Source organism: Impatiens glandulifera, chromosome 7 (genome assembly GCF_907164915.1).
Source record: "Impatiens glandulifera chromosome 7, dImpGla2.1, whole genome shotgun sequence".
NCBI classification, from domain to species: Eukaryota; Viridiplantae; Streptophyta; class Magnoliopsida; order Ericales; family Balsaminaceae; genus Impatiens; species Impatiens glandulifera.
This window is the reverse complement of record NC_061868.1, coordinates 12644841-12716929: the sequence shown is the minus strand read 5'-3', so window position 1 is coordinate 12716929 and position 72089 is coordinate 12644841. Positions and strand designations below refer to the sequence as shown.

The 72089-nt window shown below is 32.6% G+C and overlaps 3 protein-coding genes across 4 annotated transcripts; all 3 read left to right on the top strand.

The window, feature by feature from the left end:
• Positions 1-32075: 32075 nt before the first annotated feature.
• Positions 32076-36715, top strand: LOC124910817 (vacuolar protein-sorting-associated protein 11 homolog). The gene is made up of 5 exons (XM_047451501.1): positions 32076-32502; positions 32620-32796; positions 32880-33203; positions 33286-34992; positions 36035-36715. Exons 1-5 carry the CDS (start codon positions 32284-32286, stop codon positions 36386-36388), a joined length of 2781 nt encoding a protein of 926 aa, XP_047307457.1. The 5' UTR covers positions 32076-32283; the 3' UTR covers positions 36389-36715.
• A 3079-nt stretch (positions 36716-39794) lies between these two features.
• On the top strand, positions 39795-41444 carry LOC124910818. Of its 2 annotated transcripts, none has more exons than XM_047451504.1 (4): positions 39795-39896; positions 40050-40148; positions 40750-40942; positions 41037-41444. In XM_047451504.1, the coding sequence occupies exons 1-4, from the start codon at positions 39810-39812 to the stop codon at positions 41165-41167; spliced, it is 510 nt and encodes a 169-aa protein (XP_047307460.1). In that variant the 5' UTR covers positions 39795-39809; the 3' UTR covers positions 41168-41444. The 2 variants fall into 2 exon arrangements, with proteins under 2 accessions (XP_047307460.1, XP_047307459.1); XM_047451503.1 differs by having other exon boundaries at positions 39795-39911.
• Positions 41445-59464: 18020 nt separating this feature from the next.
• On the top strand, positions 59465-60082 carry LOC124909529 (30 kDa salivary gland allergen Aed a 3-like). The gene is made up of 2 exons (XM_047450199.1): positions 59465-59582; positions 59700-60082. Exons 1-2 carry the CDS (start codon positions 59465-59467, stop codon positions 60080-60082), a joined length of 501 nt encoding a protein of 166 aa, XP_047306155.1.
• Positions 60083-72089: the final 12007 nt, after the last annotated feature.

Sequence of the window (72089 nt, the reverse complement as noted above, 5' to 3'; positions counted from 1 at the left end):
ATTTTTGAACATTACTGATGCACAATGTTCCTTCTTCACCGCTAAACTTGAAACCTTTAGCATCTAAAATGCCTAAAGATATTAAGTTCTTCTTTAGTTGAGGAACATGCTAAACGCCAGTTAGGGTCCGTATCTTACCATCATCAGTCAGAATCTTGATAGTCCCAATACCCACCGTTCTACATATGGAATCATATCCCATGACAACGTTTTCACCATCATAATCTTCATAGGTATTGAACCATTCTTTGTTCGGACTCATATGATATGAACACACTGAATCCAACACCCACGTATCAATAGGGTGTAGAGAAGCGTTAGCTATAAGGGCAATGTCCTCTTCCGAGTCGGTGTCTATGTCTTTATGTGCTATCGCTCTTTATGTGATATCGCAGACATAGAATATTTTCCCATTTTCTTAGGACAATTATTCTTCCAATGACCAGGTTCTTTACAGTAATTGCAGATGTCTTTAGCATTAGGGCCCTTAACCTTATATTTTTGATCCTTCTTCTTTCCAGGCCCTTTGTAGTTGACTATGTTGGCAATCAACCTAGATGTTTGACTGTCTACAATTTCATCGCTCGCCTTATGGCGCAGTTCTCTAGTATGTAATGCTGACCGAACTTTCTCCAAAGTTACGGAGTCTTTACCCACAACAAACGATTGAACAAAATTTTCAAACGAGTTAGGTAAAGATACCAACAGAATTAATGCAGCATCTTCATCTTCGATCTTAACATCTATATTTCTCAATTCAAATAATATAGTGTTTAACTTATCAAGATGTTCACGAAGAGACTTACCTTCAAGCATACGAAGACTGAGCAGGCGTTGTTTCAATAACAACTTGTTAGTTAGTGACTTTGTCATGTATAAAGCCTTTAACTTCGACCACAGACCGATTGCGGTATCTTCATCTGATACCTCAGTAATCACTTCATCATCCAGACAGAGTAAAATCGTTGAGTGTGTCTTCTCTTCCAAGACCTCAAGCTCAGTAGTGATTTTACCAGAGGAAAACTCATTTGCATGACCTGCAACTATCTTCACCTTTTCCTTCGAGAATGGTGCCCAGACGCCTTGTTGTTTAAGCAAGGCTCGCATTTTGATCTACCATAGACTAAAATTATTTCGCCTTGTGAATTTTTCGATTTTCAGATTCATTGAAGACATCTTCTCGCCAGAAAACAAATAGTGATAATCTGATCGGATTTAACCCGCTCTGATACCAATTATTGTGCGGAATGCAATAAAGTGATGAACAATGAAGTGTGGAAAAAAAATATGAAGAGAGATTTCTTATTATCAAAGATGAAGATAAAAAGATTACAGCAAATGAATAAAAATTACAGCTATCTAAATTCAGAAAAAAAAAAAAAAAAAAAACGTAAAACACCTAACTTAATAAGCATAATTGTAGAATAAATGCGATGTAACTGAAATTATTAATTCTTATACTAAAAGCAAAACATTACACAAAGAAAAAAAATTAAATAAAAACAATATTGGTTCGGTTTGAAACGTATATGGATGGAGAATGGTATCTTCGGTCCGTCTCGATCCTGAATCTCTATCATACCGTCCATATCATTGATGGATATTTTTTTTATATACATTCCCGCACCAATTGGAGACTAGATTATCGTTGTATAACGAATATTTAAATTATTTTTAAAAAAATTATAATTAAATATTTTCGAATACTTGTTTTGAATAGCTCAAAAAAATATATTTTTTTTAAATTTTTAACGGTGAAACTTATTATTTAAAAAAAATATTAGTTAAAAAGAAAATTAGAGAAAAAAATATTTCTGTAAATGTTTGCATGGATTTTTTAAAAAAAATAAAATTATATTTATCTATAACATGATATTTTTTTATTATTAGTAGTAAAGTTTTTAATTTAATTATGCTAGGTAAACTAAAATTTAATTAATTTAGGTTGAACGATTTATAATATAAATGAGAAAGATTATATTAAAATTATTATTAGAATTACATACGTCTATTCTATTCTATTCTATTCTATTCTATTCTATTCTATTCTATTCTATTCTATTCTATTCTATTCTGTTCTATTCTATTATATTATATTATATTATATTCTATTCTATTCTATTCTATTCTATTCTATTCTATTCTATTCTATTCTATTCTATTCTATTCTATTGATATTATCATAATTTATTATATTATGATAATATCTTATAAATATATTATTTTATATTTTAACATCCCTTATCAAACTTAAAATGAAAAATATTTAAAAAACTTGAGGTTCAAAATGATCGAGATGTTGAAATGTTAATGATGTATTTTTTAAACTTTGAAAACTCGTGAGCTTCATCCAGTTATAGGATGTCAATATGTTGACTAATAAACAAGCTAAGAGGTTGAATCCCATAGGCATTGAATGCTAGGGTGAAACAATAACTAAATGAACTCTAAAGTTACTCGTGAATCTCAAAATTCATCCAATGACGAAAATGTCCGTGTGTTGCATAAAATAAAACCAGAGAATAGGTCGAATTCTATGGGCATAAAATATTTGGTTGAAGTAACAATTAAAATTAAAACTAAGAGGGTATGATTGTTGAAAAAGTAAGAACATCAACATAATTATTTAAAAAGAAAAAAAAATTATTAAAATATAATAAAAATTATTAGATCATTATTAGAGCCCTCCATCAATGATATATTAACCATTGATGAAGGCAACCAAAAATCACTAAAATTTTGTATCTCAAAAACAATAATAAGGCTCTTATACCATGTTAGAATAGAAAGAAAAAGATTGTATTGTAATTGTTATTAGAATTATATAAGTTATCTCTATTATGTTATAAAAACATTAATTGAGCTTATAAGAAAACTAATAATATAGTATTAATATTATTACTGTTGGGTGTGAATGTGATTAAAGTTTGGCTCAGTTCCTCTTGTTTAACGATTCCATTGCACCACTACCTCACCAAAGGCGGCAACCCTTTCTCTAGTCTCCAAACACCACAAAGGAATTTGACGTCTGCCTCCCACCAAGAGAGTATTATATATTTATATTATTAGGTCAAGTCCAGTAAGTGGGTTACTAGAGAGTGGACCACAATGTTGGGCCAACCAATACCCAACAATCTCCATATTTGGCCCAAAATAGTGCAAAACACAATCATGGAATCGCAAGACACATCATCGCCAATTTATTTCCACCGAAGCAACAAAGAGAATATCCAAGGTAACTCGTGTCACAAAGACCAAGGACAAGATCACAAAGAATGCAAAAATCACAAAGATCAAATGCAAGAGCACAAAGAATACGAAAATCACAAAGATCAAACGCAAGAGCACAAACATGCAAAAATTATAAAGATCAAACGTAAGAGCACAAAGAATGCGAAAATCACAAAGATCAAATACAAGAGCACAAAGCATGTGAAAATCACAAAGATCAAACGCAAGAGCACAAAGCATGGGAAAATCACAAAGATCAAACGCAATAGCACAAAGCATGCGAAAATCACAAAGATCAAATGCAAGAGCACAAAATATGTGAAAATCACAAAGATCAAACATAAGAGCACAAAGTATGGAAAAACCACAAAGATTGAAGGCAAAATCACAAAGCATGCCATGCCCACAAAGGATGAACCTCAAAGAGCTTTCCCTAAGTCAAAGTTTAAAATCCGTTGACATGAAATAAATTTTTCAGCAGCTAAACACTTAGTACCCATATCAGCAGGATTAAATTCCGAAAATATTTTCTTTAACTTAACAATGCCCTTTTCAACACTATCCCAAATGTAATGAAACATAACATCAATGTGCTTAGTTCTATTATGAAAAACAAGATTTTTACACAATTCAATAGCAGATTGACTATCAGAAAAACACAACCAAATTTTTGTCAAAAAAATCAATTTTAAAAAAAAAGTCATAAGCCAAATTGCTTCCTTAAAAGCTTCAGTGACAACTACATACTCGGATTCTGTAGTAGATAAAGCAACAATGGGTTAAAGTTGAGACTTCCAACTTATGCAAGAGCCACACAAAGTAAACACATAGGAAGTAGTAGACTTTCTAGTATCCCTATCAGTAGTATAATTGGAATCCACATAACCAACCAACTTAGTACCTACAGAACACTTAGAGAAAGTCAAGCCAAATTAACAGTGGTTTTAGATATCTCAAAAGCCATTTCAAAGCATTTTAATTAGGCATACCAGGGTTAGACATAAATTTACTCAAGCAACTAATTACATATGCTATATCAGGCCTAGTACTAATCATGAGATACATAACAGATCCAATAACATTGGAATAAGGCACATTCTTCATTTCAGTTATTTTAGTTTCAGTCTTAAAAGACTGATCCTTACTTAACATAAAGTGGGAAGCAAGAGGCACATTCATAGATTTAGCATCAGATATAGAATATTTACTCAAAATTTTAACAACATATGCAATTTGATTCAACACAAGAGAAAATTTTGTTCTATCTCTAATGATATTCATGCCCAAAATCTTCTTAGCATCACCTAAGTCTTTCATGTCAAAATTTTAACAAAACAATTTTTGCACATGCATAACAGACTTCAAACATGGGCTAATAATCAACATGTCATCCACATACAATAAAAGAAATACAGGCACAAAGTCTATATTCTTGAAGTAAAGTCAATGATCAAAAGAACTTCTTTTAAACATCAAAGATTGCATGCACTTATAGAACCTGATATTCCATTGTCTAGGAGATTGTATTAAATCATATAATGCTTTTTTAACAAACAAACATGATCAGGCAACTTGGGGTCAACAAACCCCTCAAGTTGATGCATATAAATATTCTTATCAAGTTTACCATGTAAGAAAGCAATAGTAACATCCATTTGCTTCAATTCCCAATTAAAGTGAACAACTAAAGCAAGCATAATTCTAACCGTGGTGAATTTGACAACATGAGCGAAAATTTTAGCATAATCTATTCCCTCCTTTTGAGTAAATCCCTTGACTACTAACCTAGCCTTGAATCTAACTTTTTCAGACTCTTGCTTCACCTTATACAACCACTTATAATCCACTAAGGAGCAATTATGATGTTTAGGAACAAGTTTCCAAGTATCATTAATTCTCAGAAAATTCATCTCATTATTCATAACAACAATCCATTTAGTAAAAAATTTAGACCTCAAAGCTTCTTTGTAAGAGATAGGCTCATTATAGTCTAAGGATTCAAACATATTAAAAGCAAATTCAAACATATTGCAATCATTCAAATTATCATCCCTAAATCTAGTAGGCATTCTAATAGTTCTTCTACTTCTATCCCTAACAAGTTGATAGTCATGCAAATCATCAGACAAATCATGTGAATCAGACAACACATTTGAATCATTCAAATCATCAAGAAAATCATGTGGATCAGACAAAACATTTGAATCATGCAAATCATAAATATCATGCACATTATCATGCTCCACCTCATTGAGAACATTCACATCATGTTCAGCAGGTTGATCAAAAACTGCATGCACATGCTCCACCTTATTAAGAGAATCATTAACATGAGTGGAGGACATAGGCAAGCAAGGAAAATCATTCTCATTAAAGACAACATCTCTACTTATCACAATCATAAGCCCAGGTTCACATCTATCCCAAAGACTATAACTTTTTACTCCTTTAGTTAGCCTAAGAACACACATTTCTTGTTCATCTTTTTAACTATAAAGATAACAAGAGACCCACGTAAAATTTTCATAACACTTTTCCCCCACTTTCCCACCAAACCATCATTTTCAAGAGATGCACAAGAATACAAATTATAACGCAAATCAGAAACATGCCTCACATTCTTCAAAGGAAACACAAAACCACAAGAGAACCTTAAGCATACATCACCTATTCCTAACACATTGCAATTTTTTGAATTAGCCATAGACACAAAACCATGTTCAATCTCTTTATAGTTAGAAAACACATCTCTAAATGGAGTTACATAGAAAGTAAAACCAAAGTCAACTAGCCAATCAGATTTACACAAAAAAATCAGATAACACATAGTTCAAGCTAGCATAATCACATAGATTATTAATCATAAAAATATCACACATATTACCCTCACAAACATCACATTAACATTTTCAACATGCTGATTTCTCTTAGGCTTAGGACAGTCCTTGATAAAATGATCAGACTCATGATAATTATAACACTTTTTAACACTAGACTTAGACTTAGATCTGCTTTTACTAGTAGGATGAGATTTCTTACTAGAACTCTCATTACTAACATTCTCTTGGGCACTCGACCTACCCTGAGATCTACCCCTCACATGCATGACTTTTCCACCAGACTGTTTACCCCTCTTAGAGTGTCTCAAATCTAACTCCTTACTCTTAAGACCATTGACAATAATATCAAGAGTGACATTTTCTTTACCATACTTAATGACAAACTTCACATCATTAAAAGAATCGACAATAGCATTCAACAAGAGAATGGGGGCATACTCATCAATGTTCTTATAACCACACAACTTAATATCAGAAATAAGTTTAGTGAAAACATCCAAATTATCTTCAATGTCCTTGGACATATCCAATCTAAATTTGAAAAAATCTTTTCAACTAAGAACATTTTATTAGGTAAAGAAGTTTCAGTATAAAGTTCAAACAATTTATCCCACAAGGTTTTTGAACACTCTAAATTAACAATTTTTTTTCATCACAGAATCAGATAAATTCAAGTATATAGAGGCACAAGCATTTTCATTCATTTCACTATTTTTCTCAACGGTATCAGCAACAGTATAAACCTGACTAACATCTTTAAAGCATTTTTTCTAAATCAAAACACATTTCATTTTTTTGTTTCCAAATGCTAAAATCAGTTTTTTGTCAAAAGGAACCATACCATATTGATTAACACCAGACATGCTACCAAAAAATAAAAGCAATCAACAATCAATTAGTAGAAATTAATATGAGGTTTCAAGCTATGATACCTTGCAAAAGTCAAATAAAGTTTCGACTTACTCACCCCGCTCGGGGATTTGCTGATTCGTCTTCTCAGCAGCGGCACAACAACGGCTTTGATTCTCAGCGGTCGCGACAAACACGACACCGACAACGGTTGAACAGGGCAACAACGACTTCTTCTCCAGAGGCGGCGACTTTCTTCATCCTCCAGTAGCAGTAGAAGTAGAAAATAAAAGTAGCATGATGAAAGAAGAAACAAATCTGCCCTTATTGGTGAAGACAATTCATATCCTCCAACTCAATCTCAAACTCCAATTACAAACCCTAAACCCTAGCTCTGATACCACTGTTGGGTGTGGATGCGATTGAAGTTTGGCTCAATTTCTCTTATTTATCGATTTCGTTGCACCACTACCTCACCAAAAACGGTAACCCTTTCTCTAGTCTCCAAACACCACAAAGGAATTTGACGTTTGTCTCCCACCAAGAGTGTAGTATCTATTTATATTATTAGGTCAAGTTCTTTTGGGGGGGAAACAGCTCAGTGTCATTTCATTAAAAAAACCCAAAAGAGGGAAAAAAAAAATACAAAAGTTTAAGATCAGACATAAACAATTTCTAAATTTGACAATGAAACAATAATTGAATTACAGTCAAGTTCAGTAAATGTTACTAGATACAAATATATTTATTAATAATATATATATATATATATATATATATATATATATATATATATATATATATATATATATATATATATATATATATATAATGATAATGATAATTTTATACATTTGGAGTGAGGCAAAAATTTTACCATTCTTATCCCGATTTCCGGTTAACGTCTTTCAGATTTTATCGATATGTTCTGTTGTTAGGCCAAAAACGGGAAATCAGTCGAAATTAGTTGGAATTGGCTCGAATACAGTTGAAACAGTTTTTAACTGCCAATTTTCCCCCCTTATTTTATGAAGGATTACTATTGAAACATTTTTAACTGTCATAGTTTTTTTTTATTTTAAGATAAATTGTTTGAATGGTCCTCTAATTACTTTGATAGCATACTATTAATTCTCAAATTATATTTTGAAACAAATCACTTCTTAAATTTTCAGAAAATGTCACCAATAACTATTCTGTCAATTTTTTAATCGTTAACTTTTATATATATATATATATATTTAATCTGTTATAATATATATTATTTTTTATCATTAATTTTTATATATAAAAAAATTAATAATTATATAAATATAATATATATATATATCTAAAAGAAAAAATTATTTGAGTGACCTTCTCATTACTTACTTATTTTTAATACTCAAATTATTTTTTTTGATATATATTATATAAATATTTTATATATATATATATATATATATATATTTAATAATTATATATATATATATATATTAATAATTAAAGATAATATATAAATTATATATATATAATATAAATTAATTTAAAATTTGTTTTATATATAGAGATATAGGTAAAAATAAATAATATATTTTATGTATATATAAAAGAGATTTAATAATTATATAAATATAAAAATTAATGATAAAAGATAATATATAATATATAATTATAATATATATTATATAAATATATAAGAGATTTAATAAATATAAAAATTAATAATTAAAGATAATTTATATAAAATAATAAAGATCAAAATTGACATAAATGTATATGAAAGTTTGAGGGATGATAGGTTTTAAAAAATAATTTCATAGTTAAAAGTAAGCTATTATTTTATTTTATGACCCAGCGCTCTTATGCAATTGAATCTATTTATATATAATTAAGAATAATTAATAACTAAGTATATAAAACAAAAGTTACAATATAGTTCCAAAACAAATTCAAAGACAAATAAGTACAATCCAAACAAATGCAATCATAAAACATTTAAGTATGAAAATAAAACACACATTATTACCTTAGATATGGCCTAGTGTGGGTAAAAAAGTATTCATTCCTCAATTGTTTCTTCATCACCAACTTCAAAACCTAATCTTCTTATAGCTTATCACTTGAACTAATGGGACCTCATTTTATTACAAGATCCTCTCGATTACTTACAAACAAAAAGAAGAAGCGCACACACTCAATTTGATTTATTATCTCAAAAACACTCTTTATTTCTTAAAACTATTTTGTCTCCACTCTTGTTCTTGTTATTTGGGGGTCTTGTATTGTAAAATGTGATTTTATTGAGAGTATCATAACTCAGTCACTACTTTTATATATATAAAATGATGTTTAATTTTCAAAGTATTCAGATTATTGGGTCGAGAGTTGTGATTAATTTGAATATATATATGAGAGTAAATGAGTACTTGGGCCAGATTTTGGGTTGACCCGCTTATAAAAACTTAAAACGGTTAAAAATAAAATTAAAAATGTTATAGGTATGTTTTGAACTTGTAACCTAACAAAAACAACTACAACTCTTTACAAAACTAAGCTAATAAGACTTTATATTTTAAATTCAACACTAAATTTGATGAACGCGGAACATTCTTAACAATATAAGTTCAACATTTTAACTAATTAATATATATATATATATATATATATATATATATAATGATGCATAATTTTCAAAGTGTCCGGATTGTCGGGTCGAGCGCTGTTGTTAACTTAAATATATATGTAAGAGTAAATAGATACTTGGATAGGATTATGTGTTGACTCGTCCATAAATTTAAAATGGTTAAAAATAAAATAAAAAATGATATATGTATGTTTCGAACTTGCAACCTAATAAAAACAAGTAAAACTTCTTAACCAACTAGGCTAATAAGAATTTATATTTTAAATTCAACACCAAATTTGATAAGCGCGAGATATTCTTAACAATATAAGTTCAACTTTTTAACTAACTAATATATATATAATGATGTTTAATTTTCAAAAAGTCTGAATTGTCGGGTCGAGAGTTGTGGTTAATTTGGATATATATGTGAGAGTAAATAGATATTTGAGTCGAATTATAGGTTGACCCACCCATAAACTTAAAATGGTTATGTATGTTTCAAACTTGCAACCTAACAAAACAAGTACAACCTTTAATCAAGTGTGATTGAGATGCGGTTTGTTGAGGAATATAGGCCAATAACAATTGAAAGTGGTTAAAAAATATAAATCAAATATTTGATTGACCAAAGTGTGAGGTCATGATGCTAAATATTAAAAAATATGAATCAAATTTTTTATAAACCAAAGTAAAAATGTAAGGTAATAAGATGAGAGGTTCATTGGAAAAAAATATGTGATGAGAAATATGAGAAAATGAGTTGTTTTATCGAAGTGAATAAAATGTGAAATGAGAGTATTCTATTTTTTATTTTAATATATTATTAGTTATTTATTAAGAATTTAAACATTGAATACATATTGTTATAAAAAAATTAAAATGTATTTTATTTATATTTTTATCGGTTTGTATCGCATAAATTTTTTTCCAATTTGATTAATAATTTGATCTAAAACTTAATGTTTGAAACGTTTATACATTTAATATTTCATTTGAGTGTTTTTCAAATCAACAAAATTAATTTTTAAACTCATAAAATTATATTTTTATAGTTCTATATATTTTATAAATTTAAAAATATAAATTAATATTAAATTTTAATTAAATTAATTTTTATAAAAATAAAACCAAATCAAAATTAATTAAATTTTAATAATATTATTTCTCTCCAAAACATTTACTATATGTTTAAATTTATACCCTTACAACTATTAAGAATTAATGCTAGTTGACATAATGACAAAAACGAACATAATATTAGATTTGGGATCTTGGGTATTATCTTGTGAGACCCTACCTAGAATTTGATTACTTGAATAAAGAAGTATTTCATCCAATCAATAACACCATCAACGCCCAATAACAAGATCTTTAATATATATATTATGGATATCTTGTATTGTGGGAATATATACTAATCAATTTTTTTTCAATTAAAATATATATTCTTCTTCTTCATTATGACATTATTATTAGTTTTGTTAGATAGCTCTCAGCCTCTTACGGTTTAAGTGTAAAGTCACAATATTTGTTTTTATTTAAATATTATTAGATCGATATAGAACATAAATTCAATTATTGTTAATATTTATCCCATGTCTTTAGAATTTAAGGATTCTTCTAAAGTAATCTTGTTCCAATTGAATAAATGTTCAAATGAGGGATTTGTCATTGTGTGACCCACCTGAAGCTGGCAAGAAGATTTCATGCCAAGACGAAGACTGCAAACGATCATACCAGCATCCTATGACAATTGACTTTCAAAGGCATATTATCATTTATGTTGGAAATTTTTTCATTTCATCCATAATTTGCATGAAGAGAAATAAGTCATAAGAAAATAATAAGCAAATAAAGTACCAAGTTGTTATAATTTGTCCCTAGATAAAAACATCACCACAACAATACAAAATGGGACAACAAAGCATCAAGAAAAAGAAGGTTACTAATCTCCAAACAGTTCGATTTACTCTATTTGTGAATCTGAATGAAACAAGTTATACTAACAAATTCAAACTAACTCTCAATCTGTATATGATGTATGCTGCTTATACATTTTAACCGTGTAGGTGATAATATCTAGAGTATGTGCCCTCTCTTTTTTGTATGGAGAACTTTTTTCGACATTGTTTATCAACTCTCGAAAAATACAGATTTCACTACCGCTCAATTTTTTATTGTAGAGATTCTTTCAATACCGCTTCATTACTTTTTGACCTGTTTTCCTTCCTCACTCGTTATTATGAAATTCACATGGGTTCGTTTGTGGAGTCACCTACAAAATTGTGTAATTATTGAATTGTTTTCATTAAAATTTTAATATTTGTAAATCCTAGATAGTTAATATTTAAAATTGGATTTAGTTCATTTGATTTTTTTTAGATATTATTGTTTTATTATTATGTTAGAATTTAAAAGGACATTTATATATTTAAATGGATATGTATGGTCATTGATTATAATAAGTCAATATTATGTGATCTAAGGATGTTTGGGAGTTGACTTAAGGACGTTATTGTTATGAATGTTAAATTGTGGATACCTTGCGGTATTTCTAATTTGATGAGGGGCCAAATTAGAAATTAGCGTAATGAGGCAGTTATGACGGTTATGGTCCCCAAAAGACAAAAGAAATTATAAAAGGGAGGTTGGTTGATAAAAAATAAGAATGAACTTATTTTTATCACACTCTCTCTCTCTGAATCCTCGGAGAAATAAGGCTAAAGGATTTCTGCCATTTTGGAAGACCATCTCATCTAGTCATGTCTAAAAGATCCAGATATGTATATTCCGCTTTTGTCTTTCATATCTTAGGAACAAGAATGAAGATCTAGGGTATTATAGTTTATGATTTAAGTTTATTATGAAATTATTTTAATTAATTCCCACAAACAATTGGTATTAGAGCCCAACTTGTTCTTGAATTAGAAAACTTATTCTTATACATGAATTTAGGGAGACTTTTTCTTGTCATGAATTTAGGGGAAAATAAATCATCGGTTTCATAATTTTGAAGTTTGTTGTATAGAGAAACCCTAAATTGAAGTTCTGCAATCATAAGTCATAAGTTAAGTTGAAAGGTAACGGTTTAATAACGTGAAAACCGTAAGTTGAAATGTATGAGAATACTTTTTTTTGGGAAATAATATTATTTCAATTCCTATTTTAAACGAAATAATTTTATTTCATTATCTTTTATTAAAGAAAATTCGGTAAAATATTTTATTTTTAGAAAAATAATATTATTATTGAGAAAAAAATAGGAAAATAATATTATATAATTATTTAAAAATTTTTTAAAGAAATAATATTCGGATAAAATAATATTATTCAATTTAGAATTTTTTAAGAAATAATATTATTTAATTATTTTATAAGAAAATAAAATTTTAAGAAAAATAAAATTTTGATTTTATTTTAACACAGTTAAGTTTCTAAATAATATTATTATTTATTTACTTAAATTAAGTTAAGAAAGAGTCAGCTCTTTTAATTTTATTTAGGTTTTAATCTTATAAAATAATTCAGCTGATAGTTCTTTATTTAAATTAAATAATCTAATTTAGTTTGATTAAGTTCGAATTTTGAATATTTGTAATGGTGAATTTTAATGTGACTAAATAATCGGCCCAAAGAAAGGTTACTAGTTGACCGAAGTTCACAATTACCTATGATAATAAGCACGTAACAATTATAAAGATTTTTACATGAGAATATCAAATCATTCTAAAAGAAATGTTTGTTATTTGTCATGCATTATTGTTAGTGTTTGATTATTACAACAAAATATCACTAGCAATTAAATTTCATTGTCCAAAGACTTGAATTTAATGGTGCACTAGATATTTTGGATGGGATTTGCTGATTATTTTAAATTTGATTGAAAATTAAAGAATTGAGCATATTAGTTACAGTATAAATTATATTTTTAGCTAATGTTGCAAATATTAATGCAAACTTAAGTTCAGTCCCAATCCTTAATGGCTCTAACTTTAAGGATTGGAAGGAGAGCATTCTGATAGTTCTCGGTTGCATGGACATGGACCTTGCGATACGGACAGAGCAACCCACTACTCCTACGGTTATTAACTCTCCTAAAGAGAAGGCTAAATTTGAGAAATGGGAACGCTCTAACCGCATGAGTCTTATGATCATAAAGTGTGCAATTCCGGAGGTGTTCAGGGGTGTTGTGTCTAAAGACACCACCAATGCTAAAGATTACCTTGCATAAATTGAAAAGCGCTTTGTTAAAAGCGATAAGGCTGAAATAAGCATTATTCTTAAGAGCTTGATTTCAATGAAGTATAAGGGCAATGGTAATATAAGGGAGTACATCATAGAGATGTCTAATCTTGCTTCAAAACTTAAGACACTAAAGCTTTATTTGCATGAGGATTTACTTGTGCATCTCATTCTGATTTCTCTTCTGGTTCAATTCAACCACTTTAAGGTCAGTTTTAACTGTCAGAAAGAAACGTGGAACTTGAATGAACTAATTTTTCATTGTGTTCAAGAGGAAGAGAGATTAAAACAAGAAAGGACAAAATATGCTCATCTGGCAAGCACCTCTAGGGATAAGGGCAAGAAAAGGAAGAATGATGATGCTGCTCAGGGTCCAAATGCAAAGAAAAGGGTTAACAATGACTGTTTTTTTTTTGCAATAAGGTTGGACATCTAAAGAATGATTGTACTAAATATCGTGCATGGCGCGAAAAGAAAGGTACATTTCTCAATATGGTTTGTTCTGAAGTTAATTTAGCATCAGTACCTGGAAATACTTGGTGGTTAGACTCCGGTGCTACTACTAACATCAATATTTTAATACAGGGTTGCATGAGCTACCGAAAGCCAAGTGATGCTGAAAGACGTATCTTTGTGGGCGATGGAAAATCGGTAGAAGTTGAAATAATTGGACACTTTAGATTGTTGTTTAGTTTTGGTTTCTATTTGGACTTAAAAGGATACTTTATTGTACCTTCATTTAAACAAAATTTGGTTTATATTCGTTATTTGGACAAACATGGTTATTCTAGTTTGTTTGGAAATGCTCAATTTAAGTTATATATTGGTACTTCGGATGTTGGAACCGGTTCATTAATGCATTATGACAATCTTTATTTACTTGATACAATTGCTTTATATAATGAAACTCTGAATGTGGAATCAAGAGGTACTAAACGAAAGCTAAATAATAATAATTCGGGTACATTATGGCACAAACGCTTAGGTCACATCTCTAGAAATAGAGTTGAACGTCTTGTGTCAGATGGAATTCTAAATTCCATTGATTTTTCGGACTTTAATGTCTGTATTGAATGTATTAAAGGAAAACAAACCAAAGATAGAAAATTGAATGCATATAGAGCTACAGGAATACTTGAGTTGATACATACGGATGTTTGTGGGCCGTTTCCGACTCCGTCTTGAAATGGTCAGCGATATTTCGTATCATTCATAGACGATTTCTCTAGATATGCATACATTTTTCTTATTCAATAAAAGGCTCAAACATTGGATGTGTTCAAGTCATTTAAGGTTGAAGTTGAAAATCAACTCAACAGAAAGGTAAAGAAAGTTAAATCCGATCGTGGTGGTGAATACTACGGTCGGTATGACAGTTCAGGTGAACAACGTCCAACACCTTTCACTAAATACCTAGAGGAGTGTGGTATCTTTCCTCAGTACACCATGTCGGGCTCTCCAAACATGAATGGTGTAGCAGAAAGACAAAACCGTACTCTACAGGATATGGTGAGGAGTATGGTTAGCCATTCATCCTTACCAAATTCACTTTGGGGTGAAGCACTAAAGACTGCAACATACATTTTGAATAGAGTGCCAACAAAAGCAATGACTAAAACCCCTTATGAGCTTTGGTCAGGGCGAAAACCCAGTCTAAAACATTTTCATGTTTGGGGATGTACAGTTGAGGCAAAGCCTTATAAGCCTCATATGGATAAATTGGACCCCAAAACAGTTAGTAGTTACTTTATTGACTATTCTGAACGATCAAGGGACTATAAATTTTATGATCCCAACTTAAAGTCAATTTTCGAGACAGGAACAGTTGTATTCTTAGAGGATGTTGAGTTTGGGGTGAAGAATCAAATAAAAGATTTTGTCTTTGAGGAAGAGTCAACTCCTATTCCGATTTGTATGGACAATGATCAAGATTCTCATATGATCATTGATAATATTGGAATAATTCCAGAAAATCAAGACGATGTTGATCTCCCTGAAGTACAAACTCAACAACCTCAAGAAGAAAGTATTATTGAGGAACAAGTGCCATTACGGCGATCCACAAGAGTAAGGAGAAGTACTTTGTCGGATGAATATGTATTTCTTCAAGAATATGAGGATAATCTTGGCATTATGGAAGATGATCTAATAAACTTTCATCAAGCCATAGATAGTTCTAATTCAGCAAAGTGGATTGATGCAATGAATGAAGAGTATAAATCTATGCAAGACAATAAAGTTTGTGAACTTGTCCCATTACCAAAAGGGGTGAAGCCTGTTGGTTGTAAATGGATTTTTAAAACCAAACGGGATTCTAAAGGTAATGTAGAAAAGTATAAAGCATGTCTTGTGGCTAAAGGTTTTACTCAAAAATACGGGATTGATTATAAAGAGACTTTTTCTCCGGTTTCGACTAAAGACTCTTTTAGAACAATCATGGCATTCGTTGCACATTTTAATATGAAGCTACATCAGATGGATGTAAAGACAATATTTCTCAATGGAGAAATTGATGAAACAATTTATATGGTGCAACTAGAAAACTTTGTGTTAGGATATTCAAGGAATATGGTTTACAAATTAAAAAAATCTATCTATGGGATCAAACAAGTGTCTCGTCAGTGGTACCATAAATTTCATGAGGTAATTCTCTCATTTGGTTTTGAAGAGAATTTAATTGTTGATTGTGTGTATCACAAATTCAGTGGGAGTAAACATATATATCTAATTTTATATGTTGATGATATTTTGCTTGCTTCAAATGATATAGGCTTATTGCACCAAACTAAGACTTTTCTGTCGAGAAATTTCGAGATGAAAGATCTTGGTGAGGCCTCATTTGTATTAGGGATCCAAATACATCGAGATCGTTCTCGAGGAATTCTTGGATTGTCACAGATGAGCTATATCGATAAAATACTTACAAGATATGGCATGCAACATTATAAATTAGGAAATACCCTGGTCATTAAGGGAGACAAATTTAGTCTTCAACAATGCCCTAAAGGAAATTTGGAAATTCAAGAAATGCAAAAGATTCCATATGCTTCGGTAGTTGGAAGTCTAATGTATGCTCAGGTTTGTACGCGTCCAGATATTGCGTACATAGTTGGCGTATTAGGAAGATATTTGAGCAACTCAGGTTTGGATCATTGGGAGGCAGCTAAAAGGGTTATGAGATATCTAAAGAGAACTAGAAGTTATATGCTCACATATCGGAGGTCGGATAATCTTGAGATCATTTAGTATTTTGACTCTGATTTTGCGGGATGCCAAGATAGTTTAAGATCCACTTCGGGCTATGTATTCTTGTTGGCTGGTGGAGCGATCTCTTGGAAGAGTTCCAAACAAGGACTTACAGCTTCCTCCACCATGGCCGCAGAGTTTGTAGCATGTTATGAGGCATCAAATCAAGCAATATGGCTAAAGAATTTTGTCACTGAGCTGCGTATTTTGAAAGGGATTGAAAGACCCCTTAGATTATTTTGTGACAATAATCCAGCTGTGTTATATTCGAATAACAATAGGAGCTCGACTAAGTCAAAACATGTCGATATAAAGTTCCTAGTTGTGAAGGAAAGGATACAAAGTGGTCAAATTTCTATAGAACACTTGGGTACAAACTCCATGATAGTTGATCCCTTGACAAAGGATCTGCCGTCTAATGTCTTTCATGAACACACTACTAAGATGGGTGTTTTAGAGATGGATGATCTCTAGGTTAAGTGGAAGTTTGTAAATTCAGTTGTCTTTCACTTTGTTTTATGGATATTTATGTAATTCAGTTTCTGATTAGATAAAGTATTGTACGATTTATTGCATTTTGTACAATAAAGTTAAAGTTTGATCTCACTAAAGTTAAGGTAGGACCAGTTGAAAATTGACATGAATAGATCACCTTGCATGTAATTTTTCATGCCACAAATTCATGATTAATCTATTTCATTTAGTCATATTGATATTTGTGACCATCGAAGGTTTAGTTGTGATTGATACAACGAAGACCGCCTTGATCCTTATTAATATGATTAATGGACGAGATTATTAATGTTCTCGAAATCGATGACAATACTGTGCACAATAAGGATATATTATTCATTTTTTAAATATATATGTCCATTGGGAGATTGTTAGAATTTAAAGGGACATTTATATATTTAAATGGATATATATGGTCATTGATTATAATAAGTCAATATTATGTGATCTAAGGATGTTTGGGATTTGACTTAAGGACATTATTGTTATGAATGTTAAATTATGGTATTTCTAATTTGATGATGGACCAAATTAGAAATTAGCGTAATGAGGCAGTTATGACGGTTATGGTCCCCAAAAGGTAGTAGAAGTTATAAAAGGGAGCTTGGTTGATAAAAAATAAGAATGAACTTATTTTTATCACACGCTCTCTCTCTCTCTCTGAATCTCCATCATCGGAGAAATAAGGCTAAAGGATTTTTGCCCTTTTTGAAGAACATCTCATCTAATTATGTCTAAGGATCTAGGTATGTATATTCCGCTTTTGTCTTTCATATCTCAGAAACAATAATGAAGATCTAGGGTATTATAGTTTATGATTTAAGTTTATTATGGAATTATTTTAATTAATTCCAACATATTATTTACAAATTAATGTTATATTTGTAACTCTTTATTTAATTTAATATAAATTCATTATTTTGATATAAATTCATAAACAAAATAACTCTTTACAATAAATAAATAAATAAATAAATAAATAACAAACATTTATATGTTACCTTTGGAGTGATTCGAGTGAATATCATTCTTCCAATCAACTATGCAAGGCTTTCAAATATCCATGATATAAATTCATTAAAAAAAAGCATTTAAATGAATTTTGCATAGTAGAGGAACTCCTAAGACCCAATAAATACACAAACTATTATTTGAGTTTTCATCTTAACCAAATTATACAAAAAGAAATACATTAGGACATATAACACGGTACCTAGCTAATTACCATATAAATATGTTTTAAGAGTAAAAAACAACCTATCATCAAACTTTAAGGGGCAATAGTAAAATTTGGTCAACAAAATTTACATATTGAACTTAATTACTTGAGGAAACATTGGATTACAACTTTCTCTAGAATTATGAAACAACATTATTAAGGTATTACAAGTTGACTTAATTTCTACATTTAATGTGTCATTATCATTTATTTAAGGGAAAGATGAGCACACTCTAGCTTAGTCTATATATAGTTTATTTCAAAATAATTACTTCAAGCACAATTGGGTTTTGGTCTATATGTATGCATCACTATTCAATAATGTCACAAGTGGGATGGTGGAAGATTAATTCTTATCCATGTTGATTCTATCAAAGTCACATTAAATAAACATTAATGCCATTGAAAATGGTAGAAAAGCTCAATTTAACGATTCATAATACAGAAAATTAGATTATTACGTTGTGTTTTGTTTAAGGAGACGTCCTCGACATTGTATTTGAAAAGTTTATAGAAAATTAAGATTCATGAAAATATACGTTAGTAATACATTTAGGACATGGTATTTTTAGACGATTGTGCTAAGTTCTATTACGTATTTGCTATATGATCTCGATAAAACACTTATGTTATCCTAATCCATGTTAGACACCTACAATTTAAGTGTAATCTAGTTAGAGGTAGATCTAGAAATGAACGTCCTCCAATAAGAATTAACGAACATTTTCACAGCTTTTCAACAATTTTAAAGAATTTATATTCGCTTCTAAAAAAAATTTTTAAACTTCAGGGATTCTTATATTATTATTTTTCTTTGCAAAATTAAAATTCTAATTAATAAAGTTGTAGTAAATTTTAATAACTTGTAATCAACTGAATTTTGGTTCTTGAGTTTTATTTTTAACACTACTTGATGAGTTTAAATTGTAAGATAATCCATATTTCATTGTATTTTGTGTGACCTTAAATTAAGACATCTTTTATACCATTTACAAACTCTAATCCTTGTCCTGGATGGAAACTTTAAATTTATTGATTTTGGTTATGGATTTAAATATCAAAATGCTAGAAATAATTTAATATTTTTAAATATTTATGGACCTATTTTTTTTTATAGAATTTGATAATAATATAAATTAGTAGAGCTCCCTTCATGTTGAGAAAGTTAGTTTTTCATAACAAGTACACATTTTTAATATCTTTTTAGCAGTTTAACAAAATTAAAATAAGGCGCATTTAATAAATGGTAATATCAAAATGAATTTATAGTTTAAGAGAGTATATATAAATAAATAGATTAAGAACAAAATTAAAAAATAACAAATACTTTAAGGGCTTATTTATGAATTTATACAATAGTAATTATAGTGTCCAAATTATTAAGTAAACAAGTGAGGTAAGATCTAAGATCTCAACGGAAATAGTGTAGGGGCAGTAGTGTAATAAATATATTAAGATAAGGCTAAATATGAATAAGAGGAAAAAAGTGGGACCTACAAAAAAAAATGGTCCATGTTTGCTATATAATTTTGTAAAGGAGGAACTTCACTAGATTTTAAACATTTTATTATGGGTTTGTTCTTTTTTAAGGAAAAAAACCTATAATTAAAAAATATATAATTCAATTTATTGAAAATATAGTTGGATAAAATTATGTAGATACAAACTATTTTTTATTATTTTTTTTCAAATTTATAAAAATATAATATATATATATATATGAGGAGTGATAGGGAGAGGAAATTTGAAAGAGAGAATGAAGAAGAAATGATGTGTCACTACCTCACTGGTTGGAAAAATGATAAAAAATGATAAGAAAAAGAAGAGAATAAAATTTTGTTATTTTTGACTAATCATTCACGTCATTCCCTCTCTTATTCTCTCTCAAATTCCCTCTCTCAATCATTTTTATATAGAGAGAAATGATCCAGTCTCTACAAATAATTAGAATATTTAAAAAAAAAAACATCTTATATAATTTTTAATGCCAAATATTATAGAAAAAACAATTTGAAATATTATGTTGGATAATTTTATGAAGCAAATATTTCATTTAAATTTTGTTGGAACAAAATAATTACAATTTAATGAAGTTAAAGCGGGAAATAAAAAAGATAAGTACGTAGTTAATAAAAAGATAAGTAGATGACGTGGGAACAAATGCATTCCACGTCAGTTCTAGTTCTTTTACCTTCATATTCAACCTTTTTCCATTAAAATAAATTAGCACTATTTATCCAATAATTATTTTATTAGTTGAATTTTAGAATAAAAAAAGTTAGTACTCTATTTTCCATTATTTATTAAATCAAATCAATTATCATTAAACAATTCATTATCTTAGAGCGGGTTAGAATTGGGTTATTTTTATAATTTACAAGGAGAAAAAAATAATTATTATTGATAATTTTAAGGAGTTAGTAATTAGTTTTTGATAAAAAAATAGTTAAAGTATTGATATTTATAAATAAATAAAAATTAATAATTTAAAATATCTATACTTTAATATTTTAATTAATAAATTAAATAATAAATTAAATAAAAAAGAGAATAGAATATGCCTAAATAACCCAAATCGAATAAACACCTTCAAAGTAACTTAGATTTGTTTTTATTTTAGATCTAATCAAAATTAAATATTATTTTATCCATCTTTCATTAATTATATTGTTAAATTTATTAATTAAAAATACATTCAGATCATTTCTTACTATTTTAAGAGCCGGTTTGGATTGGAATTTTTAAAAAAATTTAGATAAGAAAAAAATAATAATTGGTAATAATTTTAAGAAAATGATAATTATTTTTGATAAAAAGACTTAAAAGATATTTATATATATATATAATAAAAAATAATAATTTAAAATATAGGGTATTTTAATATATTAGTTAACAAAATGAATGATGTGATTAATGTTGAGAAGTAATTGATTGGAAAATTGATTTTGAAAAAAATCGGCCTAAAATAAATTAAGTAGTCAGATCTATGTAAAATCTTTACTAATTCAATTTTTATAATTTTAACTTTACAATCTTACAATTTTTTGATTTTATAAATTATTTTAATTTATGATTTTAAAAAATAGAATGAATTGATATTTATAAAAATTAAAAATAAATTATTACTTATTTAAATAATTGAACTAGTATGTATAACTGATTGTCTAACTATTATATTTTTAAATATCATTTTTATTTAATTATATATATAAATAATAATAATATATAACTAAAATAATTTTAAAATGTATATATAATTAAAATTAAATCTCATCTTACAAACTTTTAAGTCACCAAATAATTTAAACATATTGTCAATTTTTATTATTGTTTTATTAAAATAAGCTTTCTTTTATGATTAGAATGAATCTTCTATTTTTGCTTACATTTATCTTGAGTAGCTAAAGCCACCAATAGCAATTCATTGAACTTTAGTGGCAAATTAATTAATCCATAATAAATTTCAATTATAATTGGTATTGGCCGCCAAATGTCATTAATTTGGATGTTTTTATTATGCATTATGATTGAATGTAATCATATGTCATTGAAAAATATGAGTTAGTAAGTGATGGTAGTTAATATTGAATTTGGTTTTTCTCATATTTTTGCAAAATTCAATCCAATTCAATTGGGGGACTTAGTTTGTTATTTGATGATCCAATGTTGTTTGTTTTATCGATATTTTCCCACTTTATTTGTTATGTTTTGCTAACCATCTTCCTTAATTTTTAATTTTTTTTTGTCATATTTTTGGCATCTATGACTTTTTTTAGTTAAATGAATCTATTTCTTTTTCAATTGTAACAAATTAAGGTATATATATAAGCAACGTGCGAATACAATGAGAAACACTATTGTTTTAAATTGTTTGTAGGGCCCTTCAAATACCCATTATCTTTAGTAAACTCATTGTCTCCTTAATTAATTTTGGAGTCCTTTTTATTTTATAATTTACAACTACTCTTTTGTTCATGCCCATTTATTATTATTTTCTTCCCATGTCTCTCTCTCTCTCTCTTTGCGCGTGCACATTTTCTACTATACATTTTTTTAATATTAATTTCTTATTACTCCTCAATCATATATTCATATGCATGAATGTCATGCTAGTCCAATATTTAAAACCAATATTTCAAGAATTGAGCTATACATACAATGAGTAATTTAATGGAGTTAGAATCAATAGGTCTTATTTTACTTATTGTATGTTCATGATTTCTCACTATTGCTACAAAAAAGATGTTTTAAAAAATTATGAGAATGCCCACTTAAAAGGATAAGGAGATGCACGTGTCAATCGAATGAAAGCTCGAAAATTGTGAAGTTTGGTATAGATATGTTCATGTTGAGACAAACCAAATATATTTGGATTTGTAGGACAAACATTTGAGAGTATTTGGGACCCAATTCATGATTCAATATAATTTGTTTTTGATCATGATAAACGTTAATTAATATGTCGATCACAATGATTAGTTGCTACTCGATTATTAACACTAGCTAAATTATAGATCAAAATAACATAATGATTTTGTTCCTATCAAAATAATATGAAACTTTCAACTTGTAGTACTAGCTTTTTTGGGTATTGGACTTAATGTTTGTTCTGATTGTGGTGCATAATCTAAAAATAATTTTCATTTAAGAAATATTTCTATATTTGAATTACTAAAATAATTTTGTAATTAAGTAAATTCAAAGTCATAAAAATTTATTTATAAAACTAATTTAGGACTAAATAATTATTTTCATAATAGAACTGACATATTTGAAATATTGATCTTTGTTTGTGTTTCTGATTTTATTCTGAAGTTTATATAGTCTAATTTTATTTGATGCACAAGATTACTAGGTTATTTTTAAGAATGATGATGTGAAATTATTTGTTACTTGAATTTGGTTACATTTTATTTGTTTATTACTCTAGTATTGGGTTTTTTGAATGAAAAAAATATGCCTAATTCTAGATTTAGGCCAAGACAAATTAATATAGAAAATTTATTAAAATTAATGAATTTGGAATATGTTATCTCTTTTATATTTAAAATTTAAAAATAAAGTAAAAATATTTTAATATTTTAATTGACTGAATGAATTGTTAAAAAGATATGATAATTGTGTTTTAGTTAATAATAACAAAAATTAAAAAACCAACAATCAATCAATTATCAAGTTATTCTAATTTTTTTTTATCAAGTTAAAAAGTTATTCTTTCAAAAATTTTTTTATCAAGTTACCCATTTAAAAAAAATTATATTACTAATTTACTTATACCAAAATGTCAAACAAGCGCAGAGAGACAAGGTGTCGGGGTGATCTAACAAATGGTGCCATATTATATGCACAATGGCCATGTTTGGTTTAAAAAGTAATTATATTTTAATAGTTTTATCTATACAATTATAAAAACAAAAATAGAAAGACAAGAGATAGTGAAAAGTAAACACAAATCTGAAAGACAATTTAAATACATGAATAGAGTGAATGAAATTGAAATATCAAACTATTGTTATGTTTATATATATTTATTTATTTTTAAATAGCACATCATGACATGTTCGGTTTAAATTATTTTAATAACTAATTAAAAAATTATTATCTCTTTAAAATAATTACCCATCATTAATTATTTTTTTATTTAGTCCTTAGACTTAGGGCTTGTTTGATGTTTGGTTATTTGGATAAAACTCAGTTTTTATCCCAAAACTCAAACATCTTATCAACAATCTAATCATCAATTTTATCTATCTAAATACCAAAATTACCTCCTCTCTCTCTAAACCACCTTATCTTTTCTCTTTCTAATCCATATTTCTCTCACATTTACTGTACCCTCTCAACTCAGGGTGAAATAGTCTTAAAGTTTTAAAAACCAGTTTTTTTTTAGTTTTTATCAAATAAGAGTTTTTAATAGAAAAACTCAGATAAAACCCAAAATTCATTTTCTCAAACAAGCCCTTAAAATATTTGATATGAGCTTATTAATTCTATTTTAACATAATTTATTTAAAAAGAATTATAATTGTAATAAAAAAAGAATGTGACACAATAATAGAAAAAATAGTGTTCTAGGTTGAATGTGACAATACAAATGGACAGATGTCATACTAATAATAAAAAAAGCTAACTTTGACGTTTGACATTCAACCGTCATTGTCATTTTGCCGACCATGTTTCATTTGCATGAGGCTCCCATGGCCCTGGGAATATAAATTAAATATATATATTTTTAGGCTTGTAATTTTATTTTTTTTAATTAAACAAATTAATGTTTTTTTTTTCTCAAATTATTTCCAAGTAACCCATCTCTTAAATACAGTTAATTTTTGTTGTTTTAATTATTTGAATATGAATTCAAATTATAATATTGATTAAAACAGTAAGATGATCATAATAATAACATAGTCAAACATTAAATCATATGTTAGTTGTTATTACATGTATGTACTTCAAACCAAGATACTAATACTACCATCAAATCATTAAGCTCACTTTTGATTAAGTACCCTATCCTAATCCAGCTAACCTTAATAACTGTTTGTTAATATATATACAAACAAAATTAGGAAAATTGTGCAATATAACATAACAAACTTAATTTGCGTAAAAACTAAATTTACAGGGTAACTTAAATAATAAGAGTCGGTGTAAGAGACCAAAAATTATATATTTGAGTTGTACTTAAAACATTTTAAGTTGAAGTAAATGTAATGATTAAGGCTAAGGGATCATGCTAGCTTTTTACATTAAAATAAACATGTCTTACATGTTACATCTAAGACTAACAAATATGGCGGATTGCAGATCAAAATGTGTCGATCTTTTGAATAAATTTAAATTGACCTATATTATATAGTTGTACTCAATCAATACCTTACCTCCAATAATATAATGTAATACATAATATTTGATATTATGTATTACATTTAAATAAATGAGGCACGCTTGTTTGATATATATGAATTTATTTATTACTTTGTAAAATATTTGTTGACTAAAAGTTTAAATTGTTTGATCTGTTTGGATAAATTTATTGAAATATTATTTTATTTTATTTTATTTTTGAGAAGTGAGACCTTTTGATGAATTCTTATTATTGTGAAATGAGGATGCACCTAATAATGTAGAGGAATTAAAAAAAAGTAAAATTATTATGAATAGATGCAAGATTAATTTATTTGAATTTAATATCAAAATTAATTAGTTGTAAATGTGATAAAGAATAAGGAATTTGAATAATTTGAAAGTAAAAATTTCAATAAAACATAATCAAAAGTGAAAGGGGCTCCTCGGAATAAAAGTATAAATTATTATTTTATTTCGTAAGAACATGGGTATCATGTGGGTCCCAATGTACTATCTCGAGAAATGAACTTGTTTCCCAGTCTTATCAGATGAGGACAAAAAGGGAACAAAAATGATAAAGACCCTTCAATCTCCACGCCAATGTTTGCTATTATAAAAGTTATCATTTCCTCATTTACCAAATATGCCCTCATAATAATAATAATAATAACTCAATCACTATCTCAATCTCGAATTTAGATATGGCTTAAATTTTGAATAGTGATAGATGAGAATTTAACCATCATAATTTTAATTATTTAAGAATATCTTACAAATAAATATTGTCTCCTTATTTTAAATAATATTTGTCAATTTTTAATTAATTTATCACAATTTTAAAAAATAATAATAATTTTATTAATTATTCTCACACTTTACTCATTTTTTAAGTCATTTAAACCGAATATATTTAAAAAAAAAAATACTTAATTAAAAATACAAATATATCCAAATTAATAGACGACACACAAAATTATGTAGTTCCGAAGTTTTGTGAAAAATAAATACAAAATCTATATATCTTCAAATTTTCTCAAATACTTTTTTAAATTATATATTTTTTAGTCATCCAAATTACATTCGACATTAGAATAAGTAAATCTCAAAAACAAATACTCTATCTAAAAACATACGTCTGAAATATCTATAAATATTATTGTAATTATAAATGTGACAAACTAATTAAAATAACAAAAATTCTTACGTTAGAATAAGAAGACCGACGTTTTGTATGATAAAATCTTAAGTGACTTTTAAAAAAAATAAAAAGTAAAATCTGAAGCGACTAAAATTTTGATAATTCGAGCTATATAGGACATACACTAGACTCTCTATAAAATAATAACGTTGGGTCAACTAAAAAATATTATATTATCGAAATATTATTTAATTGATAAAATAATAATTTATTATTTTACCTGTATAATAATAAAATATAATTTTATTGAAGGTTGAATTTCAAAATTCAAATACTATTGTGGTGGGGTTCATTTATTGTATAAGTTGTTAAAGTATAATCAATTATAAAACTTTTTTCTATTCTCAAAGTCATTTAATATGTACTATAAATGGTGTAATATCCTATGTTGTAAGATGATTTTCATCTCAAAATATTCTTCTTCAAATACATACATACAGTACACAATATTCTATTACTCTTATATCTTCTTTCTTCTCTTATTTTTTTCTCTAATCAATTTTATACTACTCTCTTCTTTCTTGTTGTATTAATCTCTAATGACTTCTCATCACAAAGAGGTGAATCATACAACTATGACACGTGAAATGCGTAAGGCATTGTGCGAGTATAAAAGCAAAAATCCAGCTTCGTCTCAAAAAGAGCTACAAAAATGAGTTTCTAAAAATTTAACATCCAGATTAGTCAAGCGACAATATCGAATACAATTAAGCGGTCATCGGAATATTTCTCGGCTAATTTGACAAAACCTGATTCCAAACGACACAAATTCGCAAAGTTTCTAAATCTAGAAAATGTTTTATATGAATAGATTCTTCAACATCAAGAGCATGTAAATATATCGAAAGAGTTAATTCAAGAGAAGGCAAAATATTTTATGAAAATATTGTATGGTGATAATGGTCCAGTGTTTGCTTACTCTCTTGGTTGGGTGAAGAGGTTTAAATCGCGGCATAATATCAAGTCCTTTAAGCGTTTTGGCGAAAGCGGGTCTGTCAATATGGGAGATGTGGATAGCAACTTGTCAACAATAAGAGAGAAACTAGAGTTGTTTCCCATGAAAAATGTTTTCAACATAGATGAAATTGAGTTGTTTTATAGATTACAAGTTGATCATTCATTGGCTACAAAACAACTTGAATGAAGAAAAAAGGACAAAGAAAGAATTATAGTAGCCATTTGTTGCAATGAAGATGGGTCAGAGAAAATGCCATTATGAATCATCATTAAGTTTGCAAAACCATGTTGCTTCAAAATGTTAATTTACAAAGTTTAAATTGTCAATATCGTGCCAATAAACGAGCGTGGATGACCGGAGTATTGTTTGAAGAATATGTTGGATGGTTCGACAAAAAGATGGATGGACGAAATGTTTTATTGGTTTTGACAATTGTCCTGCCCATCCAAAGGTAATCAAGGGTTATAAAATGTTGAATTGTTTTTCTTACCACCACCAATACAACTTTAAAAATTCAACCATGTAATGCATGAATTATAAGAGCATTTAAGATGCATTATCGTCGCAGATTTATCGTTATATTTTAGAGGGTTTTGAGGATGGAGAAACAAATCTAGAGAAGATCAATGTTCTAGATGCAATCAACATTGCTATCTCAGCTTGGATGAACGATGTTAAGAATACATTGCAAACTTCGTTCGGTAGAAAATATGGTTTCACATCCTTTATAAGAAGAAGGCATTAGGGAATTAAGGTCAACAATAAAGGAGTTACATTATCGTAACGCAATGAATGTGGATCAACTCTTGAAATAATAGGGTGAAAACGATACGATTGAGATTTTAACTGATGAAGAAATCATTGAGAGTTTTAGAGAAAACAATCAAGATGAAGACAATGAGAATGATAGTCGTGTTTTGGAGCTTGTTTCTCGCAAAGAAGCAATTAGAGCATCAATGAAACTTAATGATTTTCTAATACAATATGATAGAAGCACTCTACAACTTTATAAAGTTTTATAAAAAGTGAGGGATGAAGTTCAAATGGATATAAATTTTCATACAAAATAGATAACGATGAACTCATATTTCACTAAAACACTCTGAATTATTAAAAAAATAATATATTATTACTTTCTATAACAAAAAAATTATATTACTTAATAAGTTTATCAAAATTATTACTTTAGCTATTCAGCCCGAGTTTGGACGGTAGGAATTTGGTACTTTATCAATGTTATAATTTTATCGAATATTATTTTATCGAGAGTCTATTTAGTTCGAAGTTTGAACTCCATTCGGTGAAAATAACCTAAGTTCGGGTCTCAAATAACAATTAGGAAATATAAGATAATTTGTTTGACATGTTATTTAGAAAGAACATGAGTTATTTGAAAAAATATTTGAACAAAAAGTTGTGAATTATTGCACAAAACTCTTTGAGAGATGCAATATTATTCAATTATCATTGTATTATTCATAACTATCACTTAACATCCACCTAAACAAAACAAAATATAGATATTTAAAGAGTGTGGATAACCACAAAAATAACTTTTCAATATTTAAATAAGGAAATCACATAAAAAATAAATAAATGTTTAAATACTTAAAAAATGTTAACTTATAATAATACATTAAAAAATAAAGCTAGTGTTACTTTAAAATGTTTGCATTGTGTAAGACTAATGATTAAGTTAGCATTATTATTAAGCACATGCTGATAAGTTGATAAGGATAGTCACTTTAATGAATGAAAACAAATTTATCCATAAACATATATATTAGTGCACTCAAAAAATATATAATTAATTCCCCATCATGGATCGTGATAGCCCTACGGCCGATTTCGATCAAATCGAGCATATTATTTAAGCCTTTACAGACTTATTTGAAATTAATTCATAATCTTATTTAATTAAAATTATGAATTATTTCAAAATTAAAAAAATACAAATAGGGGATAGTAACACCCAATCTACCAAATCTGTTTAGATCCCGACCGACGTGGATTTTAAATATAAACCATCCTCGCCCAATCGAAAACGGTATTTTCCAGCTGTGCACCAAAAAATAATTTAAATTTAAATTATAAATAATAAAATAATTCATATAATTATAAATTATTAAAATATCAATCCTTTCTAATTCATAAGTATAGTGATTACATTCATAATTATTATATTTATATTTATTATTTTAAACAATTATCATTCAAAAAATAATTATATATTTCGGTTTGAATATCGGTGCAGGTATGTAAATATCATTCCTGCTCCAAACCCCTGTCAACATATTTCAAGTTTTTCCGATATGTCGTCAAAGCGGACATTAGTAAAAATAGAGCTTATAGCGAGCATATGTAACGATTGGTCTAAAAACCCATCGCCATCATCTAGGTATTCAATCGCACCAATCAATTTAGTTACCGTATTCGATTTTAAATTGTCATCCTTAAATATAATATAAAATAAGTTTTTATCTTTTGTGTTAAAAAACAAGACATCCTTAACCTTGATCCATTTCTTAAGACCATAACTAAACTTTCATTTATTGTTTATTTAAAATTAAATAAAATGTGATCAAATGTTTCATTTTCACCTTTTACATCCAATACAACACTTCTTTAACTACCAAAGTTTCATTTCTATAACCTCAGTTTTTATAATATTTTAAATAGTTTGAATATGAAAACTCACTCATAGCAATTTTTTCTCTTTCTAATTTTTAACTAATATTTTTAACACATTTTCGGAAATTAAAATTGGTTGGGTTTAAAATATAACTATATGTAATTTTTTTTCATAATTGAAATCACACCATTAACTAATTAAAATATTAAAATAATTTTTATTTAAAAAATTATCATTATATTAATACATTTTAAAACGTTTTTAAAAATTCACACATTCACAAAATTATCAACAACCAACATTTTTTAGATAAGATATAAATAAAAAAATAGAGGCAATACCAAACCCGGCCTAATATTTTGTAATGGACCAAAGCAATATATTACAAAATATTTGAAATGAATTTATATGATCAACATATCTTTTTTCTCCATTTCATTTTGTTATTACTTTCATTTATATAAAAAACTTTTTACACAAAAAATCACACTATTTTATATTGTTGTTAAAATATTTTATGAAACCAAACAAACTCTAACAATGATGGACATCACCATATGGTAGAAGAGAAGAAATTGAACAAGAATTAATTGTCTTTATCTTGGTCAGTTTCAACATTCAAAATTTCAAAGTCTTATCTTATTATTTGACTACTTTTTTTTTTTGTTTTTGTTTTTTTTTCCAATTTATTTGACGATTTCATTCTATAGGAGATACTAGACGGCAATGTCATTCATGAAAATCCCACTTATGTGTATTCAAGATAAAAAAATACACTATTTATAAGCTGATTTTGTAACTACATTTGAATTAATAATCACATAGATTTGAACAAATTAATTTCAAATTAATAGATTTAACAAAGATAATTTATTTTAATACTCATTGTTCATATGATTAATGATTATTTTAATAAATTTATTAAAAATAATATAAATTAATAGATTTAACAAAGATTTAATTCATACAACTGAATTAAACTATGACAATTTTTTAAATATATTTATCGAAATAAATTAATCAGGTTAACTAGTCCCACAAACGCTCTCGAAATTTAGGTTGTTGTAGACAAAATATATATATATATATATATATATATATATATATATATATATTTTTTAACTTTTATATATTATATTAAAAATATATATTAGTTTTGTATTATAATTAAAAAAAGTAATATAATATAATTGATTAAATGATATAATAATGTTTATTATTTTCTTAGATTTCAAATGCATCACTCTATATGATTAGTCCGTCAACATAACAATCTATCTTTATCCCGATATTTAATGGGAATCAAATTTAAAATTTTAAGTATAATTACAATTTAATTTGTTATTATTCGAGTTATCGGATGTTTAATCTAACTTTTATTGTATAAACTTCATTCTTTTCACTTAAGAGTCTCGTCTAAAAGAATAAAAGTTTCAATTAAACAAATTAAATTGAATTGGGTATCTATTAACTTTATTTATTTAAGATATGGAATTTATTTGATTATAATTGAAAAACAAAAGCTTGTATTAAAAGAAATTTAAGATGAAAAATACATAAAACTTCATATTTCACAATTTTAACCTTATTGGGCTTCAATACTACAATCTCTATTTATGTTTTCAAAGATGCATATCGTTTTGGGCTTAGTTTGGGCCCATTTAAGTAAAACAGAAACCAAGTAAGAGAGAGAGAGGAGAGAGAAAAGTTCTACCTGAACCAAAAGAAGACACCGGAGATTGAACAAATTGATCTCTCTGCTTCATCGGATTGTTATATCAGAGAGAGAATTTCAGTATTCAAAGATCAGAAGACGAAGAATGTTACATGTATAAGTACGAATAAGCGTGATTGAAGATCAGGAATCAGGGGTTTCATCGCCAGAGCTTTATTAGAGGATGTATCAGTGGAGGAAATTCGAGTTCTTTGAGGAGAAATATGGTGGAAAGTTCTCCATTACCGACGATGTGACCGGAAATATCACTTGTTGTTCTAGCGGACGAGGAAAAGTCGTTGTCGGATCTGACGATGGCACTGTTAGTCTGCTTGATCGAGGGTTAAAGTTCAACTATGGATTCCAAGCTCATTCCTCTGTCAAATTCGTTCAGCAGCTCAAGGTTTTTTTGATCTTTAATGAATTTGAGTTCTCATATTTAGATTTTTGTGGTAGAATTGAGCTCATTCATATTTGGATATTCGATGATTAATTATTGTCTTTTTCGATTATAAACTAGCAACGGAATTTCTTAGTCACGGTTGGAGAAGATGAACAAGTATCTTCTCAAGCTTCTTCTTTATGTCTCAAGATTTTTGACCTTGATAAGATGCAACCGGAAGAAGGTCCGAGTACATCTACTCCGGATTGCGTCCAGATATTACGAATTTTCACAAATCAGTATCCTGAGGCAAAGGTATATATATGTATACTTCTGTCAACTGTTGAATGTTTTGGATCACCATAATTGTGATATTCATAGAAATGAAACATGAACAGATAACTTCCTTTCTAGTGCTGGAGGAAGCACCGCCAATACTACTAATAGCCATTGGATTGGACAATGGTTGTATATATGGGATCAAAGGGGATATTGCTCGTGAGAGAATCAAGCGGTTCATGCTTCAGGTTGGCAATGTCTCTAATAAAGCTCTGTCTTCTTCCATAACAGGGCTAGGGTTCCGTTTAGAAGGACAAGCAACTCAACTCTTTGCAGTTACTCCAAGTTCAGTGAGTTTGTTTAGTTTGCAAACTGAACCATATGTTAAGCATACACTCGATGAGATTGGATCCAGTGCTGCTTCCGCCATGAGCGACCGTTCGGTACAGTTTTGTTTGCCCTAATCCTCCTTTATTATCATTTTACGTTGTTATTTGCTCTAGTTTCTGATTTGTTTGCAATCAGGAACTGATCATTGGTAGGCCAGAGGCTATATATTTCTACGAGGTTGATGGTCGTGGACCATGTTGGGCTTTTGAAGGAGAGAAGAGATTCCTTGGGTGGTTTCGTGGTTATCTCTTATGCATTATAGAAGATCCAAGAAGTGGTATAACTACTTTCAACATTTATGATCTGAAGAATCGTTTGATTGCCCACAGTTTAATAGTTAAGGAAGTTTCTCACATGCTTTGTGAATGGGGAAGCATAATTCTTATAATGAATGATAAATCAGCACTATGTATCGGTGAGAAGGACATGGAGAGCAAGTTAGATATGCTATTCAAGAAGAATCTATACACAGTCGCTATAAATCTTGTTCAAAGTCAGCAAGCTGATGCTGCAGCAACTGCCGAAGTCCTCAGAAAGTATGCAGACCATTTATATGTCAAACAAGACTATGACGAGGCAATGTCTCAATACATTAATACCATTGGACATCTTGAACCTTCTTACGTTATACAGAAATTTCTAGATGCCCAGAGGATTTACAACCTTACGAATTACTTGGAGAAGCTACACGAAAAAGGGCTTGCTACAAAAGATCATACGACTCTATTGCTGAACTGTTATACAAAGTTGAAAGACGTCGAAAAACTCGATATGTTTGTCAAGAGTGAAGATGAACACAAATTTGACGTCGAAACTGCAATTAGGGTTTGTCGTGCTGCGAATTATCATGAACATGCAATGTATGTTGCTAAGAAGGCTGGAAGACATGAATGGTACTTAAAGATCTTACTGGAAGATCTGGGTCGATACGACGAAGCCTTGGAATATATTTCAAGTCTTCAACCGAGCAGCACTGGGGTGACCATAAAAGAATATGGAAAGATTCTTATAGAACATCGGCCCAAGGAAACAATTGAAATACTCATGAAACTTTGCACAGATGAAAAAGTGAAGAAGTCTAAGAAGAAAGTTTCTTCAAATGATAACTACATGTCCATGTTGCCATCTCCTATAGATTTTCTTAACATTTTTGTCCATCACCCTCAGTCTCTCATGTTTTTTCTTGAAAAGTACGTGGAGAAAGTAACTGACTCGCCTGCTCAAGTTGAAATTCACAATACACTCCTGGAGTTTTACTTGTCCCATGACTTAAATTGCCCTTACCCTTCAAATGGATTGATGCCTTCGGTAATAGCTGATGACATAGACTTGGAAAAGGAGAAGGATCATCAAGAAAGGCTTCTGAAAGGGTTGCGTTTGTTAAAGGCTGCTTGGCCTACTGACCTAGATCAACCACTATATGATGCTAGCCTTGCTGTTATTCTTGCTGAAATGAATGGCTTTAAGGAAGGGTTATTGTTTTTATATGAGAAGATGAAACTTTATAAAGAGGTGATGGCGTGTTACATGCAGGATCATGACCACGAGGGTTTAATTGCATGCTGTAAGAGGCTGGGGGATTCTGGCAAAGGAGGTGATTCATCTCTATGGTCAGATGTATTGAAATACTTTGGTGAACTTGGAGAAGATTGCTCGAAAGAGGTGAGGGAAATATTGACTTACATTGAGAGGGATGACATTTTGCCTCCGATAATCGTCCTTCAAACCCTTTCCAGAAATCCGTGCTTAACTCTCTCTGTGATTAAAGATTACTTTGCCCGAAAGCTTGAACAAGAATCAAAGATGATTGAAGAGGATCGCCGGGCTGTAGAGAAATATCAGGTTAGTGATTATACTTTTCTGAGTTAACTATCATTTCTCTTTATCAGATTACTGTGTCTGTGAGTGTATAAATCTCTTATCAGATCAGCTTTGTTAAGATGCATGTTTCCTGTTCAACATTCTTGAAATTAAGTTGAAGTTTGGCATGTGTTCAAACATATATAGATTTTGAGTGACAACAAAAACTGTCTATTAACTTCTTAGGTATGTTAAAAGGATCAATTTTGTATCCAAGTTGGTGATATGTGCGAGGGAAAAAAAGATGTTGGTGATATGCTTTCGTTTCATGAGAATTGGGCATTGTTTGATGTAGATTTATTTGGATTAAATCTTTGGGCTTGTTTGATCGTGGGTTATTTGGGTAAAATATCCTTATTATTTGATATTATAAAATATTATAAAAAATAAAATAAGGTAATTTGGTATTTTGGTTGATTATTTGAACGTTGTAATAGTAGATTGGACAGTGGGTTGTTTGAAAATAATTCCGAATAACCCACAGGGCCACATCAAACAAGCTCTTAATAGATCAAAATCTCATCGTCAATCACATGAAATCAATCAACCATCAATTAAAAAAACAAAATCTCCTTTAATAATAACATTAATATTAAACACTAAGGATATTTTAGTTGATTTAAACAATCCAGTGCTTGTTTGATGTAAGTTTTTTTCTTTTTAAATCTGATTTTCTGGAGAAAAATGAAAAAGTGGATTATCTGAGTTTTAAATCTGGATATGGTTTTAGTTATTTGTATTTAATTTTTTACGTCAAAATACTCTTTGTATTTAATATTTTAGTTGATGATTTGATCAAACTTTTGCAGCCTAGAATGTTGTGTTAGCTTCATCCTGAAAAAGAAAAACATCATTTAAAAGAAAATTGATCATCATTCTAGGCTGCAAAAGTTTGTTCGTACCACCACTACCAACAGTCAATGTACACCAAAGAGCCACAATTTGGTTTTCAATGGTAGTTTTTTCTCGCGATGAAAAGAGACAAAAAATCCCCAACAGTTCATTTTCCTTCTCTTTTTTTCAGGAAGAAACATTGTCTATGAGGAAAGAAATTGAAGATCTAAGGACAAATGCCAGAATTTTCCAGCTCAGTAAGTGTACTGCTTGCACTTTCACGCTTGATCTCCCTGCTGTTCACTTCATGTGCATGCACTCATTCCATCAGCGTTGCTTGGGTGACAATGAAAAAGAATGCCCCGAGTGTTCTCCTGAGTACCGAACAGTACTAGAAATGAAGAGAAATCTGGAGCAGAACTCTAAAGATCAGGTTAAGTTCTTTCAGCAAGTCAAGAGTTCAAAGGATGGGTTCTCTGTGATTGCCGAGTATTTTGGGAAGGGTATAATTAGCAAAACTACCATCGCACCCAAATACGACTAGCAATGCTACTGCTGACTCTTTTATTGGTACCTTCTTGTATCTTTTGGCTTGTTGATATTTTTGTGATGAGTTCTTATCATTTCAAAACTTGGTGTAAAATTGTTTGTATTAATAGAAGTTGTCTTCGTGAAAACTTTGTTAATACAAACTTGTTGTTGTTATTTTTATTTTCCTGAGACTAGGGTTTTTTCCCCACCCTTTTGTTTTGTTGATATTTTTGTGCTGAGTTCTTACCAATTCAAAACTTGGTGTAAACATTGTTTGTATCATTAAAAGTTGTCTACTTGACAATTTTGTTTATACAAACGTTAACTTAACTTCTTTTTTAGACCAGGATTTTTTCCAACTCGCAACCGTCTTGTATATGTTGGATTGTTGATATTTTTGTGCTCAATTCTTATCAATTCGACATGATGTGATAAACAAAACAACATTGTTTATATTAATTATTAGACGTCATTGTGACATTCCCCTTATAGCTCAATTACAAAGGGCTTGGAGTAAAAGTCGGGTAGTGTTCTTATTTATCTTTAGAATTCTATGATTTATTCTTAGTGTCTTTTACCTTTATGCTGTAGTGGTTGTTGGTTTAGTATTTTGTCTGTAACCGCTTGTATTATCTAATTGGCATGGTGAAGTAATTTTTATTAACTAATGACAAAACAAGGGTTTAGTTGAAAACTTTATTAAGTTCAATGCATATTGTCTATGCATTTGTTTGTTTATGTGTGGGCTGGCTTGGACAATTGATAGCTAAACTAGGATTCAATAATTGTGAAGTTATTATTTGTAATGCTAGGAATTGATAGCTCCTTTACCATCTCCATGTGATATGTCCTAATAACTAAATAATGCTAAGTGTGTGGTTGTTGTTGTAACTGCTATTTGATATGATCATTATTGTCACCTTTAATGGTTGGAACTTCATTTTTCACTTGTATTAGTACTAGTTCAAAGCTATACTCACTTATTTACCCTAGATTAACATTCTATTTAGGAAACATACACTATGGATAAAGTTAATTGCCCATTATTTAGGGTCTTAGAGTTGGGTTTTAGGTTTAGGGTTGAAGGAGAAATTGTCTTATAACCACTAGAATAGCTAAAGTAACAAAGATTGGGTTACGAGTTTAATTCTCACTTAGAGTATCGAATATCTTAGATTAAAGTATTCCTAAATTAATAAAATTAAAAAGAGAAATTGTCGGATAATGTGTTGATATTTTTATTTATTTTAGTAACAAAATAAAAACTAAATTTGTTTGTATTAAATGTTTCTATAAACATAAAGTTATTTTTGGAAGTGTGTATGTTAGAAACATATAGAAACAAAACACAATCATCAAAGAAATCAAAAATTAATTGAAAATTGATACATACTAGACACAAATACAATCAATGCAATACATGTTTCTAAATTAGGCTATTAATGTAATAATGTATCAAAGGTAATAATGTTTTTATTTGATATAAATGTGTATGCACTTTGGATTGTTGGTGATTTAAATGATTCCAAGAAAATAATGTTTTTTTTTATTTGATATAAATGTGTATGTATTTTAAAGTTTGGATTGTTTGGTGATTTAATTGATACCAAATGTTTATTAAAATATTTTAAATGAGGTATTAATTTTTTCTACTAAAAGTTATATATATATATATATATATATTAAATCAATTATAATTTTTTTAACATTTTTTTTATCTCCAATAAATTAAATAATGAAAAAAAAAATTACTAGTTGAAACCACCATTATAACACAGTGATAAGAGTCAGTTTAAGAGACCAAAATGTCACATATTTAATTTTATCTGAAAGCGATTTGAGTTTAAAATGGTATGATTGTGAAGTGTAATGTTAGTTCTCATTAATTAAAAAAAATGGTTGAATTTGTGCTTACTATTTTAATAATAATAAAGAGATTTAAGTTAATGAATATTATTACAAAATTAATTTTCTTTTTTTAAAAAAGTGCATATATATATATATATATATATATATATATATATATATATATATATATATATATATATATATATATATATATATTAAAAATGATAAAAATCGTTTGAGCACAACGACAAAAGTATGCATGAAGAGAAAAAAATATAAAAAAAAAGACAAAAAAAAACGTTACTCAATAAGCTATCAAATTCATAAGTCTTTGAGAAGAACGATTAACTCCCCGACGGACTCTACCGGCTTTCCGGAATAAATCTAAAAAAATGTCATAATAATAACATTATGAATATACGCATAAATGACTACGATTAGGGAAAGTTCGACGATTTCTCTCCAACCAGATAGTCCACCAAAAAATAATTCGGATGGTAACCCAATTATGTGAGTGTGTCATATTAGTCGCGTCAATCCAAATTTTTCAATAACTACCCAAAGACTCGGATATCACCTAATGAATCTTAGTGATACTTCACAAAAGACTCTAGATACTAGCCACCCCTTAATAATGCAAAAGTAAGTAAGTTGTCGATTCAACCATCTCGTGACATATACGATAACGACTAATCATAATATAACTTTTTTTCATGCACATATCATCCGTAAAAATTCTAGTGTGTATAACGCTCCATCCAAAGAACGAGATATTGGATGTAATCTTTGACTCCCAAAGTTTCTCATAATAAAAATTATATGAACTAATATTAGCGAACAACTTGTAGTAATACCTCACATAGAAACTATCCATATCTTGTCAACACATAACATTTTGTTTAGACGGGGACACTTGTTTGCGTCTTACCAAAAGTAAAATTCTATTATGAGACGAAATCTACATAATGTTTAATCTTCTTTTATATCTAATTCGGCTAGTGAAACCACTAGATCGAGGATCAAACATTTCCTTAACTTAACTGTGACATTTCTACCTATAACAATGGAAGAAAACCCAGGATACATAGTAGCTAAACTTTTGACACTACACCAAATGTTGTCCAAAAAACTGATCGTAGAACCATCCCCTACAATGAATCTAAATTGCTCACGAAAACTTTCCACATAGAATAAATTCTCTCCAAATGATATACACCACGTTGAATAATTAGACATTTTTGTGAACCAATTAAACAAATCGTAACCATACTTTCATTTGATCATCGATATCCAAAGACTATTCGTTTCCGTGACAAATCTTCAACATCATTTTAATAGAAAAACTTTATTAAAGAAAATAAAATTTCAAATATCTAAACATTTTTTTTATCTTTAAAGCATTTAACTTTATTAATCTAACTAACTAAATGATAAAAAAAAAAATTCACATCAAGTGTTGTGCATAAGATTTGGTGTTTAATCTTTAAATAAATAATTTGAAATTTGTGTCCGAGAGTTGGACCGGAGTTAGGTAGTAAAATACGATATGCTATTATTCAACAAAATCGGGTTTAACCCAAATCTCAATGCAAGAACTGCAAATCTCCCCCCATCACTCCAATCTCTCTCTCTCTCTCTCACTGGATCATCTCCATCAAACACACAATTCTGCGGTAAATCTATCTCATGTCCGTACCTCTTCGCATGTCGATGATTCTTACTAGATTCATACAATTCGTCTAATTTCTTATCTTCAATATTCATATGTATCGGTTTAGTTGTCATGGAGTTTGATCCGACTTAAACTCTACTGTCAATGTATTCAGGTCGTCTTCATCGTCGTCTTTCACACTCTATTTGTTACAGAGATGATCAGCAAGGAGCGTCAACCTGAAACCCTGGATTTCTTCATTTGGACAGTTGAGGTAATGAAACTAGGTTATTACTATTCTGCTACTCATACTGATCTTCAGACCTTTCACATGATCTATAGATTGATTTTGTGTAATTTGCTATCTGTAACTTGATTTCTTGCTTTTTTTGATTAAATACATTGAAATCAAGATGACTGATAGTCTGATAGATAGGGCTGGCTGTACAGATTTAACCCTATTTTTATTATTATTATGATTATGTATTGTTAAGCTATCTAGAGATTTTTCTATCTGTTTTTGAAGATTATACACAGTACAAAGATATGAAATTCTTTTACAAGTGAAGAACTTGCTATTCTGCTATTCTTTGAGAATGTTAAGCATTTTCAACCATTTAGATAATCTTGGAAAGAGTCTGCCTGATTAAAATACATAGATATATTTGCTTATGGTGTGTATTGGAGATCATTATGTATATAGATAATCAAGAAACAAAAATAAGGAAATGGTCAATTGATGTATTGATTCTTCATATTGTTTGCATAGACAACACCTGTCTGTCATTGGGAACCCTCTTGAGCTGATTATTATGTGTCAACATTTGAGGGGTTTTATATTTTAAAAGTCTTATAATTGTTGTATTCCTGAATAGGATGTTGGGTTGTGGTTGGAAGAGATAAATTTGGGAAGTTATCGTCAAATATTCAAAGAAATTGGTGTAAATGGGGAATACTTAGAAAGCATGTCAATGTTCACGACAGAACAGATACTTAGGTTTATAAGACGATGTCACATGAAATGGGGGGACTTTATAACCCTTTGCAAGGAACTGAGGCGAATTAAAGGTTGGTCTATTTCTTTTCATTCCTTTACTCTCTTCCAAAACTATAATCTTATTAGCTTTAGTTTGTTGATAATAAGAAAATGAACTTTTTTCAGTGGCTTGTTTGAAAGGAGAACAAAGGGTACGAAGGCCATGGTGGGCACCTCCTTGTTTGGCGGTTGTTTTCGTCAAGTCTGCGAAGAGTAATCGGCAAGCCAGAGTTGTGTCGCTGAAGCTTGAACCTTAATGGATTTTTCTCTTTTCTATGTATGTAATAATATGTATGTATGTATGTGTGTAATTCTCACTTGTTTCATGGCTTTAATCATCAAATTGGAGTAAAATTCATCTTTTGGCTCTTCGATGTAGAATTTATGTGAATTTCTTTCCTATTTTATTAGCTTTTTTGGTTTTATGTTTGGTTTTATCAATGTTTTCTTGTTTTAAATGCATGTATACAACTTTGTAATGAAAGGAGTGCATTATGATCAGGATATATATGATATATCTAACCAATATTAGTCTACTTTCTTTGTATGAATCTTTATTGGACTCTTTCTTATGGATTATTATTTTCATCTTCCTTATGATAAATAGGGAATTAAAAAAAAAACAAATTATGTTTGTGTTAGATTAAAGTATATAATTTAAATTACACTTTAAAGTAATTTTGCACCAAATTATTTAAATTTTATATTTTAAATTAGTACAATATTATCACTCAAACATTATTTTATTCTCTTTTTTATTTATCATATTATTTAATTTATTAATCAAAATACTAAAATAACTTATATTTTAATTTATTTTTTATTATATATATATACTCTTTTAAATATTTTTATTAAAAATAATTATTACTCCCTCAAAATCATTATCATCACTATTTTCTTCTCCATGTTATATAGATAAACCTACCAACGTCAATGATTTTTATTTTTTTTATTTTTATTATTGACTGAGGACATCACTTCATTATATCAGTTTTTTTTAAGATTTAAGTAACACCTCACCTCTGACTCCTAAATTACTTAGACCGAGTGAGGGATGTTTTAAAACGTTACATACATAAACGGAAAAACAAAAACATGTGCGGAAGAGTTATATATATATATATATAAGTGGTATTTCAAAATTCTGTCTTTTAAAAGAAAACACAGTCCTTTACATCAAAAACATTTAAGAGATGGTCCATTATTACAAAAATAGTGGTCTTTAAGTGCTAGACCCTAAAAAGCACTTGATCTTCATTTGTTCCTCCTCCCCCACACACACACCTCCCCTACACCTTACCTACTCTCCAAGCCTCCCTTCATTATGTCAACAGAAAGCTATTGCTGTGTACTTACACCACACAAGTATAGTGAGTCTAAAGACCCAACAAACATTTTAAAATAGTATAGAAAAGACATTTAAAAACTTCTTGGTATTGATGTGCTGACTTATAAAACAATTTATCAAAGTGTTGGAACAGAAACATCTTGAGCACATAATGACCCTTTACATTTCAGAGCTAATCCTGAAAGTTAGGAATCCAGTTTGAGCACATAGTTGGAAGGGCACTCTTCGGAGTCTATTCCTAAAGTCCACAACCTGGTTAGACACTTGTCTGTGTGGGTAGGATCTTCTAGAGCTCATCCCCAAAGTCCAGTCCCAATAGAACCCATCACATAATTTTGGAATAAGACTACCAGAGCTCAATCTGACTAGCCTTCTTCCCAGATCCGTCATGTCCATATATCATTATCACCAAGAGCACCCGCCAACCCTCGGTAAAAGTAATCTTATTTTCAAAAACCCTAGAAAGAGAGAAAAAAATTCTGGAGATTTTTAAGAAAGCGTGATCGGCATAGGCGATACATCACAGCACGATCGACACAGCGACATGATAGACACATACGACACGATCGTCATAGGTGATACGATATTGTCTTGAATCGGAAGTCATCAAATCAGCACCAAAATCACCATTTATCAAAGGAAGTGCGATCGGCACGGACGGCGCGATTAGCACAAGCGGCACAGCCTGATCTGCACAGATGACACGATATTGTCTTGCATCATAAATGAGCCATTAAGTTTCTCTAGTCTAGGGTTTCTTGTGCATTTGTAAACATCGCTGTAATTTTCCCTCGATTGCGGTTTATCTGTGATCATTTCTTAGATTTCCTGCAATTACTATATTCTTTATTTCTGCCATCATGGGGAAGAGAAAGAACAAAAGTAATATATCTAAATAAGTTAGAGATTTTGTATTAGAAGGAATCAAGGAAGCAACCATCAAAGAAATTGAAAGAATTGTTGAAGAAGTTATCAAAGAACAGCAGGATACCAACATAAGTAAGCAATCTACTCCAACTTCTACTGAGAAAATTCCTGTTGAAAATGATGTAGGAAAATAGAGGGATAATGAAGGAGCTTGAAAGATACGCTATAATGAAAGAGTTAATTTGTTTGGGCTCAAGAATTAGATTACAAAGCTCCTTATGTATGCCAAAAGGGGAGAAATTGTCATCAATAAGTAGAAAGCACAGTAGATTACAATTCAACTGAACATCCACTATCTTCAAGACTAGAATCTACTGAAAAAAGAAGAATATGATGAAATTGTTCAATGTTCAATTACTACAATAAAGGAGCTGATGAAGGCTCCCAAATCTAAGTCATATACTATAAGGAGTAACTCGACATGGAAAACTAATAAAGTCTGGAAGAACAACAATGCAAAAAAGTCAAAAGATCATGTCTATAAAGGGAAAATTTACTTGGACAATACACAGACAAAAGTGGAGGTATTGAATTTTCAATTTAAATTTAAATTGCCTATTGAAGTAGAGGAAAACTGTATAAAGGAATGAGAAAATGTACTTGTGGGAAACTGCATAGGAAAAATAGAATATCCCTCCCAATTACTAAAGATGCACTATTGAAGAAATGAGAAGGAAAAGGGTTAGAGAAGATTTCAGCAAATGTCCATGATATATATTTCCTTAATTTAAGAAGTGATCTAATCTGGAGGAAATTTTAGAAAATGGGCATACATATATAGGATCCAACTATATAAAATTAGAAAAATGGTTTAAAGACTTGAACCTATTGAGTAAGCCAAAAGAAATTGCACAAATATGGTTCAAGCTCTGGAATATACCTGTACATATATATAATTCTGAAGCACTTAGTCATTTTGCAGGTTTATTGGATAGACCATTATATATGGATCCAATTACTAAAGGAGGAGAGCACCTATCATTTGATAAAATTAGCATTGAGGTGCATCTTAGAAGCATGCTGCTGAAAAGTATGACCGTAGTAGACATAAAAGGAAAACCCACTGTCATGGAAATCACTTATGAGTGGAGGCTAAACAGATGCTCTTTTTACAATACCTTTCAACATGCAAGCCCAAAATGTGATTGACTAAGGAAAAATATCAGAAAATTCATAAAAGCTAGAAAGTAAAGATGCAGGAAAATGAAACATATGTGTCTATTATCAAAGAGCAAAATGTGGTTAAAAACATGAAATAGAAGATAAAGAAAATTTTGTACAAGAAGAAAGTAGTACAAAGAAGGAGGTGGAACCTCAACCTAATCATGTTAAAGAGATAGTTGAGGATTCTCAATCAAATCAAGTTGAAGTGGTTGCTGATAAAAATAGAAAAGAAGATACTCAGGTTAATCAAGAGGAAGAAGAGAATTCCAAAGTTGATACAGAGGAATTCAAAGTTGCTAAGTATTCCAAAGCTGAAGTTGAAGGAAATAAAGACAATGATCTCGAAATTCAAGTTGAGAACAACAAGGTGAAGAGCCCGAAATCCTAAATAATAATTTTTTCTATCAAATCAAAACGGATTCATATAAAGAAAGAAACTAAAATGAGAATAGGCAGTATTCATCAACCTCTTCAGTTCATCCCCCTTTCATTGCAAGAGGAAGGGGAAGGGGAAGAGGAAGGACAAGGGGAAGAGGAAGACAACATGTTGAAACATCAGGTTGATATGGAAATAAAAATCTTGATTGGAATAATTAGGATTTGATACAATTTGTAATCTCTGTTTTTCTTGTATTTTTGATTGCTACTAATCAAGTTCTTTAAGGTCGTTTGATTGTCATCATTTTTTTTGGGGAAAACGACTTAGCGTCATTTCATTAAAAATTCTCAAAAATGGAAAAAAACCACGAGTTTAAGAGATCATTCTAGATAGGCCTAGAATGATTTTGAAGTCGTAACATTCTAAATAAAAACTAAAAAGCTAAAAACGTAAATGAATTATCTGATTACAATGCTTTCAATTCTAGTAAGTTTAAAAAACTGTAAATTCCAGTTTCTACAGATATTCTAGTTCTGCTCCGTGCTTGGAATTCTTATCCACGTTCCCGCAAGGGCGCTGTAATCCGATACAATATCTTTCCATAACTCTTCAACGCTCCTACGGGTTCTGCCATATACCCTTGCATTCCGTTCTTGCAAAATGTTATACACCTCTGCTCCAAAGCCGTACTTGAACATGCTTGTTGTAAATCTATTTCCCTTTGCTTTGAGTAGTGCTGCATCTTTGATTTCATTCTATTTGCTCGGGAAACTGATCAACTCCAGGTTTTTATAGAATCTGTCCCAAAGCTCTGAAGCAATACAACAGCTCCCGAATAGGTGATCTATGGTTTCTTCATTTCCTCTACATAGAAGACAGTTCATGTCCGGGATGCTTATATACTTGCTGATACGATCAAGAGTGCTGAGTCTTTCCCAGAAGGCGAGCCATAGGATGAACTGGTGTTTAGGGATAATTTTTGTTGACCATACAAGAGAAGCCCATTCTACTTTTTGTGCTTTTTCCCGTGTTACCTCCCATATTTTCTTCGATACCAGCTTCCCATTGTCCTCAGCTTTCCATTCATGAATATCCGGTCTGTCGTGTAGTTGTATGTTACTTATATGATCAAGTATCCTTTGTCCTTTTGGATTTCTTCTCAAGAGTGAGTCCCAATTCCCGTCTTTAATGCCTCTGATTTTCACTTATGTGCAGTCCCTTCTGATGCGGGTATTTTGAAACTCCTCCTTATGGATGATAGGCTGGTTTTCGAACCAGGGGTCATGCCAGAATAGAATGCCTTTCCCGTCCCCTAGCCGGATGTCATAAAGATCTGCAATATCGCCTCTTAGTTTAAGAATATTTTTTAGAGACCAACTCATACCTTCATGAATTTTGCAGGTCCAGATACTGGTTTCGTATTTCATAAACCTCGTATGCACCATTTGATCCATAGTGACTCCTGATTGCGCTCCAAAGCCCATAAATGCTTGAAGGTGAGAGCCTTGTTCCACCCGATACAGTTCTTCAATTGTCATCATTTAATCATAGCTAAAATTTGTCTAGCTTTAATTCTTGACCCTCCCACTTTTGAGATTTTAATGAAATGGTTTTAACAGTTTCCCAAAAAAAGTAATCTTATTTTTCCCTAATTCCGCGACCGCCTCTTTCTTCTTCCTCTCAGTCGCTCCTTCGCTAAAATTCTTTCTATAAGGAATCCTAAATTGCTCATTCTCTCACTAACCAAATTTCCTCTTTCCTTTACTGGTCGGAACGTCATGACTATCTCTAAATGCTTATACTCATCATCTACTACCCCTATTGCGATCCCGAAGATGTTCGGAATAGAAGAGGATAGTTCAAGCATTGATTTTGAGTCTTTAGTGGTTGTCTCATTCTATAAGTTTATCGATTTCCCTAACCATGCCCATTTGCGGAATCCATTGGAGGCCCTTTATCAATAGTTGATAATTGTTTCCAATACTAGTTTCTTATTTCTGGAGGCATACATTATATTAAACTAAATTAATCTGTTTTTTAAATCAAACTTCTTCAAAACCATCCTCATGTTCTTCTATAGATTGTTAATCTCTCTCTCATTCTTTTCTTCTTCTGAACTAAGACTTCATCTTACTGATTGAATTTACATTGTTTAATTATTGACTGCAGCTGATCCAACTACAAGATTCTACTAACAGTCTTACTAGTTGCTTTTGTCCTGTACATAACATGTGAGTTATTCTATCTTTACTTTTTATTGTTCATTTGTGGTGTCTCCGTTTATGTCTTGTTCTCATGATGATAGGATTTTAGTTCATAATCTCTATCTTCTTAGTCTCTAAATTGGCTAACGCATAGAGGAAAAAACCCCTCAACATTGCTAATCAAACTGCAAAAAATGAAGCACAGACGTATGATCGTTTGATTTCTCTAAGCAATAGTTTGCAAGAATAACTATTATTCTATTTAATGAATTCACGGTTGATTCTAGAACTTTATTAGGGCTCATGATGGTTTCAACATATTGTTTCTCTTGGAATGCCTTTTGTATCGCCCACCGAAAGACTTGGAAAGTATATTAGTCCAAAGGACTGGAACACCTTAATATAATTATTTAAGAGTAATACCAAGAGCAGAGCCAATGCTCTCGGTAAAAGAAAATTAATATTACCGAGAGTGATTAGTACTCTTGGTGATAATATTATATCTGAAGGCTAACAATTCTCTCGGTGATACTAATTTTCGTTTCACCGATAGATGATTTATTGACACCTTTCGAGAGCATTTGTCACCCTTGGTGAAAACTATCACCGATGGAAAATAAGCTTTTTCCCTCGTTAAAAGCCATTTTTTTACTAGTAAAATAGCTCTCTTTGGGAAAATCGAAGGAAATAATCATAATCCTAAGCCCTTAATCCACTTTATACGGAATCCGCCATTGAAAATTTCAAGCTCTTCTTGAAAATTTTGAATTTTGTATAAGGTCCTAAGGCTCTGTTCTAGGTAATCAAAAAGCTTCTAAAAAAGTTCAGGAATGTTCTCCACCTCATGTAAGATTCCATTCGTATTGTAATTCAACTTATGAATTCAAATTGAAATTTGTACATTTTAGTTCGACCAGTTTTATACACTGCTTGTTTGTTCAATTTCTTGATTGAAAACGATCCTAAGGTCATTTGCAAGTTTTCTATCGAAACTAATTTGAATCAATCCATCCAAATCAAAAGTACCCAAATTTGATTTTAAAATTTTTCAAAATCAGGTTTTTGTTATTGACTTATAACTCAAGAATAATGACCCAAAAACCTTTCTAAAACATTTCTAAGGGTGTTAGGAGTATATTCAGATCAATTCCAAGCAATCCTGATCATTTTGATCAAAAACTAATTTTTTTTATAAAAATAAAATTTTTAGTTCTTGAATTGGTTAAAATGAATAGCTAGTGTTCAATTTTTTATTATTTTATTTGATCATAATATGTATAAGGAAGTTGTTGGTAAACTCCTTATACCCAATAAACCCTTTAAAATCAAAAACATGATTTTGTTCAAAAACTATTTGAATAAAAGGGGACATCATCCCGATCGAATGATGCATCAAGATGTTGTTATAAATGATGTTTGGTACTAGACGAAACACCCATGCCCTTGGATTGAAGAATGAATACCCTAGTCAAAATCATCAAACCTACAATTTGATGTTCTTGATGTCCGACCGAGGGTTTTGCTTGGGTTCAATTTCTAACTGAGAAAATCAAACCCTCCCTTGCACCCGACCAAAAAACCTCACACCCGACTGATGGATTTTTAGCCTAAGCTTGATTTTCAACTAAGCAAACAAGTCCGACATGGTTTTCGAAAGAGGAATCTTATCCCCGATTGAGAACTCCCTTACACCCGATCTAGAAAATCAAGTCTCGACCGAGAACTCCCCGCACCTAACCGAGGGATTAATGCGTGCGACCGAGGACTCCTTGCATCCGACCGAAAAGTCTTAGCCTCGACCGAGGATCTCTCGTACCCGACCGAAGGTCTAGCGCCCTCGACCGAAGATTTTTAGCATGCGACCGAGGGATCGACACCCTCGACCGAGATGACCGTTCCTAAGGCCCATTTGTTTGAGATTTTAATTTAAAAAATGTTTTTTTAATAAAAGCCCCATATAATTTTCTAAAAATCTGAAGAAAAAAAATAATTTCAAAATATTTTTAGAATATTATTGTAAAATGATATTTTGATAAGGGTATGTTTGGATTTATTTTTAAATTCTAACGTCTTAAACTGATAATAATAGTCATCAATCGTAATTACATGCATTTAAATATTATTCTACAATTTTAAATGCAAGAAAAACCTATGCATGTTAAGACTTAAAAAATAATTGGTTAAATAAAATGTAATAAAACTATTTTTTCAAAAAGCATGATTTTATAGAGTAAAGACCGTTCTTTAATGGGTACGGAGGATATAGTGCAAAAGCCCTTTTACAAGTATTATCAAATATCGAACTTAAAATAATCTCTTGTCAAATATACCTTTGTATACACATACAAAATATTTTATTAATTTTAAATTAAAAATCAATTGGAGACTCTTTCATAAAAAAATATTCTTTTAAATTAATTTAAGAACAAACCTTCCTTTTAATCAAATTATAATTTGATTATTTTAAAACCAAAAAATTATTTAAAATTGATCATAAAAATTAATTATTGTTATAATTAATTTTATAATGTCAAAACATATTTTTGTATAAATATTTTAAAATAATATTTTATTAAAAAATTTATGACATGCAAACCGATGTTGGAATTTGTTAGATAAAATTAGACCGGTTCACACAAACCTAACTTAAATAAATATTCCATGCAGGAACAAGGAACCGGACCGGACAAACAAAAGAACCGGCTAAAGAAAACTAGCCGGTCAAGTCATTAAACCGACCAGGAACACTTGGAATATAACCGCACAAAGAAAGGGTCGGCCAAAGCTTAGAACCGGAAACATCAGACAGCCGACCAGCCACAAGGTAGAGGAATAACCGGAAGAAGTCTGGTTATATCACCCATACCGGAAGCCATCCGGTTAAGTCGAATGACCGACCAGTACAAGAAGACAATTCGGGTATCTGTTGAGAATGATACCAAAGGAACAGACTGAACACTTCCATATTCACACAAGTCAGAGGAAAGTCTGCAGGCTGCAGAAGACAGTCCTACAGGATCTTACCACTTCGGGATAAGTCAGAAAGAAGATCTTCCAAGTACAGACAACTGTCTAACAGACAGTTCCTACATTGAGTAAAAGACAAACCTAGCAGGTTTGTCTTACATACCGGAAGAACAGACTGCCAGGTCTGAGGTTGACCATCAGGTCTGAGGAAACGACCGCATGTCTGAATCTCTGAATCACTGAACCTCTGCACCCCTACTCAACCAATCAGATTCAAGGCAGTAAAATATGACCGTTGGCATATTTCACATATAAAAGGGGCAGTTGAAGAAGAGTAAATGTGGGACAAGTGACATATACAAGTGAGAAATTCTAAGAGCATTTACTCTACAAGTGATAAGACTGTGTTATTCTAAGAAAGCCTAAGTGCTAAAGTTAAAGAGTGTGTTTTACAATTTCGGTGTAAATTGTAAGAGTGCTATCGAGTAGGAAATAAGTCTCGATCGGATTGTACTTGTATTCCTTAGTGAATATACTTCTCGCGGTTTCGAGAGGAAGGGGTGACGTAGGAGTTTTATCTCCGAACATCCATAAAATCTGTTTTGTCATTTACTTTCTGCCGGTTCTATTATCTAACCGATCCGTACCACTATAACCTACTTAACTTTATCTAAGCCGAATCACCAGGTTACCGAAACCGACCCACCATTCTCTTTAACCCTCATCATCCGAAACCGGTTCTGCCTATTATACAAGTGTGCTGCTTCAACCTGAAAGCAAACCTCTTCCGCACTTGAACCTAGTTCAAGGGTTTGTGACAGGTTGTGTAGTATTGAAGCCCCGATGTTAATATCTAACCGGATTAACCACCACCCTTCGAGTGAGAACCGCTAACCGGTTCAACTCCGGTCCTCCAGCGGCTACCTAGATCCTAACAATTGGTATCAGAGCAGTTAGTTTCAATACTCAAGTAAGCATGTTTCAGGATAGACCTCCAATGCTAGAAGGTGATGACTTTGCCAACTGGAAGGCACGCATGCACCTACACCTAATCAATTTAGATGATGAGATGGAGTCCATTCTGGCCGAAGGACCGATAATCATTGATAAGGACAGAAAGGAATGGACAACTGAAGATAGAAGGAGAAACAACCTGGATAACCATGCTAGAAACTGGATCTCCAACAGTGTGGACAGAAACACATACTGCAAGATCAAAGATTGCAAAACCGCAAAGGAGACATGGAACACGGTCATCCAGATATTCGAGGGAAATGAAAGAACAAAGGAAAACAAAATAATGGTGGCGACACAAAAGTTTGAAAGCATCAAAATGAAACCGGGAGAAACAATGAAGGAGTACAGTGACCGGTTCACTGGCGTGTTAGATGAGCTAGCAACACTTGGAAAGAGATATGACAACAAAGAGGTTATCATGAAAGCACTAAGATCTCTTCCAAGTGCGTGGGACATAAAGACAATGGTAATGAGGGAATCAAACTGCCTAAACAAGATGAAACTGCATGATATATTCGAAGACCTTAAGGCATATGAGTTTGAAATGAGATCTAGAACTGAAGAAGATGTTTCGGCCTCAACCTCAACCAGAGCATTGATCACACCCATAGAACCGGTTGCCCCTGCTCCAGCACCGATCAGAACCGCATAACAGTTCACCGAGGATGCCATGGCAATGCTTGCACAGAAGTTTGGGAGGTTCATGAAAAGAAGCCAACCGACAAACAACTACTATGGTGATAAATCCAATATAAGGTGTTATAACTACAACTGTTTGGGACACTTCAAGTGGGAATGCAGGAAACCAAGGAGGGATACCCGGAAACCGGATAACCAAGATAACCGAAACAATTATCAACAAACCGGTGAAGGAAGTGAGGTACTGAAAGCACTGATAGCCGATGATGGAGGAAGTCTATGGGCTCACAGTGACAGTGATGATGAACTCACATGCCTCATGGCAAATGAGGAACATGTATTTGACTCTCCTTGTGATGAATTTACTAAAGATGAACTATACAATGCATTGAATGACATGGTAGAAGAATATAAGAACCTACTAGCAATGCTGCCTAAGCACCTCAACATTAGAACCGATCCTATAATACCCATTCCGACAGAACCAGAGTACCCATTATAACCGAACTGGAGGTCGTAAAGCCTGATGATACCCATATTTTAGAAACCGAGTTATATCCTAAGACCGAACAATCCAGTGAACCGGCTAGAGAACTAACCGAGGAAGAAAATGCCCGACTCCAATATAGGATGACCGCATATAAGAGATCTAGTGATATAGTAAAGAAAATGTGCAGTCATTACAGACATCCCCGTTGCAAGTCTGGCCTAGGATACACGGAGGATAGCTCCAAAGATCAAAAACCCATAGAGAAAGTAAAGTTTACAAGAAGTAACCTCCCCCTTATAAGATTCCTTAAAAGCTCCTGGACCGTTGAAGAAGAGTTGACCGCATACTATAGGGAAGAAAAGCTAAAATACGACTATGTTGGTCCAACCGACTCTGAGAAATGGCTTGACCCTGTGAAAAGAAAAGCCGAAATCCTCAAATATATGAAAACCTATCCTGAACCGCATAAGTCAAACCAAAGATCACCAAACCAAAGATTACCACCATTTAAGACCTATGTAGAAAAACCGAGATACACAAGACCGAGTGTCAAAAGGACAGTTAAAACCTTAGCAAAGAAGGCTGTCCGGATTGTCAAGGTTTGGATACCCAAATGACTAATCGCATATGGACCCAAGTAAATGTGGGTACCAAATAGTTGTAAATATGTACATTTTGCAGGACCTAAAGAAACGACTAGGAAACTCTGAATGGTTCTTGGACAGCGGTTGCTCTAGGCACATGACCGGAAACAACAATTTGTTAACCGACATCAGAATAGAAACCGGTGCTTTAATCACCTTCGGTGATAACTCAAAAGGTAGAACTGTGGGCAAGGGTAAGATTGTCCATGGTAACATAACTATTGATAATGTACTCTTAGTTGAAAACCTACGTTTTAACCTGCTTAGCATCAGTCAAATGTGTGATGCTGGATACACGGTAGAATTTCTTAAACATGCATGCTTAGTTAAGAACTCTCAAGGTATCGTACTACTAACTGGAAATAGGATAGGTAATATTTACAAGGTAGACTGGAAAACTAGAGTAGAACATCCTATATGCATGATAGCTAAGAACGATCAAACCTGGTTATGGTATAAGAGACTAAACCATCTGAACATGAAAACTTTAAACTACATTCGCGGTAAAAAGCTAGTTGAAGGTATTCCTGATATAGTATTTAACAAGGATAAGGTGTGTTCAGCATGTCAAATGGGTAAACAAACTAAGTCAACCTTTAAGAGTAAGGGAAATATCCAATCTAGCAGATGCTTAGATCTTCTTCATATGGACTTATTTGGACCGATTCAGGTCGTTAGCCTAGGAGGTATGTTGTACACCATGGTAGTTATTGATGATTACTCTAGATATACATGGGTAATATTTCTACCATCTAAACGTAAAACCGCATCAAACCTGATTACACTTCTTAAATGCTTGCAAAACGAAAAATCAACTCGCATTAATAGCATTCGAAGTGATCGAGGTACCGAATTTACCAATAGTACATTAACCGCATATCTTGATGAATCCGGCATTAGACACGAGTTGTCTAGTGCTAGGACTCCTCAACAAAATGGCCTGGCCGAGAGAAGAAACCGGACTCTCAAGGAAGCCGCACGGTCCATGATAACCGATTCCGGCATTGCTCAGAAATTTTGGGCTGAGGCTATCAATACTGCATGTTATACACAAAACCGGTCTCTGATAAACAAGTTTCACAACAAAACACCATATGAGGTTTATTTTAACAGAATTCCCAAACTTAAGTACCTCAGGATTTTCGGTTGTAAATGCTACATTCATATAAATGGTAAAACATATCTTTCTGCCTTTGATGCAAAAATCGATACTGGAATCATGCTAGGTTATTCGGCAGTAAGTAAGGCATATAGAGTATACAACAATAGAACTGCAACCATGGAGGAAACACTTCACGTTGTTTTCGATGAATCGGTTGAAAGTAATACTGCATCATGCTTTGATCTACACAACAGATTGAAAAATAACAATATCCATTCTGATAGTGAAGACGAGATTCCGGTCTTCAGGCGGTTTGTCCATGACCAAATGGGTAATATTGAAACCCAGCCGGATCAAGCTGTTCCACAACAGGAAGCTGACACTTCGGTTCAATCCGAGGAAGTCGGTCGGTCTGACAATCCTGTTCAGCCTACCGACATGTCTAGCCTTGATCAAGTAAACGGTAATTTGGTAGACACCCCTGAACTGAACCTCAGAAGAAACACTAAACATCCTCCTGAGCAAATTATAGGTGACCCTTCAGAACCTGTTCGAACTAGGCGTCAACTTCTGGAGGAATACTTCAATTCCGCATTTATATCCCAGATTGAGCCGAAAAGAATAGATGAAGCATTGTCAGATCCGGATTGGATCTTGGGAATGCAAGAAGAGCTAAACCAGTTCGAGAGTAGTAAAGTCTGGTACCTAGTCCCTAGACCGAAAGATCAATCGGTCATAGGAACAAGATGGGTATTTAGAAACAAACTCAATGAGGACGGTTTGGTCACAAGGAACAAAGCCAGATTAGTGGCTCAAGGTTACAAACAGGAAGAAGGCATTGATTTTGAAGAATCATTTGCCCCTGTGGCTAGGATTGAAGCCATTAGAATTTTTCTAGCTTCTGCTGCTTTAAAAAACTTTAAGGTTTTTCAAATGGATGTTAAGAGTGCATTTTTAAATGGTGAATTACGTGAAGAGGTGTATGTTGAACAACCACCCGGTTTCAAAAGCGCTGTATTTCCAAACCATGTATACCGGTTAAATAAAGCTTTATACGGTCTAAAGAAAGCACCTAGAGCCTGGTATGATACACTAACCGCATTTCTATTACAACATGATTTCACCATCGGTTCGGTAGACAAAACGTTGTTTAAATTTGAAAAGAAGGAACATATCCTACTTATTCAAATCTATGTAGATGATATCATTTTCGGTTCCACCGATCCTAAGCTATGTGATAAATTCTCAAAAATGATGACTGACAAGTTTGAGATGAGTATGATGGGAGAATTAAGCTTCTTCCTAGGTCTTCAGGTTAAACAACTCAAGGAAGGAACCTTCATAAGCCAACCTAAGTACACCAAGGAACTTCTAAAGAAGTTTGGAATGGACACATGCGCCTCAGCGGCTACCCCAATGAGCTCATCAATTAAATTAGACATGGATGATGAGGGCCAATCGGTAGACCAGATCGCATACCGGGGCATCATCGGTTCTCTCCCATACTTGACAGCGAGTAGACCGGACATTCTGTTTGCAGTCGGTGTGTGTGGGAGATTCCAAGCAAATCCAAAACAATCCCACTACACATCCGCAAAGAGGATATTGAAGTATCTAAAGGGCACACCTGATGTCGGTCTGTGGTATCCAAAGGACTCGTCCTTTAATCTAACAAGTTACTCAGATACAGACTATGCAGGATGTAAGATCGACAGAAAAAGCACCAGCGGAACATGTCAGTTCCTAGGTGACCGGCTTGTTTCATGGCATAGTAAGAAACAGACATCGGTGGCCACATCCACTGCAGAAGCTGAATACCTGGCGGCAAGAAGTTGCTGTTCACAACTCCTTTAGATCCAACAACAGCTGAAGGACTTCGATGTCACAGCCGAAGAGTCCCGATGTTCTGTGACAACACAAGTGCCATATCAATTACTTACAATTCGGTTCTCCATTCTAGGACCAAACATATTGACATACGACACCACTTCATCCGGGAACATGTCACGTTGAAGCATATCCGGCTGGAATACGTACCGACTGATCAACAAGTAGCCGATATCTTCACGAAGCCTCTACAGGAAGCTAAGTTCTCTCAATTCAGACTTACTCTCGGCTTAACCGACATTAGTCAGATCCTTCCTAAGGATGCTTAAAGGGAAACCGGTTCGGACAGATAAAACCGATAGTTCCTCCTAAACTGTTGGACTTCAAATTTTCAAGATACCTATGGAAGAACCGCCCAGTTCATCAGATAGAGTAAACCGACCGGCTACTTGGTGCATGCACCAAATAACCGCATCGGGATGAACAACTGATAACTGACCGGTTTGGAAGCAGGTTATCCTAGATTATTTGAATTCCAAACAGAAGTGGAATAATTATTAGTGTTTAAAGATATCTGTTCTGAAACATTACCCTTTCAAAGTAAAATGATCGCACCTAAAAATACGTGAAGATTTGATGATCTCTTTCACAGTCCAGGCCTATGACCAACACCCTATACTGCAAACATGCCTAATTCATGCAATACATATTTATCCTGTAGTTAATAGATATCATTCCACTTAATATCTGGACAATAGGTTATTCCCCAAACTAGTATTTAAGTGAAGCGAACATTTACCAAAACACTCACAAGACAAAAGACCATTCTCTCACTAAGGCAAAAATGTCTCAGTTTCCTAACATCCTTCAGGTTGATTTTCAATCCTGTTCAAGCACAGAGCACTATGAGGTGTATAAGATGATCAAATCCCTGGAAGATACCGGTCTTCGGTACTTCCTGGACGACAAGCACACCATTTATCTTGAATCAATACTAGAGTTTTTCTATCACGCCAGGGTATTCAGGGGGACCCCCCACTTTAAAACTCACATCCAATCTAAAGTGGGAGGTATCGTCTTTGATTTCACCGAAAGAGACTTTGCGCGGTGCGTTAGCTTGTCAAAGCAAGGGTTGACAGATCTCGATGTTCCGACCAACATAAAGGCCGAAATCTCCCTCACCCTCGCACGATCTGACGAACCGGTTGAGGATCACGGTATTAAATCACACTTGAGAGCTGAATATCAGCTTCTCAATGATGTGACCGGTAGGAGCATCTTCGGGAGAGATGTTACAAATACCTACTGTAACTCGACCTTCAACATGATGGCGGCTATAATCACCGGTACACCGGTGAACTGGTCCAGGGTGCTGTTTGACGTCCTCATCTTGATGGTTGGCATCCGATCAGTCGGCTTCATTCCCCAACTAAGATGCCTTCTTGTGGAGCTTGGTGTTCCGACCTGTCCCGGAGAAGGGCTGAACCAAGCCCAAGTGCTGACCAAAGAGATAACCGACTCCTTCTATGAGCGGTTTGAGAGGGCCTGGAGAAGAAGGAACCACCGCAACAACCCTACCGGTGTCGTCAACTCCCACGCACATTGAGTCACTCCTTCCTGCACCCGGTCATTTTGCTGCACGTACCGGGTGTATCTTTATCCAACATCATGATCACTTCGGCTTCTATCATGTTTCTCTTCGGTGTTATCTTTGTTCCCTATTCGGTTCTATATGTGCCTTCCTCGGCCTTATTTATGTTGTTCTCGGTCTCCTTTGATTAATCTCTTTTGTGTTGGTGCATTAATTAAAAAGTAATATTTAATTAATGGAGTAACCCCCAACCACCTGAATAATTACTATCCAACTAATTTGGTTACTTCTCAACTAATACCTACCTCGGACTCCACAATCAGCCTCTTTCCAATGAACCTTGGAAACATAAAGATTCTCTTTTCTAATAAAACAAAACTGATAATCAATGGTCACATCTTCCCTCCAAAAACCGACCCTATATAAAGGACCATCCCTCACTCAACTCAACACATCCTAACACATATATCACTTCTGAAATCTCTTAAATTATATCTCTCTCAAAACCGTAATCATGCCGAGCCGAACCTTGGGAAATTTTTTCAGCATTGATTTTGATTCATGCATGGAGGAATGGGACGGGTTGCACGCAAAGGAACTCATGTTCGAATCCCTCATCCTTACCGGCCTTCGACCGTTCCTCGAAGAATCCGGTCCGATTCTGATTGAGGACGTTAAAACGTTCTTCAGAAGCGCCTGCATCAGGGGCAATTACATTGTCTCTACGGTGAGGGACCACACTTTCTGGCTCGATGAAGCCGAATTTGCCACCCTATTCAACCTACCCACAGAAGGGTTCTCTGATTTTCCACCTCTGGAGGGGCTTGATGAATTCTATTACGCACTTCTCTTTTCTGGAACCATGGAACCGGTGGAAGACCATGGGCCCAAAAACCTTCTGGGGAGACACGCTCAACTTCTTCTTGAGATCGTCACTCGGTCCATTCTTTGTCAGTCCCCTAATCAGCGATACTCAAAGAACACCTACAACATGATGACCAACATTTTTAGCAAAAAGGCCATCAACTGGTCCACGGTCATCTTCCAACGTCTGAAATCTATGGTGATAACCAAGAAAGGTCTTGGTTATGCACCTCACATCAGCAAACTAATTCTCACATACCGGCCAGAGTTTGGACCGGGTACACCGGCTTCACCCTCGAACATCCTTGACAAGGATTCGGTGGAGAAAAGGATTTCCAGAATGTTTCTTCCATAAGCTGTACTCTTCCATTGTTTATGCTTATCCCAATACCGATTTATCTGTCGGTCTCCTTTCTGCAATGTTTCTTGAATACAATCTCATTTCAGTTTAAATGATCGAGTTATCTTAACATCTTAAATATCTAAGTAACTGATTAATTAACATTATCAAAATAACTGCACACTTATCCGGTTTCAAAAAAAAAAAATTTGCAAAACTCTACTCACTCTAAATAACCGGTTAAATTTAGAAACCGCAGCATCAATCGGTCTCAAAAGAGGGTTACATCATCAATGGCGAACACAAAAGTTTTAGAGGGAAATTTCCCGCTCAAAACCCCCGCCCATGGATTGGCGCCTATTCCGTTCCCGCCCATGGTTTTCCGCTCATTTGTTTTGGAGGGAAATTTCCCGCCCAATGTTGATGGGACGGTTGGGCTTCCAAACCGCATCTATAAAAGGGACTCTCGGCCATTTTATTTCATTCTCACGCGAATTTGCTTTCTCTCTCTAAAGCTTTCAAAATCTCTCAAAACGGTTATTTGCTCTCAAACTCTTCAAACCTTCTAAGATGGGGCGCAACTCGGTTTTGTTCAAACACTTGACTCAAGTGGATTTCGAGGAAATCCGACGGAAGGGAACGCCTGCGGCAGTAGAAATTATTGACCGGGTAGCTGAAGCCGGTCTGGAATATTTTCTTGGCGGTCCTCATGTTCTCTACAAAGATGCGGTCAAGGATTTTTCAACACCGCAACTATCTCTGATGACAAAATTACCGTAACTGTAGGCGGTACTGAAATAGAGCTCACCGAGGCATCGGTGGCAAAGAGCCTGCGCCTTCCAACAGCCGGTCAGGATGCCACGGCGGACATAGAGATTAAAACTTTGAGGCAACCTGCCAGATACTCTCGGCGACTAAGGAGCCGATAAAAGTATCCGGTAGCAAATCAACGTTGAAACCGGAGTATATTCCAATTTGTGATATCTTCGCAAGGGCGATTCTAGCAAGGGGAGGAAACTACAGCAGCCTAACTAAAGACAAAATCAGGATGCTGGTCGGCCTGATAGAAGGGACAAAGGTTAACTGGGCAAAAGCAGTGTTCAACAATCTGAAGGACACGGTCAAACCGGATTCCAACCAGTCATGGGGATACGCCGTTCCTCTCGGTAAGATCTTCCATCATCATAATCTCAACATCGGTCCCGGCGTCACCATCTCCTCAAGAAGCCTGATACGATCAAAACAATTCCTGTAAAGGAAGTAGCCGGCCCCCGGTTCCACAGGTGGCCGAAAGAAGGCAACCGGCAAGAAAGCGGCCCCAACTAAAGAAAAGGCCAAGAGCAAAGGGAAAGAGAAAATAGTCTTCTCGGAACCGCCACCGCCAACGGAAGAGGAAGAGTCGGCTTCCACTTCTGAAAGATCCGAATCAGAAAAGACCGATGACGAAAGATCGGGCAATGAAGAAGAGCATTTGGGCCAAAGTCCCGATAATGCCGGTCCTGGCACAAATCCTGAGACCACCGAGGGTGGTGAAGAGGATGGTGAAGAAGGTGGTGAAGAAGGCGGTAATGAAAGCGGTAACGATGATGATGAGGAGGACGAAGAGGCAGAGGCCGATAAGGTAGCTCTGAAACTCCTAAAGGCACTAAAAAGCGAGCCGAGATGATTGAGGAGATATACCTGGAATGGCACGAGCACCGGTTCGGCAAACGGTATAGGCAAATCCTACCGGGCTACACCGACGTGGAATGCCTCCAAAGACTGAAGGAAGTGGAGGACGTGGTCAGGGATCTCACAAAATCCGATACCATTGAAGAGGTACTACACCGAACCTACCTCTTAAAACCGCGAGCACAGCTACAGAAGCTAACCATACGCATCCGGAAGATTACGGCGAAATTCGAAGAGGTAGCATCGGAGGAGGACACCTTAACACCGCTAGTGTTGGAAAGGCTTGAAAAAGCCAAAGGAGACCTCATCCAAGAAATTGACCGGCTGGAGGCAATGTACGGTCAAAGGGAAATACCGGTATATACAGCTCCCCGGATCGATACAAGTCCAGATCACTGTCCAACACCTCCAAGGGCGAATTCGGCAACAGAGGAATCCGATGAAAGGACGGATCCTCCTCTCACCGGGCAATCCCCACTTACACAACCGGAAGTCTCCGAACCGGGCTTCACAAAAGAATGGGTTGAGAGCCGCTTTCAAGAGTTTGAAGACTCCGAGGTTCTCCCTTTGAAGGAGAAATTCCAAAGAACCGTTTGCTCGGCACTCAAGTTCGCCAACACCACAAGGCATCTTTCGGAGAGAACATAAGACCGATTCTCAGAAATCGACGATGATCAACAGAAAGAAGCGGTGCTGCGCAACAAACACCTTAGGCGAACCGTGATTTTGGAAGATACGACTTCCGAGTTAAAGGAGAACTTTGACCGGCTTGAAAGAGAGACCGATCAACGATTGACGGAGGTTGCTGGGGACCTGGTCGGCACAACACTCGGACGGGTCTCCGAACTTGAGAAGAAAAATGAGGGTCTTGAGGCCGAACTCAAGGCGCTTTCCGCGCAAGTCGCCGAACTGCTGAATGCTAAGATAAATGCGGATGCCGCGGCTGTAGAGGCTGATGCCCAAGCGGCTAAGAAGGTCCAGGATGAGCTGGACGCCGAAGCAAGAAAAGAGAAGGAGCCACCGCAACTTACCGAGGAGGAAGAAGCCGAACGTATTCGAAGGGCAGGGGCTAAGTTCCCGGGATTTGCAAAGACGGTAGCCGCTCAAGCTGCAAAGGATGTTGCGCGGTTAGAAAGGGAAAGTCAGAGGCTAGAAGGCTATGCAGCCGTCAACAAAAAGAAGAAGGAAACCTCTGCATCTTCGATACCGGCGAAACGGAAAAGAGAATCCTCGAAGAAAGCTCAAGTGACCGACCTACTGAATGTGGTAACTGAAACGGTTATCGAGAGTATACCGGATCAGGCCACTCGCGTCGAAGAAGAGGCTGAAGTGCACCTACATCGGCGACCCACAAAACAACGAGCCTCCGGATCGGCCAGTCGACCGCAACCAGCGAAGAAAAAGTGGAACATATATGACTTCTCGGACTCGGAATAGGGCTCTCTTTTCTTTATCTATACTTGTCTTAGTATTTCTATATATTATTTTCGGTTAGCTATCATATATATAAAGCTATTTTTGAAACCGGCCATCTTTTGCATCTCTACTTGGTTTTGATAATTTTAAGTAAAATAATCAAAAAGGGAGAAATTGATAAGATAAAAGATAATTTTAAAACAAATTTTTTCTCAAAATTTCTCCAAATTTTTCGAAAAATTCTCCTAAGTCAGTTTCAAAAATCCGGACAAACAAAACAATCGGCCTACGTTTGCAAACTTACATGATTTTGATAATTTTAAATAAAATAATCAAAAAGGGAGAAATTGTTAGATAAAATTAGACCGGTTCACACAAACCTAACTTAAATAAATATTCCATGCAGGAACAAGGAACCGGACCGGACAAACAAAAGAACCGGCTAAAGAAAACTAGCCGGTCAAGTCATTAAACCGACCAGGAACACTTGGAATATAACCGCACAAAGAAAGGGTCGGCCAAAGCTTAAAACCGGAAACATCAGACAGCCGACCAGCCACAAGGTAGAGGAATAACCGGAAGAAGTCCGGTTATATCACCCATACCGGAAGCCATCCAGTTAAGTCGAATGACCGACCAGTACAAGAAGACAATTCGGGTATCTGTTGAGAATGATACCAAAGGAACAGACTGAACACTTCCATATTCACACAAGTTAGAGGAAAGTCTGCAGGCTGCAGAAGACAGTCCTACAGGATCTTTCCACTTCGGGATAAGTCAGAAAGAAGATCTTCCAAGTACAAACAACTGTCTAACAGACAGTGCCTACATTGAGTAAAAGACAAACCTAGCAGGTTTGTCTTACATACCGGAAGAACAGACTGCCAGGTCTGAGGTTGACCATCAGGTCTGAGGAAACGAACGTAGGTCTGAATCTCTGAATCACTGAACCTCTGCACCTCTACTCAACCAATCAGATTCAAGGCAGTGATATATGACCGTTGACATATTTCACCTATAAAAGGGGCAGTTGAAGAAGAGTAAATGTGGGACAAGTGACATATACAAGTGAGAAATTCTAAGAGCATTTACTCTACAAGTGATAAGACTGTGTTATTCTAAGAAAGCCTAAGTGCTAAAGTTAAAGAGTGTGTTTTACAATTTCGGTGTAAATTGTAAGAGTGCTATCGAGCAGGAAATAAGTCTCGATCGGATTGTACTTGTATTCCTTAGTGAATATCCTTCTCGCGGTTTCGAGAGGAAGGGGTGACGTAGGAGTTTTATCTCCGAACATCCATAAAATCTGTTTTGTCATTTACTTTCTGCCGGTTCCATTATCTAACTGATCCGTACCACTATAACCTACTTAACTTTATCTAAGCCGAATCACCAGGTTACCGAAACCGACCCACCATTCTCTTTAACCCTCATCATCCGAAACCGGTTCTGCCTATTATACAAGTGTGCTGCTTCAACCTGAAAGCAAACCTCTTCCGCACTTGAACCTAGTTCAAGAGTTTGTGACAGGTTGTGTAGTATTGAAGCCCCGGTGTTAATCTCTAACCGGATTAACCACCACCCTTCGAGTGAGAACCGCTAACCGGTTCAACCCCGGTCCTCCAGCGGCTACCTAGATCCTAACAGAATTTCTTGAACCTCGAACTTTTTCGGGAAAGGGGTTTTCGGGGGTTATAGTAACCTAAATATGTAGGTCTACCATATCAGCCGCATCATATCCAAACTTCTCAAAAACTATCTAAAGACTCAAACATCACTCAATGAATCCTAACAATACTTCACAAAAGACTCCAAATTAGTCACCACTCGACAATGTAAAAATAAATGAGTTGTCGATTCTACCTCTTTGTGACACATTCGACTAGCCAAAATACAATATTTTTTCATTCACATATCATCCTATATCATAAAAAATTGACCCTCTCAAGAAGAGGTTTTCGTTACTCGATAGTCGTGCCCCACAACTCACCTTCGTCTCGAGTCTCGAGTGAGATGAAAACCAAAATGGCAGGCTTGACTAAAGTGCATTTAAAAATACCGGTTTATACTAGTTTTGACTTATTTAGAGTTGCTAATTAATTTACTATTCAAGAAATTAGAAAAGAGAAAAATATTTTTCATGTTTAAACGCATTTTAGAAATTATATTCTTAGTTCGTTGCTTGGTTACGCATGAGAAAGGGTTATCGCACTACGTCTCATGTTAATGTCACATGACAGTCTCTACCTTAAATTTTTGACAATTTAAAATAATATTATTCTAAACCTTATTTATTTATCCAATCTTAAGGAATGCATCTAAAGATAATCCAAGACTAAACATGTGTCTACTTTTGTATCATTATGTTCATGCATGCGTCTATGTCATGATCCTGACGCAATGAAATAAAATAAAATGTTAGTATCTGTGAGCGAGAGATAATCTTGAAAAATAAAGATACCTACAAAACAAGATAAAAAATTAATTTAAAAAAGAAATAGAATTCAAACAAACCTTAAATTCAAATTCATTATTTATGTATATATTTTGTTTTTATAAGAAACTATATATATATATATATTTGTATTTTATTATAATGTTTTATCAATTTTATTTTTTAAGTTTCTCTTTTTTTTAAAACAAATTATACATGTGTAATCATGTCCTTCACATCATGTAATTATATATATTATATATATCATAAAATTTGGCAACAATTATCATTATTTATCTACCCTAGGTTCACTTACCCACAACCATCATCATTTATTATCACCAAGGTTTTGAGTCATTAACCCAATTTCATTGACGAACTTTAGTTGGACCGGATTTTAAAGTTATATATTTAATAATTTATAGTTATTGGTTAAAGTTTTGTTAGGGTTAAAAAAATTGATCTCACTCTAAATGTCTTATCCATTGGAATAAATCCATAACAATAAGTTCTAACCTGCCTAACAAAAACCACACCAGTCGAAAAAGATGATGATGGAAGTCTTGTAATGAAAATGAACAAATTAATAAATAGTTTTTTTTTTGATGTTTTATAATTAAAGAATTAGAGTACTAACCAGCAGGATAGTAATTAGGATACTTGTGGCAAAAAGGGTCATCGGGCCTCCATGCTACTGGGGTGGCGATAGGATTTCTGACGACATTGACGACGTTGAATCATTTCTTCAGATGTTCACGGGCTTTGTGATTTTGGAACCAGTAAAAGACGTTTTTACCATCAATCTTACCGTGCTGCTTTAAACGAGCAAAGATCCTTTGAATCTGTTTTGCAGGGGGACCTAACTCCATTGTTGTAGTAAAGGACATTGAGGATTAATGATGGAAATTTGAAACTGCCCTGCGAAAATCAAACCGAATTGCCCCGTTTAGGACGGTTTTTCTCCGAAACCGAACGGGGATGGGGCAGGGATGGTATTTGTGTCCCCCGCCCCGATTTCACCCGACTATACCCCGAACACTATAAAACATAATTAAATATATTAAATTACCAATATATTTATTTTTACTATATTTTATAAAAGTTGTAAGTTTATTTCTTTATAATAATATAAAATTTCAATATATTACAATATATATTATATTAAAAATCTGTTTATATAACATTTTTTTATTTTTTTTAAAATATTTTATTAAAAGGGTGCCCCGCGAGGATCCCCGAAATCGAACAAAACCAAACAGGACGGGGATTGTACTAAAAAAATCCCCGAAATAGAAATAGTGCGGGGATGGTATCTCCGCTCCGAACCGTCCCATTGCCATCCCTATTGAGGATTCTTATTTAATCGTAAGTGGGTGTCCCCCTCGTACTTGTTTGTCTGCAGAAGATGTAGTTATTCTTGGTGACATTTCCTCCTTCCTCATTTTGTTGTTGTTGAGATTCCATGATAGAAGAAGAAATTAAAGCAAGATAGAGAGAGAGGGGCAAAAGATAGAGAAGATTTTGCAGAAACCTTTCGGACCGGAAATTTTCAGTTTGGATTTTCAGTTAAACCGTCCGGTCGGACCGAATTTTGACCGGTTCAAAAAGTGACCGTATTAAAGTAAAAAAATCGAATCGGCTACTCAATCGTTTCGAGGTTGGACAATCGGTCCGACCGCTTGCGTATTTTAAAACCTTGATTATCACATCGTCTTATACATTTGATTTATATAATATAATTTGTTTTATATTTTATTTTTTATATTTTAGTAAGACAGTAAATCAAAAGTAAATACAACCAAATAAACAAGTTCAAAACATTTTTTAGCAGGGTTGTACGATAAATCAACAAAAGTCTGTTTGTGTCCTTCGTCGGACCAAGGGGTGTTTGGATGTAGCACAACGACCATATTTCTTATATTTTCTCACTTACAAATCCATCACACAAAACAACCGACCTGTTGGTAATTCAAAATAACAACAAAAAAAAATATATTTTAGACTTATACAAGCACTCTGTATATTATTTTGATATTTATATCCAAATAAAGGAGTAGAGAGATTAATGATAAAAGTAGAACTCAAAATACATTCCAATGTTAACAAAGAAATCCTACAAAACTCGAAATTCGATCCTCAAATCTATAACTCGATCTCTTTCAAATACATGTAACTAAAAACGAACAATAACTTTTTTCTTCATTCGATCCCTCGTACCGTCCCTCTTGGTCGACCCCCATTATTATTTATATAGGGCTTCTTGATAGACTTGGGCTTCGATTTAGGGTTTCACTATTTTCCCTCTTTGTTGCAACGACTCTGCGTTTTGGGAATGCCTCGTGATCCTCGTGCTCCAAAGATGCTTGGCGTTTTGCTCCGGATGATTTGTCCAACAAATCAAAAAAATCATTATTTTTTTTTTTCAAAAAGAGGCTCATGGTGCCTTTGATTGATCTTTACTAGAGGAGAGAGAGCACGCATGGGATAAAGAAAAGGGAAAGGATAGTCTGTCCGTTTGCATCTTTAGGGTTTGAGCGTCATTTGTTTTTCTTCTTTGAGATTTAGGCATCTGCGCATGGACTCTGTTTGACTAACAAATTGTTTTTCTTAACCTGCAAAACAAACACACAAATAAATTAATCAAATATATCAAATTCATTTCTTGTCCATTTAATTTGTTTGATTTATTTGTGTGATTTTATATAAGTCCAAATTTTATTATACACTTATGGTATAAAATTAGAGTGTCTACATAATGTCCATCTTGGACAAAGTTTGTAAATTACTATTAAGTTTTGAAAACCACATGTCCAAGTTTGAGACAATAGACACCACATTTTGCGACAAACCTAATTTATAATTTTTTCGAACTTATTTTTATTTATTTAGAAAAACATTAAAATGATGAATAGATAAAACTTGGCGATCACATGATCGATGATACCCCGATTCCAGTGCTCGTTGGTTACCTTATTAGAGGGTTTGGATCTTGAAAGATGTTCTCCTTGCTTAAGTCGTGAAACGTGATAGGATTGACTTTTGAATCTAGCCAAGATGTTGACTGGTGACGCAAGTGTCTCAACCAGGCATGGATGTCAAAACATTATAAAACGCTGCACAAGATTTGAGTCATCTCTTGGACAAATGAAAATAATGTATTAATCTCAAACTATTATGGTCTGAAGACCAACTATGTGAGATAGCCAAAATGTTTTCATTATTCTACGGAAGTATGAATGAAATATATTGATCTCAAGTTATTTTGGTCCGAAGACCAGCTATGCGAGATAACCGAAGATTTTTACGTCCTTGTACGGGTGGACGTCTTACATATACATTAGTTTTACGCTATTATAGTCCGTAGACTAGTTGTGTGAAATAACTAAGGATTTTCATTGTCTTTTGAATCGAATAGAAAACCCATCACATTAATCTAACGCTATTATAGTCTATAGACCAACTACGTGGATATCTAGAGGGTTGTTAATCTTCCTCAGGTGGGCGACAACATCATCTTAACCTCATGATCCTAGTATCGAGTGCGTATCTAATTAGTCCGAGTGTACATGTCTAACTAGTCTGAGTTACGTGACAAAATTTGTGAGATAGCAAGAGGTTTGCATCAGCTTGGTAGATTGATGTTTGAACACTTTTACTAGTTTTGTGATTGCGTAGTTCGAGAAGCCAGACACCTGATTACATAAGGGTAGTTTGGGTTGCGTCTTTGCATAATGAGCGACTTACTACCTAATATTTGTAACTGCTTTATGCCTTGGTGGGGCGCTTCTGTGCAAAGGCACTTTTTTATTAGTTGGTGTACAAATCTCACAAAGGCCTAGAAATAGGGAACCTGGAGGGTATAATACTAAGGAAATTGTCTCAAATTATTTTATCAATATTTGATGTTTTTATTTAATTTCGGGTCGTGACCACTTTGGTTTTATTTTTCGAGAAAGCACTTTTATCACGATTTCAAGTTTCTTTATTTTGTTTGAAGACTTCGACACTTCGTTTATTTTTTTGGAAAATGCACCTAGTGCATGACTTGAGGTTTTTGGTCTCTTTTTTGTTTTTATTTTGAAGACTTCGAATCTTTGTTTATTTTGGAAAATTCTCTAGTAAATGATTTGAGGGCTTTCTTTTTCTTTCATTTTTTTGGAAAATTTCCCTAGTGCATGAATTGGGATATTTTCCTTCTTTTTTTTTTGAAAACTTCGATGCTTCATTTATTTTTTGGAAAATTCCTCTAGTGCATGACTTGAGGGTTTTCTCTCTTCTTTTTTTTTTCTTTTCATTTTTTGGAAAATTCCCCTAGAACTTGTCTAATGTTGTTTTCTCACTTTTTTATTTTATTTTTATTTTTGGAAAATGCCACTAGCACTTGTCTAGAATTTTCATCCTTTTTTGCGAGGTAAGACGTGCATTGATCTCTCTCATTTTAGAACGAATCCAGGATAAAAAATGTTTGGAGTCTCACTTCGAGTGTCGCTTTTGGACCGTCTCGTTCGACGCGAATGTCATAAAAACGCACTCGAATTCATGTTATCATAATTATTTTGAGAAGCCTTTTTTGTGAAAGGAAAATTTCTACCCAAACATCATTTATGACGTTTTAATCAAGCTTCTACTTTGCGCCACGTGCTTTGGAATTTTGTCCCGCTTCCTTTATACATTTTTGAGATATTTTTCTTCATTCTCGGCTTGAGAGAGCACTTATTGTACTTAAGGTAATATTTGACAGAATCGATCCATTCGTGTTTCTTTTGAGGCACATCAATACGTGAGTCTAAATAAGATCAAGTGGTGATTTTTATGTCTCATCCACTTTGAATATAATTATATATATATATATATATATTGTTTTGTAGCGACTAGATATATCTAATAGAATGTATACACATATTCTCTTGCTTTTAGCAATTAGGAGGAGAGTCTGGGTGAGCACTACATGGTAATTTCAAAATCTCAACCATGAGGGAAGTTTTTTTTCTTTCTATTTTTAGCATTATGGGTATATCTGACAGAATCGATACACTCACGTTCTTGCTTTTAGACAATAAAGACAAGAGTCTAGATGAACATGCATTAGTGATTTCAATGCCTCGACCTTGATGACTACTTTGGCTCATTTATTATTATTTATTTTTTTCAAGCCTAAAGTTTCAAGCCATCTCCCATTTTTTGAAACATTTTTTTTCTTTTAAGAAACGGAACAATATTCTTCATTCACGTGGTTTGAGTTTAGTCTTTGATTTTTTTCCACGAGCTTCTCTTTTCTTTTTTTAGAATTAGTCATGATTACACGAAGCAATGCAATCAAACATCATTTTCTTGAACCGTCTAGGAAATTATCGAGTTCCTTTTGAAACGATCGTCGAATGGACACTCTATTCTCATATCATACTTGTTTTATAATATTCGTTTTATTATTTTTTTTGTTTTCCTTTTTTAGAGAGAGGGATCTTGGTGACCTTTCCTCACATTTTTTTGTTTGAAAATGAATGGTTAAAACCAGACATCGAGACAAGGCTGCCTACGTATCCTCTTGAGGGAAGAATCGGGTCAAAAAGTAGTTTACAGTGTAAAAATGTTGGTTTTATTTTGGAAATGTCCTTCGTGTGAACTAATGTTTTATTCATTTTTTTTTGTTCGTTTTTCAATTTCGGAATTTCCTAGTGTGAACTAGGTTTATTTTTTTATTTTGAATGATTTAGAACGCGCTACTTGTAATAAACGACTTAATTTTCATGACCATTGTTTTTTCATTTGAAGATGACTTATAACGCGTTATCAAGGATATACATCTTATATCGCATCTATTTTTTTTTTTTAATTTTGGATGATTTAAGATACGTTATCGGTGATACGCGTCTTACATTACATCTTTTTATTTTCTTTTATTGGATGAGTTAGAATGCGTTATCGGGGATAAACATCTTACATTGCATCACTTTTTAAATTTTTAATCTTTTAGGGTTAGACTTTTATTTGTGTTTTCGAAGAATGTCCATAGTCTTGACATAGAGATTTGTTCATTATTTTAGAAATCATGAATATCATCTTTTTTTTACAAAAAGAAATGACAATTAGTGAATAGGCTGTCTAAGTATCTTTTGACAATGAATCAGGTCATTGACGTAGTTCATGGTCATTTGATTTTTTTTTCATTTTGTTTGTGTTTTCATTTTTTTCCATTTTTCCTCTTGAAGATGTCATAGTGTATGAACTCGGATTTTTAGAGTTTCATTCCCTTTTCTTTTTTGTTGTTTTTTTCATTCATTTTATTTTTAAGTGCCTAAGTGTAAAAACTATGATTTTATTTTTGTTGATGTTATTATAATTTTTCTTATGTTAGTTGATGTAAATGTTTTAATGTAAATTATGTTAATTCATGCATATGCAAATGCAATCCTACGAAGGGTCAATCATTTCCAAATTCTTCATTCATGATATTTTTAGACCTCCAAGTGTGCCATCAATCAAGTATGGGAAGGAATATCGTGCTCATGTTATCTAGGAGATACTTCATTGTCTTCCGTGATTTACTTTTGATGTTTGACTAACTAACTCGAGTAGATGTTGAGACTCTTCTTCCATGAGTATCGTTCTTGAGTCTAAGCTTTAGCCATTGTCCTAAGACATAAAGTCATTGCTTATGATTAAGAGATCATATCCTAATTTTGTGCTTAGGTATTCTAGGAGATGCTTCATCGTCTTCTGTGATTTACCTTGAATATTTCACGCATTAGCTCGAGTAGACATTGAAATTCATTTTCACAAGAATCGTTCTCAAGTTTGATCTATAGTCATAGTCTTGTTTATGATCGAGAGATCATGTCTCAGTTTGGAGACTTCTGAATGAGCATAAGTATTGTTGAATTTAGATTTATATCGAACAACATCACTTGCTCGAGTCGATCAGAGATATCATATAAAGACTTCGATAGGGCCACATCCAAACTATAATAAGCTACACATTGATGGAGTGCATCATCTCTCGATTTCTATATTGAGTTAGCATTTTTTGTATGCTTGCTTATCCGCAATGCATTGCTCCATTAACATGGTTTGTTGTTCTAGTTAATCCTCTTGTTTAAATGAAATCATAGATTCCTAAAAAGGGTATGACAAGGCTAGTTCGAGTTTATTAAGCGTACTAGTTTATAAAACGTTGAGGAATGATGTATATTCTCATTTGTATTTGATCATCAACCGAGCTCTAGGGTTCTAAAGTTGTGAGCTATGATCAAAAGATCATGACCACCATTGGAGGTTGATGAATAAGTGTTACCACCCTAAATCAGTGTTCGTCCTTAACAATTTCACATACTTGAGTTGCTTCGAGATGTCATCGTTTATACATATGGTAGCTTGTCAAGGCTCCATTAAACTATAATAGGTCTCCCATCAATGGAGTGCATCATCTCTCAATTTTTACATCGAGTTAGAATTTTTTTGCATGCTTGTATATCCACAATGCATTGCTCCATTCTCATATAATTAGCTTTTCTTGTTACTCCATTTGTTTAAATTAATTCAAAGATTCTTTAAAAAGATAAAATGGGCTTACGTCCATGATGGTGAGCATACCAACATATAGGACTTCGAGGAAACAATTTCCATTCTCGTCCTTGTGTTTCTCATGATCATTGTGTGGATCGAAAAATGTCTTCGTCCCGATGACATGATCGTTCTTGTCACAAAGCAAGGGAATGTCAAACTAACATAAATGCATCTTATGGAGTGATGGTCTATCAATGTCTATATGCAATGCAAATATTATGCATGTGAATCCTAATCAACTATGTGACTTTTATGATGATTTCAATTAATGGATCTCGTTTTTGGTTCGTCATGAAGAACCTGTAGATCTAGAAAGTTGGTTAAGAAGAGAAGTCAATCAATCATATGACAACCCATGTCGTCATTTATGCATGTACGTGTCCTAAGAAGAAATATGTGTACACTTTCTAACTCGTCGTTTTTATTTAATGAAAGTATTTAAATGTGGGGTTAATAGTAAACAAGATAAACCGTCACAAGTATTCAACCTTCGTCTTCACCTTATAAATGCACACAATGTTTTGAAAAGTATAAGTAAGGGTTTCAATATAATGGACAAAAAGAAAATTGAGTCTTCTTCGAGTTACTCCTT

Excerpts from the sequence above, each read along its gene's own strand:
- LOC124910817 (XM_047451501.1), top strand. The coding sequence starts at position 32,284 with ATGTATCAGTGGAGGAAATTCGAGTTCTTTGAGGAGAAATATGGTGGA. Across the intron at positions 32,797-32,879 it reads ATCAGTATCCTGAGGCAAAG|ATAACTTCCTTTCTAGTGCT; the intron begins GTATATATATGT and ends AAACATGAACAG. Across the intron at positions 33,204-33,285 it reads CCGCCATGAGCGACCGTTCG|GAACTGATCATTGGTAGGCC; the intron begins GTACAGTTTTGT and ends GTTTGCAATCAG.
- LOC124910818 (XM_047451503.1), top strand. The coding sequence starts at position 39,810 with ATGCAAGAACTGCAAATCTCCCCCCATCACTCCAATCTCTCTCTCTCT. Across the intron at positions 39,912-40,049 it reads CTGCGGTAAATCTATCTCAT|GTCGTCTTCATCGTCGTCTT; the intron begins GTCCGTACCTCT and ends CAATGTATTCAG. Across the intron at positions 40,943-41,036 it reads GGAACTGAGGCGAATTAAAG|TGGCTTGTTTGAAAGGAGAA; the intron begins GTTGGTCTATTT and ends AACTTTTTTCAG.
- LOC124909529 (XM_047450199.1), top strand. The coding sequence starts at position 59,465 with ATGCTGGTCGGCCTGATAGAAGGGACAAAGGTTAACTGGGCAAAAGCA. Across the intron at positions 59,583-59,699 it reads GGGATACGCCGTTCCTCTCG|GTGGCCGAAAGAAGGCAACC; the intron begins GTAAGATCTTCC and ends CCGGTTCCACAG.